The sequence below is a fragment of the Corvus kubaryi genome, unplaced genomic scaffold (assembly GCF_017639235.1).
Source record: "Corvus kubaryi isolate FWS band 111438036 unplaced genomic scaffold, C.kubaryi_AGA036_p1.0 37256, whole genome shotgun sequence".
Taxonomy (NCBI): Eukaryota; Metazoa; Chordata; class Aves; order Passeriformes; family Corvidae; genus Corvus; species Corvus kubaryi.
The window spans coordinates 1-72,089 of record NW_024581076.1 but is presented as its reverse complement, the minus strand read 5'-3'; the positions used below and the strand labels follow the sequence as shown (position 1 = coordinate 72,089).

At 39.8% G+C, this 72,089-nt stretch overlaps 1 protein-coding gene across 1 annotated transcript; it reads left to right on the top strand.

The window, feature by feature from the left end:
- The first annotated feature begins 25,223 nt into the window (after positions 1-25,223).
- On the top strand, positions 25,224-71,745 carry SLC36A4 (solute carrier family 36 member 4). The gene is given in 12 exon segments (XM_042023684.1): positions 25,224-25,260; positions 25,263-25,346; positions 33,641-33,764; positions 34,487-34,577; positions 35,583-35,671; positions 37,823-37,918; positions 39,104-39,188; positions 47,796-48,023; positions 48,727-48,825; positions 62,451-62,620; positions 67,884-68,053; positions 68,445-71,745. Coding segments are annotated over 12 exon segments (1,299 nt in total). The 5' UTR covers positions 25,224-25,238; the 3' UTR covers positions 68,486-71,745.
- Positions 71,746-72,089: the final 344 nt, after the last annotated feature.

Genomic DNA, 72,089 nt, shown 5'->3' with positions numbered 1-72,089 from the left:
TTCCGAATAATGGCAACTGCTAGTTCTTACCCAGGGCTTTGTTAGGCTATTTTCTCAGAGATGGGCAGGATCTGGGCCCCGCTGTCTTACAAAATTACATATTTCAAACCTTTCAAAACATTACACATGACAGTCAGCCATTCAGATCCACCCAGAAAGGCAAGCCCTATATTTGGAAGTTTTTCTTTGCCACGTATGTAATTTCCCTGTCAGACTAGAATCTTCTTCATACACATGTATGCACACATACACACATAGAAATCTCTTCTTGAAAACTTTTTTTTCCTGGAAAGAATTGCTTTTATTTTCTTTTTAGGAATAGCCTAAATGCCTAAACACTTATTTTGTCACTTACTTAACTGCTACATGGGAGGTATTAATTATCTACTGATTCCAGTTTTGGAAGTTGCTTTATAGCAACAAAGACATGAGAAACACCTAAGTTACAGCTAGGAAGTTTTGGAGACTAAATTTCTTTATTTAGCCACCATAGGGCTTTTATGTTCAACATTTTGAATCATTTCTGTGTAGATTAGGTAACAAAGTTCCAATTAATCAAAATGGATTGCATAACTACCTTATGCTCATGGAAAGTCCTGAATAGAGCAACAGGAGGAATAGAAATTATAGAAGTTATTCTGATCAGACTAAAAAAAAATATTGCAAAGAATCTCTGTATCAGCCTAATTTCCTATGGAAATTAATTTCTCAGCTGGATTCTTTCAATTGAGGGTGGGTTATCTCTCCTCATTTAGAAGTCTATTGATCTCAAAAATTGAAAAAAACCCCTCTTGTTCTTTCAACTTTTAGAAATAAAATATGTTAGACGTTTTCGTAGTTTTGATAATATTTTCTTTCTCCTCTTTTCCTCTTCTGGCATTAAATTTAATAGAATGAACATCCTAACAGTTTTCAGTTTTATTTTTTGTGGTTTTTAAATTGAAAAATAACAAAGCAGCTTGGCAAGAGGGAAGTGAAATTCCCTCAGAGAAGATAAAGTTAGAGAAAACAAAAAGAAGAAAGGTAGAAAAATGATAAAAACTTCCTGTGAAACTTCATTCCACTGAAGGTTTTGGTTACCAAACCAAAAATCTTCTCTTTTCTCTGTTCTCATGGAGAAGTCCACTAGATGTAAAAGCTGCAAGTCTCAGTGTGCATTTTTCAGTCTCCTTTCTACCTGCTCTAACTTCTGTATGTTTTCAATGCAGGAGTGATATAAAGTGTCTCCACTGAATGTGCAACAAACATGACTGAGAAGGAACCTTTCTTCTACTTTTAGTTAGCGAACAAGAATCCCGCTGCTGGTCTCTTCCACTTTCAAGGCTGGAATATCTGTCTGACCTTCAGCTGCACTTGGGAAGAGCAAGACAGCCATAAGATAAGATCATTTACCATTAGAATAATAGACCTATGCATGTCTAAAGATGCTCTGACAAAACTGTTCTCACGTAATTCCAATCATCTATATTTTTAGACCATTATTAGCTTTTAAGTCTTAATTGGTGCTGGATGTGTCCATCATGTTACTTGTTATATCATCTGGCTGACAATTTAAAAGTAATATAATGGGACATAAAAGTTTAAAATTAAAGACTGCTTAATGGTACTTAATGTATAGATCTAAAAATAAGAAATCTCAAGGAAAAATTAATACCAGCTGGGCTAACTCATAAAAGACCTGTACCATCAACCACGGATACGTCTAAAGAATTGCTGTACTTTTACAAAGAGGCCAAAGAAGTAGCTGGTGTATATCAGTACAGAATGAATGTAGCATTGGCACAGAATCTTATCCTTTAAACAAGGTGTCAAGGTGTTACTAGAAATGGTTTATATTATGTAGTTCTACTTCTGAGCTTACAGCCTGGTAGGGCAGCTGTTCTCCAAACAGCTAAAACAATTCTCTTTTCTCTAGAAAGCTTCACTATCTAAATGAGGAATATGTTTGAAAATAAGAGTAGGTAAACCGTACAAAACTCCAAAACTGAAGATGCAACCTTAACTTAGCAGTTCTATCATGCTTTCTGAGTCAATTGCTGTAGATCTCCTGCAGGTGGTCTACAAGTTTTGGTAGCAGCTTGAAAGTACACTTAAATGTGTCCTCAAGACATGAAGAGGGCTGCAGTTCTGAGAGCTACAGCTCATTAGCATCCAGACTCTATGCTGAAGGCACATTTACACAATTAAATGAGTGTGGTCCTTGGGCCCCTTGGCCAAGTCCCCCTAGCTGAAGGCAAGTTGTCCATGTGCATCCACCTGCCTTACACTCGGACATGGGTCTCCTCTGGATGATGTTTGGTGACCCTGTAGCCCTGCAATGAGGTTAGTCTTCTGCATATTCACGTTTTGGGGTGTCTATAAAGGTGTAAGAGCTGATTCTGAGCTGACTGGTGTGGTGTCTCCAGTGCATGAAACTGCAGTTACTTGTTGCCAGCTGGACACATGGCTTGAAGGCACCTGGGAGCTGTCAGCCTTTCTCCCGTGAAGAACACTGAAGGAACAAGGCAAAAACTGGTGCAGTCTCACCCACACTGGGTTTTGGGAACTATGGTGGGGGGAATCGAGTTCTTTCTCAGACCCACTTGGGTGTTGCCTGGCAGAGAGCTAGCTGGGATTTTTCCAAGTATCTTTGGCAGGCCAGAATTAGCACCATAATCAGAACCACATTCTTGCACACTTCAAGCTTCAGGAAAGCCGTGGAAATAAGGCTTCAAAACCACATCAGTACTTGAAATGGACCAAAAAATACCTGACTATATATTTTGGGCCTAAATGGAAGCTAAGCTATTTTGAAAGTCTGTTCTTGGGTAAGATGACATGCAAGAACAAATCTTTGAGAACACCAGTTGTGTGTACGTACCCAGTGTGACCACTCTGAAGACCTTACACATGTTTTATGGGAATTCCGAACCTCCAGTCCTCAAATAACATCTACTGACTTTCTTTACCTTTTTTTACTCCAGACACTAGTTACTGAAAAACAAAATAGTTATCGGTCCTGTGAAAGTCAGGTCCCACCATATTCTAATGAAAATGGTTTTAAAATTGCCATTAATTATATTCACTTCATTTAGGATGGCAATTGGTATTTCTAATTCTATTGGTTCCAGACTTTAAATGAAGCTCCTTCAACAGCTTTGTTAGAACAATAAATGAGGAAAAGAAAACTGTGGTAATTAAAAAAGACGCAGTCACTGTATATCAGATGTGACTCAGCAAGTCAAGCACTAACTTGACAAGACATTTTCATCTGGAAATACTGCAGCTATCTTTGTTGCATTTATCTTCTACTAATTACTTAGGCCAGTGAGTTTAGTCTGGTCCAGGCAAATTTGCACAGAAAATATTAATTCAACTGTTTCCTTTCATATTGCCAATTCCACAGTTAATCAGATGGGCAATGTCTTTCCCCACAAATGTGGAAAGTTCTGTTTCAGAAGTAGTATCAGAAGAGTTTTAACAGAAATGGAAATATAAAGCCCAGATTATTTGCCAGGGTAATTAGGAGAATAAAAAGGCTTAACAATTTAAAGTAAAAAGATCTAACGAATAAAATCTTTCCCTGGTACTGAAGCTCTTCACATTTTACAACTTTGATGGATAGCGTCAGCTTAACTTGTGAATGCTCTTCGTTGTCTGCCTCACCCACACACTTCAAGACTTAAAAATAAGCTTCCAAAATCCAGTGGCTGAGTGAGAAATGTCCCCTCATTAAGCACTGTCAAATCATTCCTGTCTGCTTCTGCCTCTCCACTCCTGGGTGATCTGATGCTAAAGCAGCAGCAGAATACTTCATCTAGCCTAGTCCCAGTCAAAAAATAAACTATATCGAAATTTCCTTCACTTTTTATGCCAAGCAGAGCTTCCACAGTTCCAGGTTCAAACAGACTTCACTTGTTAAGGAGCTCGAATCTAAAAACGTATTTTAAAGGATTCTTACAGGCCTGAAAACTTAAATAACTATTTGGATCTTCATGTGCTCTTAGATGCCTCATATCTTTATATTGCCATGATAGTTCCAAACAGCAAACTGAGATACATAAATATAAGGCAGACAGTACGTATTATGTGCATATAGAATATGTTATATATAATATAGCTGAAATCCAGTCATGGCTACCAAGAAATGAAAATGTGAGTTGACTAATATCCTGGGTGGAGAATCTGACTAGTCCAGAAACTCCTTCAGGGAGCTGCTACTGCAAAATTGACCAATCTCTACATAGAAAAAACACCTGCAAATAGTGTGAACCCTTCCTACAGAAGGAGAATTGGTCACATAGGACCATCTTCTGCTGTCAGTTATGATAGGTAGGGGATGTTTCTTATGCAGTGTCAGGAGTGATGGATTTTGTGTGTGCTGTGGTGGTCATGCAGCAGCTCAGGCCAGCTGGCTGTGTGAACATTATACAGCTTTTACAGTTTGCTTAAAGGCTACTTTGATGTTTATTTTCTATGATTAGTTTGTAATTTCCTTTTAGTAGCCAGCCAAATTACTCTTTCAGAAAGGGGATTTTTACCCCCAAAGCTCTCCCCACAGTAGCACACTAGTGTACATATGCATAAAAGAAACTCTGGGCAAACAATTTAGCTTGTGCATGAAGACACTTTATGGACAGATTACAAGGGATGCTGGTTGCTGGCCAGGCTTCTCCAGCCTTTTCCCTTTTCCTTTGCACACTGCTGTCCCTTTTCAGTATGCTCCACTTTCTTTGACTGCTGCAGGCTCAAACAGGGCTGTTAAGCAGTTTTTGGTACGTCAGCTGTTTTATTCAGAACTGGCTTAGGTACCTCTCATGCCACTGAATTATGTTTTTGAGACCGAACCAGTGAACTCTGTGGGAAGGGCTTAAGCAATTTCACCTGGCTGTATTACTTCCATTCTAGTACCTCCTCTCTGGAGAAAGGCTGCCCTGTTACTTCTGTCTTGTACTCCACTAAAATGAGGACAAAGAAAGTGACAAAAGAATATGTAAGGGTAAGATGTTATCTTTGGAAGGCAGGGAGCAGCTCTTTTTTTTTGCTACCCAAAAGCACTTCTCAGTCCTCATTGGACTTCTCCTGAAAATCTCTTCAAATTAAGATCTGGCCGCCAGGATTCTTTGGAAGGCAACAGTCCAACCTACCACATACTTCTCTGTCTCAAGACTTACCAGTTCATGCATCTTTTGCTGGCAATCGAACCCTTAACTTGGGTGGGTTACATGAACTATAGTCAGGGGTTGGATACCAAAGCAGTAGGAAGGATGAGGACAGATGATTCTCGTGTGCATGTGCATACCTGATGTACAGTGAAGCAGGCTGGAGCCCTTCCCTTGTTCTCTGTAGGACACAAAAGACCCATTCACCAATATTCCCTGCCTGGCTGTTTTCACTTTGATTCTAACTCGAGGTATTACTCCACAAGGTGCTGTGGGCCATGTGGTATGTTCTGGCAAGGAGCACATGATAACCCTACGGATTAACTCCAGGAGGTCTCCAGCAGCCCTGCTCTGACAGATGCAGAATTCATCACTGACACTCAGGCTCTTCTCCTGACTTTGGCTCTACCAGCTCATGCCATATGAAAGCAGCTGTGCCTTCTGGGCATCAGACTTCTCAGCAGAGTTAATTAAACCCTACAGGCTAACCTATGTCAATATAATTTCATTCTATCCCATTCTAAATATGGTCAATAAATAATGGGCAGGAAAGGATTTTTTTTCTGAAAGGAGTCAATGAGAGAAATAATTTGAGCATTGCCCCAACAAACCGCTGGGAAGGAAATGACATTGCCATTATTGGCAGATTTCCACCATTCATCCGTATTAGCCATATGTTGGCTTTCGTCAATAAGGTTTTATTTTTGTCCAGTTCTTCCTTATAGATATTGGAATTCTTTACAGCCTGCTAGGCTACTGTGAGACATATTTAGAAACACAATTACTAATTCTAAGGCTTCATTCCTGTGTCCCTAAGGGAACTCCATTGAAAATGTTTCAGGTTTAGGATTGTGCAGCAAATTAACATGGCTTATCACATGAGGGGAAACATTTTGTGCAAATAAAGAGAAATCAAAAAATAGTCAGTGAAAACTGCGTTCTCCCTGGGCACAAAGAGACAAATGATTCTGTGGCCAGTCTTGTAAGAAATGTGCTTCCGGAAAGGAAGAACCAAACGGAACTAAAATGCAAAAGCTGTATAAGAAGTTGGTTTCCATTCCATGTTAGTCTGGAAGATTGTATTTTAAAAATAATTTCTGTTCAAATAGTTTCTCACCTAATTTTTAATGAATATTTGGACTATATCTAACTTACAAGGATTTTTAAAACATAATACAGAGGACTGAATAGCACACTCACAGCATGACTCCCTCTGTCATCAGTGCTTTCCAACTTGTCCCCTGTGCGCCCTTCAGCTCCAGTATAAGTCACAGTACAGGGGCAAGAGCCTAGGCTGTCATGACCTATCTACTGCAGACCTTCTGTTGGTGAAAGACCAGTTCACTAAGCATTAAATAACATAGTCTGTCATAAACCCAGGATTTATTTATCCCACTTAATTTGGAATGACAGTTCTCACTGTTTAGAGTAGAACTGGATATTTTGTCATTCATCTCTAGGAAGGGTGTGGCAGATACACCAGGGAAATAGAAATATTTTTCCAGATTTTCCAAACTGCCTGCTAAATACACTGTCTTTGCATTTATAGAGGAGATATTTTAATTTAAAAGCAGATTCCTTAACCTTTTTTTGTTGCTTATAACCCCCCATTTTTCTTGATGAAAAACCAGGCATTTTTTTTAGCATGCTTGATTGTGAAATTGAAGTGGTGCTGTTCTGTTACTGTGGATAACGTTACCTTGTCTATTTCCACTGTTTTTATTGATTTAAGGGATCAGTTCCTTCCACTGATTTACTCCAGGGATCATGTTCTTGAAAAAGGTGAGGATCCACTTTGATTCCTGAAGTACCTGAAGATCCTTACAATGTTGTGCAATGTTCCCATGCCCTCCCACATGGACCAAGATTATCTTGGTTGCTGAAGTTTTTTAAAGCACTTTATTTTTTTAATAAGAAGAGCATGCAAATGGCCTGGGGCTGTTGCTGAGTGTTACCTACCTGCCTGCTTCTTCCTGAGTTTTGTGTTTCAGGAGTGGTAATGCTGGCTTACCTGCACTCTGCATTCAGGAAAATGCTGATCAAAGAAATAAGTCTTACATGTAGATTTGACTCTTCCCACTCAGCAGACTGGCACAATTCTCTAGGAGGAAGCAGCAGGGGAAGAAATCTCACTAGTTTACAACTGAGCTCAATAAGATTGCAAATGGCATTAAATGACAAGTCCATTTCATGACTGCAGGTGGCCCAAATGGATTGCTGATCCCCTGTCCTTGTGAAAAAAATATAAAAGAATCAAGGGAAGAAAAAAAGGAATGTTGTTTATTGGCTTGGGAACAGTTTGTTCACCACCTGCACCACATTAGCGCTTTGGGATAAACTTCCCTTGCTGCTTATGATCCCATTGCGATCACACCAGACCACTGATGACAGAATAGGGCCGTCACTGCTGTCACCAAATGGCACCACAGAGCAATAGTGTTAACAGCTGTTTTCTTCCACATTAGACATTTGCCATTTTGGTGTAATTTTCACAGTTAATTACTATAATGGGAGCCATCACAGTATTTCGTTAGGACTGTTCCTTAACCAGGAACTCCCCAAGGAACACAACATTACCAAGCAGCCACAGCACCTAAGAGTGAACAGTCCCATTTATTGTTTGGTTATGTCTTCATCTTGTAGGGATTAAACCCATTGGAATATTATCAAAGAAACTGGCCTGACTATGGCTGAACGTTAATACTAGCAATTGGAAACAAAAAAACCCCACCCTTTATCTTTAAATAAAGGCAAATGTTTATTTAAGCAAACAACACTCACACAAATGCCATTGGAACCTCCCACTAGTTTTCTTCCAGAAAAGTATTTAAATACATGCTTTGGAAGTGCTATTGGCTTATATAAAAGCATGTTCTGTTACCATCCTGTCCTGCCATATCTAAACAGTATTTAGGCATGTGCTCTCTCTATCTAGGAATATTTAGGCTTTTTCTCCCTGCTAGGAATTCCCCCCTCTTATGAGACCATCTGGAATAGATAAAGACACTTGTGTTGATTATTAAATATTAAATCAACCAAGCCTTAAAAACCCAAGAATGGATACAAGTATTGGCATGTTTATTATTGACAACTCAGTGCTAAATGGAAACTAATTCCAAGATCAGGCAAGGCCTGAAAATTTAGGTTTTTCAGGATTGCTTAGAATGATCCGGATGGTTACGCATGGATGTTGCAAAGGGATCTTTATGATGGTACAGAATACTTAGAAGGGTTACACTGACTAGTGCTGTTACTTGCCTACCCATTTCCCCTGCTCCAGCTGTTCTGAGTTTGAGATGGAGCAGCTCAAGACTTAGAGATACAGTTCCTGTACAGTTCCTTTGCAGAATATGTGCATAACTGAAGTCGTTATTAACTTTTTCAAGAAGAAGAAAGGCATTGAGAAGGGCATTTACACAGCTCTCCGCACATTGCTTATCAGCCCTGTGTTTGCCACAACACCATTGCAAGCAGCACAGATGAGAACCATGTTTTGATACAAACAAATAACACTCCATCTCTAACATCTGCTTCCCAAACTACCCTCAGTGGACCTACAAGCATCTCACTATTTACACCAGAAAAATAAAGTAGTCTCCTGTGTCAACCTCACCAGTGATTCCCAAGAGTATAATGTGAATTAATCAAGCATGTAACCAAGGTCATAATATCTTTACAGTGATAAAAGGAGTTTAAAAGGCTTTGGAGGTAATTGTTTAGAGGCAGTTATAAAGGTTATTAGAGTATAATACAGTGATATATTTTCTCCTGTGTGGAATTAGCATTGCTTATCTATATTTGCACTACAGTATGCATCAACACAAAACCATTATCATCACTAGAAAATCAGGGGCCATTTAGACAGGCTTCAAAACCTAGCAAGTTATATGATTTGGATACAAATTCAATGGTTTGACATGTGCAAAATAGCTTGTCTATATATGCTATATAGACATCACACTAAAGACCCTCATTTGCTGAAATCCGCAAAGGTCTCTTACTTTGCAATCGATCTCAACACAAAACTACTACCTGAGACAAAGAGACAGCTGGGACTTCACTGCCAGTGAGACTTCAAACTGTATCTCAGGCACAGCACCAGTCACACCATGGCCACCACTGTAGCATGGTGTCTAGAAGAATTCCGTTTCTAGAAGAACTAGATTTCAGTGGAAAAAGGAAAGCATAAATGATGATTTTTAGCATCATTTTTAGCATAATTTTTAGATGATTTTTAATTTTTTTTTTTTTTAACATCTTCTCCTGAGACCTAGCTCTGGCCTTTGCCTACTACAGACTTACAGATTTGCACATCCATCGTTCAGTAGTGGAAATGGGGTTCAGGAATCTTTGGGCTTTAAGGATATTTTGCTTGGACACTCTGCCTGAAGTATCATTTATTAAACAAATATGGTTAGCATTTATGATGATAGTGTGTTATACCCCCAATCTTGCTTGATTATGCTTCTGCCTTGGACCAGCTATGATAATATTTATCTCAATGGGATCTCATTAATTTCAATGCAGGAAATCATTGCTAAATTAACTGGCTCAAAGTATTATTCCTGCATGTATTTATTTATAGAACTATTTATAAAAATGGTTGTGCTTAAATAAGTATAAGATTCTTTATTAATTGATACATCCATCCATATTAGTACTTCAGGCTTTTAGATCTGTCACAATTTGGGGCCTCACACTAAAATTGCTCAAGTTGTGGGAAGGTCTTTGTCAGACTTTGGATCAGACTGTCCATGGTGAAGCTCCTTTATATTATACTGGATGTAGAAGAGAAGAAGCGTTGTAAAAGAGACTGAGAATCAGTCCAATCCATTTGCAAACCTGCCATTTAACTTTTAAAGCAGAAATAGATCAAGTGAAATTTGCAATGTGAAAAAAAGGGCTGATTTTTGGAATTAAATTTAATTAGGTAATTCCTTGGGGAGTTTTAGAAATTTTAGCATATCATTTTTAGTCAGTGCTTTTGTTTCTTTCAGGCTGGTTGTACTTCAGATAGTACTTTTTAAATCAGGTTACCTGGCGCATTTAAGGGCCAGTAGTTAAAGGACTCTGCAAATTTCCAACCTTTTGTGCATTCATTTATAATCATTCAATATTAATTCTTTACATACCAATGGCACACTAGTAACTCCTGTAATTCTCTAGGTAAAGCACATATTTTTTTCTTTCTGCATGGTCTTCATGATGTATACAACCTAATTAGGACTGGTTAAAAATGCTGGACACATTCTCAGAATTATTAGTTAGAGCTCTTTGGAACTGAAATTAACTAAATTGAGCTAACTATTTAGTTAATATTTGTTAAATTAATATTTGGTAAATAATTGTGCTGATTAGTTAATTAACTAATTAACTCTTTGATCTAATTCATGGCCAGGTTGGATGGGGCTCTGAGCAACCCGGTCTATTGGAAGGTGTCCCTGACCATGAGAGAGGGATTGGAACTGGATGATCTTTAAGGTCCCTTCCAACCCAAACCATTCTATAATTCTGTGATTCTATAATTTTTTGACTTTATCAAGGAAATGCTTCCCTATACTGCTACTCCATAAAGATCCAGAACACAATTCTTTACTCTAGAATAGACACCACCAGGGAATTTTTGTCTTTTATTTAAAGAACAGCAAGACAAATAAGAAATTAATTCTACATTTAAATTTCAGTATTACTTTGCATTCTTAGGAGAGAGGAGGGTTTTTATACACAACTGCTCCAAATACTGGTAGAACTTTTGAACTCTGCAAGCTGCTTGCTGCAGAAAAAAAATCTGATTTCTGCAGCCCACGATGAGGGGAAGCTGTTTACAGAAGCTCCTGAAACTAGAGCTTATGTATGTAGGGGAACATTATTTAAAATTTTAGTCTGCATCTTTTATTTCCCAGCAGCATGGATGTAGCCAAAGGCAACGCCTGTAGTACCACATTAAATGACTTCTTTTGCACAGGGGCCAACTTTCAAGCCCTTTTTCCCTTCAAAATAGGGAGACTATTTAATTGAGAATGATGCATGGCATATGCCAAGTCCTAAAATTATGCCTGGGAGTTGTTTAGGAAACTTTGAGCATAAAAATACCCCAGGCTCTATCCGAACAATTAAACAGTATAAACAATCACTTGCTGTGTCTAAAGACTGTGCCCAGGCTTTGTTTAATTTGCTGTTATTGCTAGTAGGAGTACATGCTGGTAATATAAAGTATCTCAGGCTTTATCAATTCTGAGCTCTGCTTAGATGCTGAATATAATCCAGAAATAGATAGGTCCTATATTGAAATAAACTCAAAAGGAGGTATTTCCTACTAAAGTACCACAAATGCCTATTGACTAGCTATATATGCCAGCATATTCTCACATGGGATCACTCTCTGCTTTGTATTCTGCCTACTATACTCCCCAACAGGAGGGATGATTAATATTTATAGATGTCCTGTAAAAGTAATAATCCCAAATGGATGAGAAGCCAGCTGCCCTGTTATCCCCTAGCAACATCTCTTCTTTCCCCTCCCTTCCCCACATACAGCATTTTGTACACTACAGATGCTGAGTTTCTAGCTGCAGCCTTCCCTGAGAACACACAGTTGCTTTTTGGGAGCAGTGAGGAGCCAGGCTCTGCTGTTTGGCATCCTTCCCGCCACCTCCTTGCTGCAGCTCTGGCTGTGTGAGCCACACGCGGGCATGACTTCAGCAGCTCATTGTTGGGGTGATACAGCTACAGACTCTGCCTCCTCTGGAGATGGCTTGTGCAAAACAGGAGGAAGTCGGCTCATAGCTGGAGGGAGGGAATTCCTTGTTCACCAGAGGTTTTCAAGACATGACTGGACAGGGTCCTAATCTCATGGAGGCTCTCCTGCCCATGAAAGGCTGGACCAGGTGATCTTTGGAGGTCCCCTCCAGGTTCTGTGGTTGTTGAAGGATGTGAAGTCAAGAGTCTGTGCTCACTTTTGGGATTTTATTGTTGTTCGTTCAGTCTCCTAGTTTTTTCCTTACAGGCCACTGTTTTGGAGAGAGTTTTCCAGACAAGGTTTTAACCCTGTCCTTAGAGATGAGAAGTAAGCTTTCTGTTTTAATATTGGCAGTGAAAGGTTTGTGAACACAGCTTCCTTACAGGGCTCAAACTCATGGAGATAATAGAAGAATTCCATGTTCAGATTTAGTTTTTAAATCTCCTAGCTGTGAAGATACTGTAGTGACTTTTGAAGGAACCAACAATATTTGAGTAATTGAGTTTACCGAAGTTACTCAAAAAAGTTATGCAAAGTTATTTAGAAAATTCTGAGAATGTGGGTTATTTGCTTACATTGTTCTACTGCAGACAAGATTCTTACTTGTTCAGTACCTTAATTTAAAAAAAAAATCAACCTGAATAAACTATTTTGTGCATGGATGTAGCCACTAGATGGGAGGCAAGAGCTGGTTAGGAACTGGGAGCATGAGCTGGGGCTGCACTTAGCTCCTATCAGCTGCCACCACCAGCTGTGACATGCCACATTGGAGCTGTACACTAACACATCTGGGACCACTTTTACCAGTGTGCACAGGGAGGTTATTCACTGAACTGCAAATTTTTTTATTAATTGATAGTGGTGGTGATGAACTGTTGAGGGAGCGGGCTATTTCAAAAATAACTGTGTTAATTCTTTGCCTCTAAATGGTTTTGTCTTAGGAAATTCTGCTCTTTCATCTGCAGTGCTGATGGGAAGAAACATTATTCACATGAAATCATCTACATGAGGTCTGTTACAAATAAAATTGCCAAAGGCTTTTATGGGGCAGAAGTGGTATTAGCCTATGTGTAGGATGGAATTCAAGTCCTTACAATGTCACAGACTTTCTGTATAGCTTCAGGCAAACTGATTTTTTTCTCTGTATTTCAGTTCTTCCTTGGCTTCTCTTTTTTTCCCCTATTGAAGTGGCATATAATGGAATTTTCTGTCTTTCCCAGTGGAGATTAATACTGTGTTAATAATAAGACTGTGCTATCATAATACTACACAATATAGAAATGTCTTGGAGCAATTTGTGGATACATTTTTTAATAAGAAAAAGTCTCAGTTTTTCAAAGCTTTGTGTGGCTTCTTATATTTAACTGTAGCCAGGATAACAGAAATCTGATCCAGCCTATCACCTGAAACTATTTGTAAAAATGACCAAAGTAAAAAATAAAGGAATTGAATCATTTGAAACAAAAAGACATACTAGTATTAGCCAAAAAGGGTGTGGTTTGAGTAACCAGAGGACTAAGCTGGTAATGTAAGAAATAAAGAGTATCAGATGAATAAAGGAGGAAAAAAAGCAGTTTAACTCTGGACCCTTTGCTGAAGCTTTTAATACAGCAACAGAAACAGTATAATTTGGACCTACGAAAAATGACTTCTGTAACATAGGTAGGACCTGGAAGTGCAATCCAGTATGAGTGGGCTGGCACATCCCATCTTGGGAGTTAGAGTAACTTCCCTGAGACAGACAGAGGAACCCAAGAGATCCCTCATATCCACCTCTACCAGCTTTGGCAATGTCTTAATATTAAATCTGGAGCTTCTTTTGCCTTATTCCCCCACTTGTACCTTATTTCTGTCTTTTATTCTTCTCTTATTTTTTTTTCCTCCTTTAGCCAAGAAAGTGTGTTTAGTAATGCTGCTGACAGAGCTGGCCTGTGCACAGAGCAGCTGACTGAATCATACTAACATCTTCAAAGAAAAGAACAAGTAAGAACACCAAAAGCAGAACCTATACACCAAGTCCTTGTTGGAGTCTGGCTGCCTGTGCTCAAGGCCAGTTCTGACGTGGCCTTATTGGGCTCAGGGCCTTGCCCTTGATTTTTTGCAGATCCTGCCCTGCTGACTTGCTGGCCCTGCTCAGCTCTTCTGGCTGGGTGCTGTGGGATGGGGCCATGTCAGGGGGGCACTGTCCTGTCCCTCACTGTCACCTGCACCTTATGCCTCACCTGCTCCTGCTGCTCTCTGACACTGTATTTTCCATCCTTGCTGCTTTCCTTGCTACTTCTTTCTTCTTTTGAAAATTTGTCTTGCTTTATCCTCAAGAAAACAGGACAGCAACACTAACAACTTCAGACCATCTCTCAGTGAAATTGTCTTTAATCTTCTCCCTACAAAGGACAATCTAAATAATGGCCAAATGTGGAAAGTTTCCATTAAAAAAACCTCTCCTTTACAAAAGAGAAAAAGAGAAAGACATTAACTCATGTTGTTAAAATGAAAACTTAATCACTATTGTCACTATTTCTCCTTTAAGAAGTTCTAATCATGTTTACCATGAGATGAAGCAAGCCCAAATCTCAAATCTTGACTCAGATCTTCCTATAATTTAATAGTCTAATATTAGCCTCAGGCTGAGTCTTACCAATGCTTTTAATCCATTTGGTCCACCAAAAATACCATAAAACTGATTATTTATCAAAAAACCCCCAAGCACTAAGCACTTTTCCCTGTCTTAGAAGATACTTTATCTAGTCACACGAAAAAGATTGGCAGTAGATCTTGCATACCTGTTGTTGAAATTGTGATTTAACTATGATACATAGAGAAGGTGGATTGTGCTTTGGAGAAGTAGGAGCATATTCTGGCAGACCAGATATAAATTTGAGCTTTCTAAGTTCAATCCCCTGACATGTACGGTCTAGTCCTCCACTCCAGATATTTTAACAGCTGCCCAGGTGCAGTCCAGTGCTAACAGTAAGGGTTGGCATCCCTGAGCTCACCACTGCAACCCCGCTGTTCAGTGCTGTTCATTATTTGCTGCTGCCCAAATTCAGACAGGGGTGTCTGCACCCCCAAAAGGAGTAAGTGCCTTCTCTGACCCTGGAGCTCCAATGTCTAATAATGCTGCAGAGGTTAGAGCCTGATAAAAGATATATGGAGATGTCCCAAAGGAACTGCTGTCCTCTGTTGTACCTGTTATATCTAGGAAGGACGAGGCAGCTACTTCTGTTATGTGATGCACTGTGCTGCTAACACAGGAGCAGCAGCCCATGTTAAAAAGCCTTCTGTGTCCTCAGTACAGGGTTTTAAAATCTTAATGGAGGACTAAATAGCATTTAAAGCCCACATACTCTTTGACTAGGCATTCCTTTCCTCTCTCCCCCCAGGTTCTTAAAACAGCTTTATTATACAGTGAAGGGAGGATTTGTTCAGGATAATTTCCTATCCCAGCAATATTCGAAATCCTCTACTGCTGCCTCTTCTTTCCTACATTAACAGCCTTTCATTAGGAAAATATTAGAATCATAGAGTGGTTTGGGCTGAAAGAGACCTTAAAGATCATCTAGTTCCAATCCTACCTCTGGCTAAAAACGGGACAAACTAATTGTCCTAGGTTACAAGGTAAAATGTAACCAAAAGCATGTATTCTATTATCATCTTCACAAGCTGTTAAAGCAGGTGGGGCAGTGTTCCTTATCTCCTACCATGACTCATCCCTGATAGCTCCCTCCGAGGAGGGGCTATCTCTGTTTGATGGGCCATCAAGGACCCACGGCATGACTCATAGAATTACATCAGCCCATTGTGAGATGTTCAGCCCGGAGGGAGGAGCCAAGCATTCCCACCTGGATATAATCCGGGGTTTGGAACAGCATAAGCAGTCCTTACCTATTGGATTCCCAGAGGATAAGAGCTACCACTGGACCTTCAGGTGAAGACCAGACCCTTCTACAGGATTGCTGCTTCAATAGGACTACTTCATCTGGACTGCTACCATCACCCTGACTAACAAGGTGACAGGTTGTATCCTGACTCTCTCAGTGTTCCTGTACTATTGTATTTATTTTAATTTTCTTATTAAATTATAATTCTGACTTGTGATCTTCCACTGGTTTGTTTTCAAGCTAGTACACACATACCTGGAACACAGACATATAAATAGACATTGGTCATTTGCTTCTCTCCCCTCTGCTCTCCAAGAAGGTATAGTCTTTCTCCCTGGAGTCTCAGGATGCTTCCTTGGCCTGGATTATCCCTTAAGAGCAGAAGTGTTGTGCTGAATAGGGGAATAATTTACACAACACTTTAATTTGTGAAATGCAATTGAACTGCTACTAATTATAGTGCTGTAGGGTACAGAGGGGAAGTTGACTCAGACTGAGTGAACTGAGTAGAAATCCCATCCGTACTTTCCTTCAAGCCTCCCACTGCTGTGCCACCAGAACCAGCTGGTAAATGTCAGCAGTTATTATTTCTGTTTTCATACTGTCTTAATTTGTCTGAACAAGTCAAGGAAAAAATAGCTATGTCTCATCTTCATTAGTGGTTATCACTGGCTCTGGTGCTATGGAGCAAGCTGTGACTGAAAAAGGACATTGCAGGCATTTTTACTGGGAGTGGCATTGAGAACAGGACTCAGAAGATTCTGCCATTCATTTCTGTGTCCATTGGCTACACCAGACATGGTTGATTCACAACATTGCTTTACACAGGAAAGAAGCACCTTGCACAGCAAACATCTGCTTTCTCTCTCCACCTTGCCCATGCTCTGCTCCTGTTCCAGCTACAGACAAAGGAGGTTCTGCAACTTCTTGGCTCCCTCCTTCAGGAACCATGTGCTTGTTGACCCCCTGTTCAATGCATCCATAACAGAGAACAAATTCTGTACTTGTAACCAAAAGAGGGCATGATGATCCTTTTTTTTTTTCTGAGCATGAGGTAGGATCCCATATACTTAAAGTTTACCACCCTCCAAAATGAGATTGCCATATCCAGCCTTGTTGGGAATGGTATATGTGCCAGCTGTGCCTCGGAAAATGCAAGCTTAGCTCTGAATTGTGCCAGGTTTTTCATTAGAATTTAATATAGGTTATCACAGAACAGTGATTTTACTCACCATCTAGTAAGCTTACTGGTATAGTCAGTCTATATGCCTATTTTTTGGGATAGGTAGCCTACCCACAAACCAGGACTGGCACATGTGCACCAGGATATCACCTTCCAGGTTTTGAAGTCATGATTGCCCCTTGCTAATCAATAGCAGTCTCCACCAAAATTTTCCTATTTAGAGTATAATTTGGTGATGTAAATTGGTGGGTTTCCAAATAGATATGTATACACATATATACACACATATATATACGTACATACATATACAAATATATATATATGCATTATTTCCAGACTGTACGTAATCCTTTGATGCAAACCAACAGAGGCAGAGACCTTACCAAAAGCAGACATCTTACTAGAAGCAGCCATGGCTTCCACAAAGATGCTCTTTGTCATCTCAGTCCCTCTTTATAGTCTCACCTTTATTTAACTGTTAAATGCTTTTCTATTTTTCTGCTGACATCGTGCTTATCTCAGACTTTTCAGCTGAGAAAGGAGGAGGAAGAAATAATGAAAAGGGTTGGCAAAAAGACAAAAAGGGATAAAGTTAATGGTATCATTTCTTTTTATGTTACATACAGAACTGTAACTGTAAACGGGTACCAGTGCCCATTCTATTGTTAGAAGTCCACAGCTAAGTATAATACTCAACATTAAATTGATATGAACTATTATTTACCTCAGTCTAAACGTGCAGCACTTGTAAAAGATGGATATGCTCATTATTTGTGAAAGAAAGAACATAATGAACTTCCGTATAAGAAGAGGAGGTGTTCACTGTGTTGATAAATACCATTCAAAGTCAGTACTCCATAAGAAGACATTGTTGTCAGTGCATCCTTTTGTTCTGGTAAATGCTTTATTTATGGGGTTTGGGATGGAGTTTTACGCAACTGACAATTCAAAAGCAAACATTGCAGTCAACAAAGAGTTAGATATTTAAGGAGAAAAATGTTTTCTGTCAGGTTGTAGTAAGATTGGCTTCTAATTACAGTGTAGCAGAACTTCTCTGTGAATGGAAAACACCATTTCATTGTGTTTAAACAGAAACGTGAAACAGTGGCTGATAATTTGTGACACTGACTCTCCATGAATCAAATGGGCTGTCTATGACATGGAAAGTAAGTGAATTTTTTACTCCTCTCCTTTACCCTCATTCTGGGAGTTCAGTCCAGGAAGAAAGGAAGGGTGGGAGAAAGGTGTTTTTAGATGTTTTTTTCTTATTTCTCATTATCCTTCTCTGTTTCATTGGCAATAAATTAAATTAATTTCCCCAAGTTGACTCTGTTTTACATGTGATGGTAAAAGCTAAGTGATCTCTTCCCGTCCTTATCTGAACTCACAGACCTTTCATAATTCTCTCCCCTGTCCAGGTGAGAAGGGGAGTGATAAAGTAGCTTTGGCGGGCATCTGGTGGACAGCAAAGGTCAACCCACCACAGCGGGCTGAGCACTACCTCCGATGAGTGAAGCAGAGCAGCTCAGAAGAGGGGCAGAACGTGAATCCATGCTTGTGCAGATCCAGGAGGGCAGGGCAGGAGGCTGCATGCAGGGGGTGGAAATGGAGGCTACTCCCAAGCACAACAGCCAAAGTGCAGCTCTTCAGACAGACTATTGCTTGCTTGTGCATTGAATACGTTATGCAGACAGAAACAGGTCATCAACTATTTTCTGAACTACTCACATTTGGTCTGGCTATAAAGACGGTGAGTGTGATTGATTTTTAAACTGTTCAATAGGGTGGCTCCTGTGGATGAAAGGATAGCTTCTAAATGCTTCCTGAATATGAGTGGCTGACCTGAGTCTCTAAGATAAATGCCAAATGGTACACTTTTTCTTTTTCACAGATGTTAAATAAAGCTAAGAGCAGATGAAAAAGAGTCAGCTTACCATGTTCACTGAATAAATCATTACCACTGTAGGTACTTGTATGTATACAGCAGTTGCAAATTTCAGAGTAAGAAACTGATCCTAGGAAAGTCCTACGGATGTCCTGACTCCAGTGCTCAATTGTCTGAATGATCGTAGATTTCCTAACATCTTGTCCATTCTAACTCTTTCCAGGAGGCTTTTTTTTGGATTGGATTGGATTCATTCTCTGAAGTAAACGGAAATTATCTATGCAGCTATTTTTTAACTCATATCATTAATATTTCCTGCAGCTTTAAAGAGTATTTTCAGCATCATCTTTTAATCACTAACTGCTATGGTTTTACAGTGTCCTACAACTACTTTTACCTCAGGAAGCTCAAGCAGGCAAATGATCATCCTTCTCTTCACACTCCTCTTTGAACACCATTTCACAGGAATACAAGGGCTGTAAAAGCCTTGCAGCTGATGGAGGGAAGATCCTCCCAAGACACATGAGAAACGTCCCTGCAGTGCATGCTGCAATGTGGATTTTCAGTTTCTCTGAGCTGTAGCTCTCCAGAGTTTTTTCATAAATTAGAGAAGACTTGGGAGTAATGCTTTGTGCCATGGGTTGTACTAGTTCCCAAAGCTGCTGTGAATCATAGGAATGGGAGGGTGGCTGACAGATACCTTAGAGCTCTGCTCGTGGGCCATATCTTTTTGTGGTATTACAGCCATGGGTGCCAAGAGACCTGGGCTGTTGGATTATATTCAGCTGTGAAAATCTATGAATGGTAGAATTCTCTTTTAAAACAGGAGTGATTTGTCTTACACCACCACAATTCTTCTCCCCCTCCTGTCATCTGTTTTCAGTTCTTGTGGGTATACTAAATGCCCTGGGAACATCACATGAGGACACCTGAACTGTTTGAAAGTGTAAAGCCTGCTGGAATACTGGGGGGGGACTGTGAAAATGGAGGAAGACAGACTTTGTACATTCTTGTCCACAGTGTTTTTTGGGAGCTGACCTGAAGAGGACTGTTCTCTGATAGTCCTGGGACACAGTCTTAGTGGTTAGAGGTCCAGGACAGGGCCATGACTAAGACCTCTCTGATCCTTTCATTGCTGAATACTCCAGGACAAGACGCAAGTGACCGTAAGTTGGAGACAGATGTCAATATTTGACAGTGTCTCTGGTCATGTGCAGAACTATGGACATCTACCTAATTTCACAAGCATCAAGGTAGTTCTATGCAGATACTCTGAGTATATGGAGTGTTGTATTTCTAGGACACCCACAGAATTCAAGCACTATTTTTCAGATTGTAGGACTCGTGAGGTTAGCAGGATAGTATGGAAAAGTGGTGTGAATCTGAGGCACTGCCCAAAATTATCATATGATCTGCTTTAGTGCATTTTGTTATGTTTATCATGCAGTACATCTGTGTTTTATTTAAAGATAAATAAGAGCTGGGAAAGATTCACAAGTATCTGAACATTTGTGATATTTTCCCAAGTGACCTACTTATTGAAGGGATGCTGTACTTTGACTTTGAACTGTACTGAAAGGAAGTTGACACTGGCAACCCACCAAATTAAACAACAAAAGCAAACCTTGATGTTGGCAATGCTTGACTGATAAGTCCCAGCACATACAGATCTATATGCAAATAAAGATCTTTTATTTTCATTAAGTGACAGATAAAATATTTTACTTTACTGACATGATAATGATTCATGCTGGGAAAAATCCTGGCGGCTTTCTCAAATGTTTCTGGTATTTTAAATGTGCTGATAATTTCTATCTGAAGTATGAACCACCACGAGCACTTTTGACAGCTGCAGTATCTTCTGTAGTCATATTTATTCTTCATCAAAGCTTAGGGAGAGTCAACACACCCCAAGCTTTTAACATTTTGTTACCAAACAAGTATGTTTTATGGATTGCAGTGGGGGCCATCTAACATTTCTGTGTTCATCACAGCTGTAGCAATCAAATTTATGAGCAGCAGTTTTGGAGTCTGAAGCGTATTTGTTGAACACAATGGGCCTTTTATGGTCTGTGTTCTTAACTGCTGACATTGACAACAAGCCTGCCATCTTCAGCCACACCCCTCATGAACAGCTCCAGGCAACCCAGTTGGAAAGCAGCTTGGCAAGACAGGAGCGGGGGCCCTGGTGGTCACCAACCTGAATGGGAGCCAGCAGGGAGCTCTTGATGCAAAGGTGGCCAGTGGCATCCCAGGCTGTACTGGACAAAGTACTCCCACCATGTCAAGGGAGGTGACCAGTCTTTCCCCTCTGCTCAGCACCAGTGTGGCCACACCTGCAGTGCTGTGTTCAGTGCTGGGCTCCTCAGTACAAGACAGATGTAAACAGACTGGAGGGAGTCCAACCAAGGGCCACAAGGATGAAGGGAGTGGAGCATCTCTTCCATGAGGAAAGACTGAAAGAGCTGGGACTGTTCAACTGGGAGAAGAGAAAGCTCAGAGGGATCCCATCAGTGTCTACAAATAACTGAAGGGAAGGTGCAAAGAGGATAGAGCCAGGCTCTTTTAAGTGGCATTCAGTTCCAGGACCAGAGACAATGGGCAAAAACTGAAACACAGGAAGTTCCTTCTGAATATCAGAAAACACTTTTCTCATGTGAGGGTGATCAAGCACTGGCATAGGCTCTCCAGAGCCACTGTGGACTCTCCCTTTGTGAAAGTATTTTAAAGCTGCCTGGATAGATCCACATGGCCATGCTTGGCCAGGGCAGCTGGACCAGATAATTTTCAAAGGTCCCTTCCAACCTCAACCATTCTGTGATTCTAGGAATCACAATGGAAATCAACACCTGGACCTCCTTCCAAAATCTGTTCATGGCAAAGAAAGGCAGGCATGGCATGAAGCTTCATATCAAGATATTACAAAACAGTTTCCCATTCAATACACATCAAACTAAGTCCTTCTAAAAGCTTAGAAGTCTCCTGGTCTATTAACTGCATTTTTTTAAAGCTGCATTAAGACGCTGACTTTTTAACCACAGTTTAGGATGTTCAGTGCTTGAAATTTATACCAAAAAAAGAAGGAAAATAAGAACCTTTGGAAATGGGCTATTACAGACCAGCATACTGATCATAAGGAACTGCTGTGAAAGAAAGCTCACACTTGTAACCAAGGAAATGAAAAGAGGTAGAGATATATATATGTTTTCAGACTGTATAATCATAGAATCATAGAATAATGGAATGGTTTGGGTTGGAAGGGACCTCAAAGGGACCTCCAAGTTCCAACCTGGCATGAAGCTGAGTCAGGGGAAGTTTAGGCTGGATATCAGGAAAAGGTTTTTCACCCAGAGGGTGGCTGGGCACTGGAACAGGCTCCCCAGGGAAGTGGTCACAGCACCAGCCTGACAGAGCTCAAGGAGCATTTGGACAATGCTCTCAGGCACAGGGTGTGACTCTTGGGGATGTCCTGTGCAGGGCCAGCAGTTGGACTCAGTGATCCTGGTGGGTTCCTTCCAATGCAGAATACTCTATGATTCTATGAACCTCCCTGCCATGTGCAGGCAAGTCATCCATTGGACCAGATTGCTCAAAACCCCATCCCACCTCTCCTCGAACACTTCCAGGGATGGGGCATCCATGGTTTTTCTGGGCAGTCTGTTCCAGTGCCTCATCACCCTCACACTAAAGAATTTCTTCTGTGTATCTAGCATAAATATCCCCTCTTTCAGTTTGATCCCATGATGTGCAGTGATGAATTAACAGGAGGTACTGCTTTTTGATACACGGATGAGCAATTTGCTATCCAGGATCTCATGAAATGTAGATGCCATATTCATATTCAAGGTGATTTCGAAATGTGCTCTTAGATATAAACCAGTGATATAAATCTCAGAGGAATGCCAATCATTTGCCAATCAGATGGAATTATAGTCTACAGACAGATGGATGGCAACATAATTGAGGCCTACCAATGGCTCATTGAAACATCATGCAAAGTAATCACCTTGCAAAGTAGTACCTGAGTAAAAGTTAAAATACAAATTATTACATATTACAAAAAGCAGGAGTGAAAACCACCCAGATGTAGGCAGAAGGGTTTTAGTGGCTTTGTATGGCTGCAGTTCTGGTGTCTTCAAATGCAGTTGAATATGGGAGATCTAGAACTCATTGAAAAAGGGAACAGAAATTATGAAAAGATGGACTGGCATCTCTGTGAGGGGAGACTAAATAGATTAGGATTCTTCAGCCTGGCAAAGAGACAGGAGAGAGAGTATGGCAGTGATCTGTCAAGAATGACTTAGAGAAGGTAAATGCAATTATTATTTTTATATTGCAAAACTAGAGGTTATCAGACGAATATCAGATAGCACGCTCAAAAGGCACATTTTTTTGTACAACGCATAATAAAATTATGGGACTCACTGCCAATGGATGGTCTGGAAGCCAAATTTAAAGTGTGACAAAAAGAAGATTCCATGAAGAAATGGAAGTCCCTCAAGACTTGAGCAGCCCCAAAGCTGGCATCTGTGTGGAGGGACTCTATATTGAAACACTGTTTCTGTATATTTAATTGGTGCTTCCATTTTTTTCCCTAAGAAAGTGTGGAAATTTAGCCAGAGTATACCTTGTGTTTAGCTAGACCTAGCAGAGAACCTATTCTAACAAGGGGGATTTAAGCAGACAAAAAAATAAAAATATTACTGAAAACAGCCCTTAAAGATTTCAGGGTTAGCTTTTAATAAAGAAAATTAAAAATGGAAGAAGCTGGGTATTGTACTCCATCTAGTCTTGTTCTGAACCAACAGAAACAACATGAGTTGAATCCATGATTTCTAAGAGGGAAGCTGTATATGCTATTCAGAACATGAAGCCTACGGTAAACAAGTGTTTGGTTTCTGCAATATTCACATCATGAAGTAATTTAGCTTTGATGGATGGATGTCTAGAATTTACCCAGATGTGTGCATTAAAGCAAATCCTTCTATTCTTACCAAAGAGAAACAAAATGCAGATTACAAAATCATTAATTTCAATCGCATTATAGTATCTCCCATTTTGAATATTCATCGGTCACCGCTGGTTAGTCACATGCTAGATATAATTTTTGGAGCGTACTAGAAAAATCCCTCTAAACACATAACAAACCTGCTCCCAGAAGAAAGAATTTTATGCAAGTAGAGGCAAGTAGTAGAAACAAAGAGTTTTCCTTTGATTGGGATGTGAAATAAAGATGTATCATGTCCTTAATGTCTCTTCAATGTCTACGCAATATTGACTGCGAGTCAAGTCCTAAGATGCAATGGTAAGGTAGAAGGAATCAACACTCTTAACTCAATACACCTTTTGAAGATATGTAAGTTATATATTTTCTTGAACAAAGTTTGGCATTGTTAGAAACAAAGTAGAATATTGCATAAATGCTTGACACAAATATTGTAATTAGTGAGTCAGTTGCTTAAGTCAATAACCTGCAGTCACGGGTTGCCTACTGAGAACCCTTTTCTAAAATAAATTTGATGATAATAGCTCACTCACATGGCTCATTTTTTAAATGAAAGTTTGGAGGAGTATCCAGAATACACATAAATTTGACAATTGAAAATGAAGGCTTTCCCCACTGGAAATTCTTCATCATAGATAAACTAAATAATGATATATGTCTGAAGATGACTGAAGTTTCTGAGAAACTTCAGAAGATTGCATTTCTCTTGTGTAGAAAAAAAATCAAATTACTTTATCATACATTCTCCATTAAAATTAAAAAAACCCAAAATCTGTTTTAGGAAACTAGCAGCTGGAAACTTTATTCCTTAAATCAAATCAGCCACAGCTATAGGTAGAATCTTAAAATTTATGATGAAGAACTATTGATAGGTTATTCTGGGAGCAACTAGCATGAAGGATAGGTTAAGGTGTGGGCGTGAAGCTAGTGGAAGTTGAGTCTCAAAGCGTTCCACTTGTCAAGTTCTGCTGAGTTCTTCGCACCCAGCCTTGTTTGCAGTCTTTGCTGATTAATTATGGCTCAAAGCTTGCAGTGCCCCATCCAAAGCCGGGCTCCCCTGCCCTGCCGAAGGCAGCGGATGCTGGCACCGGTTTATGGGGCGGCCACAGCTGGGGTCGCAGCAAAGCCAAGGAGCATCACTAAGGGTGATAATGATGTCATGGTTCAAGGAGTGTCTGGGCAGTGCTCTTAGTCACAGGGTTTAGTTTCAGGCGTTCCTACATGGACCAGGGCATTGAAGATCCTTATGGGTCCCTTCCAAGTTGAGATACCCTACGATTCTACGAGCAGGCGCTGCCGCGGGGCCGCTGCCGTGGCAAGGCGCTGGAGAAGGCGGAGGACACGCACCGAGAACCGGCACCGCCCCCCTCAGCCCGCGCAGGGCCCGCCTGCCCCCCGCCCTCTATGGTTCGCTCCCGCCGGGCGCATGCGCCGCGCCGGCCGGTTCCACATCGACGGAAGGGCAGGAGGAGCCCGGCGGGGCGATGGCCAGCGCGGGCAGGGAGGAGCTGGGTGAGGCGACCCGAGCCGTGCAGCCCGGCGGCGGCGGGAGCGCCCGAGGGGCGGCGGGATGGCGGCTGGCCGCGGGGCGGAGAGGAGGGGTCGTGAGCGCCGGGACCGGCCGGCCAGCCCCCATCCCCCCTCTGCTTCAGGAGAGATGGTTCGGCCCACCGGGGATGCGCTGCGGCGCTCAGCGCACCGAGGCGGGTGGGATGAACCATCCCACCTGCGGCGGGGGTGGGCGCTGTGCTGCGGTGTCTCCGCCGCGCCGGGGCCGCGGAAGCGGCGGCGAGGGCTGAGCTCCTGGTGCCGGATCGGCGGCACCGGGGCCGGGCGGGGTGAGGGCAGCGCAGCCGGGGGCTCTGCAGGGCGGCAGGGGCCGCTCCCCGGGGGCGGCAGTCGTACCTGGCTGGCGCTCGGTTTCTTGGTGAAGTCACGGCCTCCATAGAAGTTTATGGAAATACATTCTCTTTGCATCGTTAGGTGACGGTTTTATCTGCCGTGGAAGACTGGGTTGGGGTTTTCCAGGGCGTGTGTGTGCTTACATATTAGCTGTATTGTAGTTATTGCATTTACTGTATATTAGTCTTCCCATCTTTAAATCTAAGTGGTGGAGGGCACACAGGTATTAATCTCTTAGTTTTTCTGCCCGTGGGTGGACGAGTTAGCACGTAGCTGGTTTAGTTACACAGTACAGTTGGGGCTGGGCTGGGCACATGGAAAATCTCATCTCAAAGCTGTGTTCGCAGAACCACAGGATGGGCCAGGTTGGGAGGGACCACAGTGGGTTCATCGGGTCCAACCTCCCTGCTCAAGCAGGGTCATCCTAGAGCACCTGGCACAGGATTGTGTCCAGATGGCTCTTGAGTATCACCAGTAAGAGAGACTCCACAACCTCTCTGGGCAATCTGTTCCAGTGCTCGGTCACCCACACCGTAAAGAGGCTCTTCCTCGTGTACACGTGGAACTTCAGTGCATCAGTTTCTTCCTGTTGCCTCGTGTCCTAGTGGTTGGCACCACTGAGAAGAGCCTGGCTCCATCTTCTTGGCACCCTTCTTTAAATATTTAGACATGTTAATGAGGTCCCTTCTCAGCTGTCTGGTGTTGAGGCTGAACAGGCCCAGCTCCCTCAACCTTCCTTCGTAAGAGAGATGCTCCAGTCCTCCAGTCATCCTTGTTCCCCTTGGTGGAAATCTGAGGATGACAGTTCCACTATAACCTGCAGATTTTGTCCTGTCCAGTGGTAATGATAGGACTTGGAAAAACATGCTTCAAATTTTATTGTCCCCAAGGCTGATCCATCTTGCATTGAGAGATTGTCACTTTGGAGGAAAGGAGGCTGAAAGAAATTTTAGCACTTTTTTTTTCCCCCGAAGTTCACAGATCTGACAGTTTTCCTGCCAGAACCTATAGAAATGGGATTTTCTGTGGGATTAACTGTTTAAAAATGCAGTTTCGCACCTGATAATAATTCCGAAGTCTTTTGCATGGTTCAGTGCTATTGAATACTTAATAAAATTGAAGTCTTGCCAATGCGTTGTCACTTGAGAGCATGTTAATTGTAGAAATGTGTGGCTTGGTCTAGGCAGGATAGTGGATTATTTAAGACTAGTGTCTGTCCATATAAATGATCCATTGTGGGTTGGGGTAAAATTGCTCCTCTAAAAGTGTGCAATAGCTATGCAGACCTGTGTGCACTTTGGTTTAATAACTCAAGTGTCCCATTTTATGAGCCTTCTGGATCCAACAGTTACAACGCAAAAGCAAACAGTTCCTCCTGCTTATTGAGGGGCATTATTGACTTTCAACATTTGACTAGAAATAACTGTTCTCAAGATTAATAAATTCTACCACAAAGCTGAATAAATCTACTTTATTAAGTTACAGTCTGTAATGGAGAGAAATAAATGACCTGAGATTTATTTTCCAGAGAGAAATAAAAACGGGATTGAAATAACTGCACGGAGCATAGCTTGGAGTTCTTGACAAACAAACACAAGCTAATTCTCACTTTTAGTATTTTGGAAAATGTAATTATTAGCATTTAATAGGAATTTTTAAACCAGATTTGATTTTCCTTTTCAATTTTTTTATTTTGAGGGGTTTGTTTGCTTGTTTTTGTATCTCTTATATTCAACAGGAGTAGCTGTAGTGGAAAATAAAAAGGGAGCTGGCTTGTGTATGATTTAATGGGGTTATCTGTTATTTCCCCCTTGAGCTAGGAAAATCTACAAAGGTTTATCCATCTGGACCAGCATGCCTCTAGCAGTACCATTCATAGTCACTTTGTCTTTCTCTGTAATGTCTTTGGAGGTGGTGGAAGCATGTGACTGAGTAACGTGGCAGTCATGTGTGCTTTGTGGACAAAGCACTACTGTACAGTTAGCTGTCTTCTGGAGAAGTGCTGGCAAGGTTATTTGTAGGCTAAAGAACCTAAATACCTAAACAGGTATTTCCTTCTGTGGTTGAGGGAGTAACTGAGCATTACTTTGAAAATAATTAGTGACAATGTTTTCTTTGTAATTACATTTATCTTGAGAGCCCTGGTTCTGAATGCTGGATTGAAAAGCTTCTCCACAGCACAGAGGCAATACACTGATCATCTGTGAACTGAATGCAGTTGCTGGGAACACCAAGCCTCTCCTGTTGTCACAGATGTGGTTGCTGCCAGATATAAGTGTTGCTTCTGTGTTAACACTGCAGTAGACTCCTTGAATGTGTCTGCTGTTCATAGACTCAGTCACTAACTTTGTCCCATAAGAGCAGCCAGCCCTGGTTGGTGGCAGAAGCTCTGGATATGCCCTCTGGATCACGAATATGACTTTCTATAGCCCGTGGGAAAATATTAGCATAAAGCCGCATTTTAGGCTAATGTAAAGATAATGTGGTGCTGATTTTCTCTTTTATGCAGCAGTCAAAACAGCTGCTTGCTAAATTGAATCTTTATCCCAATTACAGAGGCGCTGGGTCACACTATTTAATAAACACATTTTACTGAACTGTGAATCTTGGGCAGTGTTTCTGGCCCTGTGGGCGTGTTCTTGTCTAGAAGCTGACTGAGCAGTGAAGTATGTACAAGGCCTCCTTTGCCTATTGCTTTTTGCTGAGCACTTCATGTACGTGTGATGTGTTGCTCCGACAAGACCTGTGTGTTCCTTCTCCCATAAATGAGTAAAACCAGCTGATGCAAACAATGGTGTGCTGTATCCTGTCCCCCAAATCTTCATATGCTTGCATGTCAAATCCAGTTCATTCTGTTTGCTGACACTGACTTCAAAAACCTGAAGGGAAAAAACCCCCAAGCGAACAAAAACCGGATTGTATTGTTAAAATGGATTTAGAAAAGGGGTTTTAGACATTTGTCAGGGGCATGACCTTCTCCAAAGGAGCAATAGAAGATTGTACTTGGCTTTTATTTTTAATATCTCCTTTAAGTTGCTATGCCCACCTGGCAAACTGCTTCATTCTTTTGTCACTATTTCTTCCATAAAATGAAAATGATGGAGATCAGTTTTATCCCTGGTGGTGATGAGTGGTTCAGTTAAATTTGAAAGTGTTAATTGCTTGAGCAATATAGAAAAATTAACTAAAGTTCTCAGTGGAAATTAATTTCTTTGCAGAACTTTTGAACCAGCGGATTTCTTCAGCATGCTCTAAAAGCTTTAGAATTAAGTAAATTTATTAAAAGTTCAAAAGTTTCTTTGGCAGTATGTCCATAAGTGTTGGCAAGATGCTGGCAAATTCTAGGGGATAGAAAAGTACATGTGAAGATACAAAACTGGAAATACTAGTCATAACAATTTTAGCACTATGGATTTAATCTCACTGTGTAACTGGGGGCTGATTAGTGATTAAAATTCGGGTCTTTGAGGATACAGTGTTGACATTTATGCATGATTATAGTGTGATGTGTAGCTGTAATGAATCAGTGATTTATCTCTCCAGTGGCTTAAGGAATTAGTTTCAACATTGGAGTGATAATGCTGGGAGAAGTTGAAATGCACTTTGTGTTGCCTTGGTTGATAGTAGCAGTACTCGCAGAGCTTTTCGGCACCCTGCTTTCATGGATGTTCACAGAAGAAAGCAGAAACAATATCAGTTTAATTAACTGTTAAAGACAATTAGAAAACAGCATTTGATCTGAAAAGATTTTTGTGGTGGAACAAGGAGGAAAGAAATTCATATTGGGTGGTGGAGGGACAGGGCTGAAAATTGACTGGTGCTTTGTCTAAGTGAAAACAAACGGGTGTGCAGAAATGAGTTTCCTTATTTTTAGTTGTGCTGAATAATGATAATGCAAAATTTTCAGTGAGCTCTGTGTCTGAGCACTGGGATGGATTATTCATAGTGTGTTTGGATGCAGCCAGGACAGTTTGGTGGAGCACGGATCTAATGTTGGCTGAGGTGTGCTCTGCACCATGTGCTTTGTGAGAGCAGCCAGACTCTGAATCAGTCTCTGATTCAGGTATGACATGCATATGCTTTTCTTGTGCTGCAGTTTGAGATTGTATTTAAATTGCACATACTGGACCTTTGTAGGAAGGAATCAAAGGAAATATGGGTATTTGGTGCTAGTTTTCTGGTGGTGACTGCGGACGTTCCAGAATAATTAATTTCAAGCTAGGTCCAAGTATGCAAAGCTCAAGCTTTTTTCCTTTGCTCTAGACTACAAGTTTGGACCCATTAAATTTGGATGTTACACAAACACGGATGTCAATGCAGGCAGGGACTGTGCAGTTGGACACAGCCACATTATTCCAACAATAGGGATGTATTATCAAATGAAAACCCATGCTTAGAAAGTCTTATGATCCAAACCTCCTGTTAATGTCTCAGTACCATTACTGTTAGTGGGCTCACATATTTAGGCCAAAACAGTTAACCAGTCATGGGATGAAGGAGGAAGGATGAGGAAAAGAGACAATTCAATAGCATTTTTATGGCTGGAATAGAGACCAGATAGCATTGTTGGAATGTTTTATGTAATGCAATATTTCGGAGGAACCTGTATAGTTATGGCAACATGAGCTGGTGCTCATTGCTGTTACCTGTGTTTTATAACTTCTAATGGAATTTATTCTCAAATGCATTCTTACATTAGAATAGGAACAGTGAACTCCCAGCCTTAGTGTGCATATTGGAAATGGATATTCTTGGGTCTAATTTAAGCAATTTCTGAGAAAGTGGGTGAATGGGACAGTGGGGCAGTGATAACAATAACCTTTAGATGACTATATGGCTTTAAGAATGGGAAGATGACTTTTCAGAAGAAAAATAGCTTGTGTTAGGAAAATTTTTATTACTTAAAAGATGAGGGGCATGCTTGAGTATGTCTAAATCTATTCTTAAAGGACTACCTTTGGATCAGAAGTTGGGTCAGGAAGTTGGGAGAGAAAGTAAAATGGGATGTCTAAAATGTTCAGAGTCTTCTGTGTGTCATCTGGCTGCATGGTAAACAGTGTAAATGTGTGTATATGTCAAATGTTTCAGGTTGCAATGGAAGAAGAAAATTTTACTTTTCTCCCTTGACTGGGCAGTAGGTGATATCCACCAAAGCTGTTGGTCCTAAGGGTCATGCTAGTCCCTTGCTACTGCTAAATAAGAACCTTACTTGCTGCGTGTTGTCATTATTGTTTAGCATTACGAAGAGCATCCTACAAAATGTGATGGAGACAAATCTGGAAATTTTTTTTTTTCTAATATGTTATTGAAACTTATGTGATCACAGACTTGCATGCTTGTAGTTCGGCTTGTTCCTTCAGATTGTGACTTTAGAATCAATACGTTAAAGAATGAAAATCAGCCTAATCAACTGCTCACTAGGTGAAACTTCCTACTCCCTCTGATCCCTGAGGAGATAAATGTTGGTTCCAGAACTAGAGTATGCAGGTCTTTGTGAGCATCAAATGAGCCCCACAGGGACTCAGAGCTGAGGGGGATGATGGTTGTGGCATCCTCAAGAACTAGTCAGCACAGTGCTGTGGGAGCAGAGGGAAGGAACTTTGCTGCTCCTTCTTTTGATCAATTCACAGACTGTATTCCAGGTAGAGAAATGTGATGGAGTCCATCCTGACTTGTGTAATTAGACTATCACTGAGTATGAATTTTCTTTACAGTGTACTTGCTGGTTGAGCCTCTGACCTCTGGTTTTTGCTCTTGACTGGGCATCTTTGCTTCTGTCAAGTGCTTTCATTGCTGGCTTTCAGCTTTTCCGACATGAAACTTTGATGACCTCTTCGTGTTTTCAGGAGAGTTTGAGCCATATGATTTAATTTTAATGACTTGGATAAGCTGCCTTCTGCTTTGTAGGATTTTTACACATGTTCTACAGTTTTCTTTAGAAGTTTCTGTTGTTTAGCATTGGCTTCAGTGCCCTGCTGGTGGGTTAGACATCTCCAAGGTTTCATAAAAACCTTAATGATTTGTTTAATGGCTGTGGTGGGTTGACCCTGGCTGGATTCTGGGTGTCCACAAAAGCTACTGGAGAAAATATAACAAAATGCTTGTGGGTTGAGATAAGGACAGGGAGAGATCACTCGCCACTTACAGTCATGGGCAAAACAGACTTGACTTGGGTAAATTAATTGAATTTCTTACCAGTCAAATCAGAGCAGGGTAATGAGAAATAAGAATAAATCTAAAAAATCATCTCTCCCTTCTTTCCAGGTGATCAACTTCACCCATAATTTCTGTACTTCCTCCCCTCCACTGGTGCAGGGAGATGGGGAATGGGGGCTGCGGTTAGTTCATCACATGTTGTTTCTTCTCCTTCTTTCTCTTCGGGGGGAGGACTCCTCACACTCTTCCCATGTTCCAGTGTGGGTCCTTCCCATGTGAGACAGTCTTCCAGAAACTGTGTGTGTCCCCTACTGGGTCACAAACCTGCCAGCAAACCTGCTCCAAGCTTAGGCTTTTCTCTCCGTGGGGCCACAGGTCCTCTGCCAGGAGTCTGCTCCATCGTGGGCTTCCCCCGAGGTTACAGCCTCCTTTGGGCATCCCCCTGCTCTGGTGTGGGTCCCTCCAGGGGCTGCAGCTGGATCTCTGCTCCACCCTGCATCTCCATGGGCTGCAGGGGCACAGCTGCCTCATGAGGGGCTGCACCAGGGGCTGCAGGGGAATCTCTGCTCTGGCACCTGGAGCACCTCCTGCCGCTCCTTCTGCACTGACCGTGGGGTCTGCGGGGCTGTTCCTGTCACATATTCTCAGTCCACTCTCCAGCTGTTGCTGCTCTGCAGGTTTGTTTTCCCTTCTTAGCTATGTTATTGCAGAGGTGCTGCCACCATCACTGGTGGGCTTGGACTTGTCCAGCAAATCATCATGAAACCAGCTGACATTGGCTCTGTTGACATGGCGGAAGCTTCCAGCAGCTTGTCACAGAAGCTGCTCCTGTAGCCCCATCACTACCAAAACCTTGACACGAAATGGCTGCTTTGTAATGTAAATGTAAACGTGGTTTTTTTGTTTGTATGGGTTTTTTTTAATACAAAATGTTAACATCATAGGGATTTCTCTTTTTTTTTTGGAGAAAGTTACGGAAATTGGGACTTATTCAACATATTTTATGAATGGATACTGTGGTAGGCAAGTGTAGGGTAAATAATCTTTTTGCTCTTGGCAGGATTTGCTTTGCTTAACTGTAGTAATTTAAAATGGTTATAATTTCCTCAACATTAAAGTGGCATAAGCTGTTAGTTTTGCCTGAAAGGCAATTTTGTTCACTACTGACTGCTTGCTGTTACTTGGTGCTGTTATTTAGCTGGAGTTTTATGCCAGTTTAAAAAGGTTCATGAAATTGCAGGTTTCAAAGCATGCAGCCTGATTCCTGTGTTTTGGTTCTTTCTTCAATGAGTGGACATATTTTCTGTGAGATCTGTCTTACCGATCTGTTTTAGGATGGGGATGTGCCCTTGCTCACCACTGCTGAGTGCAGACTGAGTGTTTAATTCTGCAGTAGCTACCAGTGGTTAAGATGAATCTCATCCTTTTGTAATGATGAATGACTTTTCTGTTTTGCTTAATGTTGCATTAGCTTGCAAAATGATTTAAACCAGCGATATTTTCATGATAGAAAGTTGTTTTTCTTAATGAAAAACTGTCGTGTTTGGCCATAATAATAATGAGATGATGTTCCGCTTTAAAGAGAGAGGATATCCTGTGCAAGTTTGTGCTCCATGTATCTGCTTAAATCATCTTTATAGTTACGAACATGTTTAAACCTCATGGCCTGGGAAGTTTGAATCATGTTTTGCTTCTGAACTGTAAAAGCTTGTTTCTAATGCTAATGTAGTGTTAACTCTGTTGTACAGGCATGGAAGTAATGAAGCCTTTAATTGATGAAGAAGACTCAGATGGCATCTCAGATGAAGAGCATGAAAATACTTTCCTGCCGGTTAAGACGCATTACCAGCTTGAGAATGAAGAAAGCATTACGTATGTGTTAAGTATCCGCTTATTCAAATTTCTTGCCTCTGACTTGTTTCTTGTGAGCAGTTTACTGAACTCTGAAGGGGTTTTCTTGCACCTGCAGAAGAGTTTTGTGGTTATAAAAAAGGACTTTGCATAGTTCTCCCCAAAAGCAGCTCATTTTGAGTAGGTTCTCTGTTCTTTTGATGCAAACAATATACTGGCTATAAAATATTCCAAGGTTCCCATTTGTAAAGGAATTGGGATACTCAACATCCAAGTGCTGTTTAAAGAAGATTTTGAGAAGACTATGGAGATAACCTGTTTCGAAAGTTTCATTATAAAAGCTTGTGAAGGTTTTGGGTTTTCTTTCTTTGGATAAAGCTTTGGCTGACAGCATTGTGATTTGCAGCTGATGATTGTTTCGAATGTTACTGGTTTTAAAATGACATTGATAAAACTTGGTAATTTTGACTCTGAGGCAGGAGAACTATGAAATTTCTGAGAAATTAATATTTCATAAGCTGGAATAAAGACCTGAAGATCAGACGTGTGTGTTCTATTTGGGGGTGCTCACATGTACAGATGAATAAAAACACTATTTGCATGTGCTGCACTTTCTTTAAACTAGCTGGACCACTGTAAGTTGAAACTTGAAATTTATTACTTTATTATAGACAGAGGGTGTGGTTTTGTTTTTGCCATCTGCCCCATCTATGTGTACTTCTAATGTGACATTTTATCCTCAGGTTTATACAAACACTGACTCACCTCCTCAAGGGAAACATCGGAACTGGTCTTCTTGGTCTTCCGCTTGCGATAAAAAACGCTGGCATTGTGGTAATTCTTTTTTCATAGACTAGAAAAATCATCTAGAAAGATTTACAGACAAGGTCCTGAAAAACTAAAATCTCAATACTTATTGTTTGTCACTCCCATCTTAGTAGAGTTGTTTCTTCTCTTTAATTTGTTGAAATCAGTACTGAAGATTAAGATTTTTGTTGTTTTAAAGAAAATTACTCTTGCATGAATTGCATTTTTGCTTAGCCAAAGTGTTTTTCTGGTCCAAACAAAAACTTTGTGAGAAAGAAAGAAAGATTTTAATTTGCTCAGACTCCTATGATGTCTCATGGGAATTGTTTCTATGGGGTTGTCTTATCTTTGTCCAGACTTCTCTAGAGGCAGATTGTATGTTTTAGGATGAAGCATCAGCTTGTTAAATCAATCAAGTGTTTCTGCAGAAACAGGGTATAGCTCAGGTTGTTTATGGTAACAAACAATTGGTAACAAACAATGCATTTCCTAGGGCAGGGTAAATTTAATCAAATGAAATTTCATCTTATGACTAAATAATCCTGTAACTCCATAGCACAGGTTGTTAGTTTGAGAGTGAAAGTTACATGTGTGTAAGGCAAGTTCCTTCTGTGAAAACTTCTGGTCAAACTCCGGCTCTGAAACAAGTGATACAATTTGGTAATTATCTATAACTTGTAACTTTTACTGTCATTTCCACTTCAAAGTAGTTCAAACCACTGAATTGTGTAGTCTGTGCAGTCTTCTCTCTTGACCAACTTCTTTGGCAGCTGAAGCAGTTAGAGGAGTGAAGTACCCATTTGGTACTTGTGGCTTGATCGCCCCTGAACAGCCTTCTCTTAAGTTGTGAACTGAAACTAATGGATGCCATGAAACATCAGCAGCAACACCCCAGTGAGGGGGAAAAGTTTTTAGTTATTACTTTATTTGCTACAATGTGAAGCTTTTTTCGTGTAAAAATTTTTCCCCAGCATATTTTCATTAAATTTTCTGTATCTCCTGTGTTGTCCCTTTTTTTTTTTTCCATGCCAGGTTGGACCAATCAGCCTTGTGTTCATAGGAGTTATATCTGTTCACTGTATGCACATCTTGGTACGTTGCAGCCACTGTCTATGTCAGAGGTAAATGTGGAACTACTCATTCAGTTGCTGAGTTTGAGTATTATTTTTTTTCATTTCTCTTTTCTGTCTGTGATTTTCAGTCTACAAAGTATTCTGATGCTGCAGCAGTTTCTTCTGTCAGTTTAGAATCTTCTACTCAAATTCTTAGCGTGCACCTAGTAATGATAGCCATGCTTTGTGCAACTGTCTTGGTTTGAAAGACAGGTGTCTGCTAAGGAAGGCAGAAGCCTTCCTTGGAATGGCAGATGCAACCCCTTCCCTCCGAGTTATAATTTTGAAATCAAGGGCTTTTTTAGGCAAAGATGTGGGAAATAGGAATAACAGTTCTTTACTATTATCTATATAACCAGTCAAACAAACAGCAATAACTACGGCAGTAACAGCAAACAATCACAAACCCAGTCCCAGCCTTCTCGGCTGTCGGGCCCTTTCCCCTCGGGTGCAGTTCCGCTCGCAGCCGGCAGGGGCGCTGGCGGCTCCCGGTGAGCAGGGCAGGTGCGATGGTTCCCCCGCGGCTGCAGGGGGCGCTCCGGAGCGAGCTCGGGAAACACGTGGCACCGGTGCCCTGGGATCCCGGGAGGGATGGAACAAAGGCTTCACAAACCCCAGACGGCTGGCCCCGGTGTCCGGCCGGACCCTCGGGAACAACAGCCTGGAAGGGCAGGGACGAGCACAAATCCCGGATGGCAGACGCGATGTATCCAAGCGGGGAACCCCCCGGAGGTCTGGGAAGGCAGGGCGAGCAGGGCTACAACGCAGCGAAGGCTCGAAGCAGCGGCGGGGGCAGGGCAGCCACGGCCCGGCTCCCAGTGGGGCAGGGAGGGCGAGCTTGGGATCCCGGGGCTTCTCCAGCAGAAGGAAAAGCAGCCGAAGAAAGCAGCCTCCCTCTCTGTCCAACTGCGAACTCGGAGACCGACTGCCCACACACCCAGGTGAAAGAAAAGGAGCAGTCAGCTCTTCTGTTTTTCTTAAGTACCCAGCCATTTATTCCCGTAGCAACATGTATGGGCAAAATTCCTTTAACAGAAAAAAACCCCTAAAAACCAGGAGAGCTCCTAAAACCCCAACAGCAACACAGTGAAAAAACATATTTGTTCTCTGCTCTTATACAAAATGAGGTTGGTTTAACTTGTGTTGCCCAGTACCCTCTTCCCTGCTGGCTAATAATCAGGTTTTAACTCACTACAGTTTAGGTGCTTGTTTTCAGTCAGTTAGTCCTTCTTTTTATTCATAGCTTTATTCATAGCTTTGAAAAATGTATAATTTATAAATACCCCTTTAATAAGTACTTTATAGGAATAAAAGAAGTAAGAAATGCTGTCAATGTCTTTCGTGATTATATGTGAGCTCTGTCTCTGAATTGTGGCAACCTGATTCCTTGAAATTATAGTGGTGAAGGAATGTGTTAAAGTGATCCTAGTGAGCAGATAAACTGAATATTCCTCCAAGTGAGACGTGCAATACTGGGGGAAGCAGTAACTCAGATTTGACTGATAGAGTATTTTGATTAATAGTGACTTTCGTTAAACATTTTTATTGTACTGTCAGGTGTTAGAGAAGCAGTGGGAGGGTCTCATGTTTCAAAGTGCAATGAACTTTTGAACTGAGTAGAATCACGAAACTATTCATGTCCCTGTAGCTGGAAAATCTATTTTACCAAATTAATATGATACTGTACTTTGAACAGACCCTGTCATTCCTGAATTTTTCCTCTGTAGTTTTGAATGGTCTTTAAAGTTGATGAGTGAAATAAGATCATTGAATCAATTGTGGTTAACTGCTTGTGCAGCAAGAGTTGTTGAATTTTGTTTAAGTTCTTTGTGGCTTTTAGATTTGAGGTTAACTTCTTAAACTCATAAGAATATGATTTTGGAGTAATTATCAAAAAAAACCCTTGTTTTGTAAGAAACTCATTTAATACTGTTGAACTGGGGGGGAAGCAACACTGTGTTTCACATGCTTGTAGAGTGCTAAGTAGCCCTTCCTGGAGTATAGAAGCCCCAACCATATCTCTGAAGTTCAGCAGCAGCACAGTGTTGCCAGAGGTGACAACTTGTTATCATCATGGAAGACCAACAGCATTTTCATAGTAGGGTTCTAGGTCCTCCTAGTTTCTGATAACTCTGTTCTTCCTTTACTTTTTGATCTCAGGATGAAGAAGTCCTCACTGGGATATAGTGATACAGTTAGCTGTGCAATGGAAGTGGGGCCCCTGACTGCGCTTCAGAAACGAGCTTCTTGGGGCCGGTATGTTTGAATTAGAATTTAATTGAGGAAATTAATTTTTTTTAAGTTAATGGCTGCACTTGGAATGATTAGGAGATTTCCATTTTACTAAGATGTTACCTTCCTTAAAAATGCTTTTATGCAGTGTTATTTGTTATTTCCTGGTGCCAGCTAGTAGTTGTGAGATGGGAGGATGTGTGACTCTATTAGGCATTTCAATTTTCAGTTCTACAGGAGCTCTGAAGAAAAAGAATTTTGTTTAGTGATATAGGAAGAGATGTGTTGTAACCAGAAGTGCATCCTCTATTGTCTAATGTAGTGAAGTAGTTTAAGTTTTCATTCTCTTTTCCCAGCATTTCTCTGCATTGCAGGTTGACACTGCAAATGTTAATTACTTTAATATATGTGCTCTGAAAGGAAGCAAAACAATTCTTTGATTCCTGTTTAGATATAACATACAAATAATGGAGAAATACTTACTATTTTTGCAATAATGACATGAAGATATAAATGACTTGTGTCTGTTAAATATTTTATCCCTCTTTACGTAAAATACATTATTTTTTCTTTGCCAATTGTTGCTGTTTGTAGAGTTTATGGTACTGACTGCAGAGTAGTGAAATTCCAAATCTGAAACAGGCATGTTGTTCAGCATTAGTTTAAAATGGTTTTTACCTCACTCATGGAAGAATTTTTTATATTCCTGTTATTTTCAAGGATGCAGCATCTTGCTAGTGAGCTAGTGTTTTAAGATCTTTTGTGATAACTTTGTAGGAATGGAGTAGAGCTCAATTAGAGGGAAAATCGGTTTGTTTGGATAGATAATGACAATTTTCTATTGCACCAAAGAGTGACAAGCCTCAAGTGGCAATTGGGTCTCCAGAGACTCTGTGCTGCAGCAAATCTGTTCTCTGGGGCAGATCTCTGCTCTGTGCTTGTCTCTAGCAGAGTTTCATTACAGTCTGTCCTCAGGCCACCTCTGTGTATCGCTTTTTTCAAGCACAGTCTGAGCCACAGTGTTCTTTCTGTAAACACCACCCAGGTTTGACATAGGAGGAACATGCAGTGCACAGCTTGTGAGATTAATGTGCCATTTGAATCTAGCATTTTGACTACTCTGAACAGGAGCAGGAGTTGTGTATTAGGTAGCAATGGGTTAATAGTTTGGATTTTAAGTATAATGTATGTTTGTTTTTTCTTCCTCAGGTGTATTGTGGACTTTTTCCTAGTGATAACACAGCTGGGGTTTTGTGCCGTTTATGTTGTGTTCTTGGCAGAAAATGTGAAACAAGTGAGTAATGCTGCCATATGGAAGCAGTTATGGGTTTAGATTCATTTTTCCTCACTTTATTTCCTATAAAGCTTTTGGTAAAAAGGGGCAATGGGCAAGGTGAACTAAATTCAGATCTTGTGAAAGTGTATATTTCCTTCTGACTTGTTTGTTGAATTTAAAAATTAATTGTGGAAATGATGGAAAATAAGGCATAAACTCGTCTAGGAGCCAGTTGCTCCAGAATTTTTTTTTTTTATCTCTAGGCTTTCTGCTGACTTCCTTTTTTTTCCCCCCAACATCCTGGACATATTATCCTTTTCAAGTAACTGGAATTTCTTTTTTGGTACTTGTTTAGTCTCTTCTATTCACAGGATCCACTGTATCTAAATGAATCCTGATTTTTTTGCAAAAAATGCCTGACATTGAAATTTCCACAGCTTCCTCAGTAGTCAGTTCCAGTGCTTTCTTTATCTGTTAGACAGCTGCTTCTTTGTAGAAGCTTCAAATTTCTTACTGATATTGTAAGTTCTTTATTTCTTGTTCTAGCTAGAAGTAATTTATTCTTTTCTATTTGTGGACGCCTTTTCTATTTTTGAATATTTTTATCCTGTCTCCCCTCTATCTAATAGAGGGGAGACATGATATAATTTTAAAATTGTTTTTGCTCTTCTGTGAACTCTTTGCATTTGGTCACATCTCTTTCTTTCAAGTTTTATCCCTGAATTGCGTAAGTCAACTAAACATTGCAAATGGATCACCACAACCACAAATGCCTTTACACATCGCATTGCAATCCCCAAACCTTTCAGTAAAACCCGGCTACCCCTTTTCTTCCCTACAGCCATCCATCACTGACAAAAGCAAACAAAACCACGCCTGTCACTTTTGTGACAGCTGCTCCTGCTTTCATTCACCTGCTTTGTCTCTTGTTCTCCAGTCCTTCTAAGCTCTTTCTCATAGGGGGATTCTGTTGATGGGGTCCCTGGTGGGTGTTGTTCCCTCCTCTGGGCACACTGGGAAGTTGCAGTCAGCAGTTTGTGTGTCTGAGCATGTGGTCCATGGAGGGTCAGCTGGCACAGGATGGATGCTCAAACACAGGCATGTTGAGCATGTGGTGCTTGCTCTTCCATGGGCTTTTTATGATTCTAGGACTCTACCAGAGTGCTGTGTTGTGTTTTCTGCTCTGGAGACTATGATTAGTCAGTTGTCATAAAGATAATGAGTCTGAGTCTGGGCCTGTGTCTGTACAAGCACTGGTGAGGCAGCACCTCGAGTTCTGTGTCCAGTTCTGGGCCCCTCACTTCAAGAAAGACATTGAGGTGCCAGAGTGAGCCCAGAGAAAGGCAGTGGGGCTGGGAAGGAGTCTAGAGAGTAAGTCATATGAGGAGTGACTGAGGGAGCTGGGAGTGTTAAACTTGGAGAAAAGGAGGCTCAGGACTGACCTTACTACTCGGTACAACTACCTGAAAGGACAGTGTAGCCAGGTGGGGCTTGGCATCTTCTCCCAGACAACAAGTGGCAGGATGAAAGGACATAGCCTGAAGCTGTGCCAGGGAAGGCTTGAGGTTGGACATCAGGAAGAATTTCTTAATGGAAAGTGTTGTTAAGCGCTGGAACAGACTACACAGGGAGGTGGTGGAATCACCAGAAACGCCTGGATGTGGCACTCAGTGCCATGGTCTAGTTGACAAGGTGATGATCAGTCAAAAGGTTGGACTCAGTGATCTTGGGGATCTTTTCCAGCACAAAATTTCTGTGGTTCTCCGATTCTATGTATGTTCCTGTAATTAGTGAAGTGAGGAATAAGGTACGGTAGGTTGCTAAGCATTAATCATCCATTCTTATTCTACTCATAAGGTAGGCAACAGGTGCCTTGGCGTAGCTTACCTTAATTTAATTAGGAAGAAGAGTGTCCCTTTGGGCAGTAAGCACATAGAAGATAGTTTGGTTTTTTTTCATTCCATCATAGATGAGTATTTATATTGTATTTAAGAAGTGTTTCAAGTTCTGTGGATGAAGATCCGTATAGATGAGGCAAATTTGTGTATTTGGAAGCTGGGTACTCTGTAATTTGTATCTTGTAAGGGACAAAAAATATCCCAGCCTTTAAAACTACAGTCCTACCATCAGAATGTGTCTCAATAGTTAAAAATCCTATCTGATGTCCTTTTGCTGGCCTTCTGAAACAAGATTTTTAATGCATCCTTTGTAATGTAAGGTTGAATTAAAATCTTTCTTATCAAATATTTACCTGATGAACTGATTATGTATGTGCTGTGGCCTTAGGCAAAAGATGAGACTGAATACTTGCTGACCTTGGCTTTTGTAGATTTGTGAAAAAAAAAATCCCTAAAACCTTATTCAGAAAACATGTTGCTTTCTTGAGGAAGAATTGAAAGCTCTTACAGGAAAGCAACTGCTGCAAAAGCAGTAGCTGCAGAGACCTATAACGTGGACCCTATGGATGGATTAAATGCATTAGCAATTCAGAAGTTCCACTTCCAAATGTACTTGATTTGGACTGCTCTGTGCTTGCTCTTCTGTGAGGGAGAAGTCTGTTTTCTTCCTGGCAACTTTCTATTGCAGAAATCAGTCCCGTAGAGGGCACCAAAGAACAAAAATTGGTACAGCCTTAAATCTCTAATGATTGGGGTAGTGAAAGGATGGGGAGGGTGAACAGAGGGAGTGGGGGGTGGGAAGGGGAGAACTAAGATAAAGGAAAAACATAGTAAAAATGCTATTAATGGCGCACCTTGACCAATATATCTGCATTATAATCTGTACTTTGCTGATCATATTTACATGTTGGTGTGTGCAAATTAAACCCACCGAAACTGGGGGAAACTTCCACTGAGATTTTTCTGCATTGCATTAGTATTTTCCAGACACTGTGCTACAAGATCCTATTTTCAGTTGTATTGAATGTCAAGTCAAGCTTTTCCTAAAGAATATTTTCCAGGAGCACCAAAAAAACTTAGACTGGTGACAAAAGTTCTGGTTAACTCTGGCAGGATGTAATAAGAGGCTTATGGATGAAAGTATTTCAGATTGGAGAAGAACAGTAAAGCTGGAACAAAAATCTTGAGGGCTGACTGCAGCAAATCTAGAGAAGGAACACACAGGGATGGGAAAAATAACCTGTGCTCAAAAGGGCATGGTCCCCTTTCATGCCATAGTTACTTGGCGTTTCCTGCTTGGACAGCAGAAGACCCTACGTCAAGAGTCTTGTCATTTCAGTAGAATCATAGACTTGTTAAGGTTGGTTTCGCAACAATTATCAAGACCAGCCGTTAATCCAACACTGCCACGTTCAACACTAAACCATGATCCCAAGTGCCACATCCACACTTTAAAGGGTGATGATTCCAACACTTTCCTGGGCAACTTATTCCAGTGCCTGGGCACCCTTTCAGTGAAAGAAGATGTATCAATTTTCTTATGAATGTTTGCTGAGTTCTCCGGAAAAGTGTCCTCTTTCATTGTTTGCTGATAAAGCTAAGAAATGAAAATTTCTTGCTTTTTGTGAGCTTTTTTTTTAGATCTTTAGCACCCTGAAGATGACTTATTGGTAGCAGGAATGTAGTGGAATTCTGATTTTTTTTCCCATTTTTTTAGGGAAAAAACTCACAAAACTTGGGAAATTGTGCTTAATCATATAACTGGATGTGTTAAAAATGTTGCAAAGTACAATAGTAAGTAGTAATGAAGTGCCAGAACTAAATGAACTGTGAAACATTTATTTGGCCTGTTCGTGCCAAATTACAGGGTTATCTCTCTGATAACATACTGATTTTGTGCCAGATCTGGGCTTGTATAATGCACTGGCTGTTGCTCTGAGCTGAGTAAGGAAGAAATTAGGAGGAACCAGTGAGTTCAAGGACTGCTGTTTTGAGCTCACTAGATGTTGAGAAGTCCATAAAATTGCATGACAGAAAGAGTGTTTTGGGATACAGGCAAGGAAGTGGTCTCAGTTGAAGAGACTAAGGAAATGGAATTATTTCTTGCTTCTGAGATAGTTCCCATAAGAAGGAAGCGTGTTCATTAGTTGAACTGAATTTTTTGCAGCCTCTAATTGTGCATTAGTTTTCTGAGTGGAGAAGGAACATGGTAACTAGATTTGCACAAGTGTTTGATCTTCCTGGATTTAGCTGAAGCTGGTGGACACTGTGCTTGGACTGTGTAAATGAGTGAAACAAACTGTTTCAGACATCACACCAGCATGGTAAGTTAACGCTTGAATAACTGAAGTGACTCCTGGTGTAGTCTTGTGTCTGGGGACATCACTATGCCTAGTGACTTCAGTGGCTATGTGCTTCCTTTCTAGAACCATAATGATATTTCCTCGTGTGGTTTAGGGAAATATTTGACACTTCAGATCATGTTGCGTTGTTCAGGACAAAGACAATTGTGTTCAGGACAAAGGCATCGAGTGTTGGCTGTTCCTCGCTCAGCATGACTGCCATATGCAGTTATGCACCTAGAGAGAGAGCAGTAGGAGATGGAAAATGATTATTGTTCAGAGCAGAAATCTGAGGTAATATTGTTCCTAATATTTAGGAGACTAGGTTAAATAGTTGTTAGTCCATCCTAACACAATCAGCAATAAATTTGTGACGAACTAAACAGCATATGAAAAAGTTTAAAAACCCCAAATTCTTCCTGCTGTTTTGTATTTTGGTACTTTTGGAACAGTTTTAAGTGTTGTCTGATCAATTTTTAAAAGCAAAATTTAGGAAAACACTTTCAAAGTCATGGTGATGTTAGCCCTCACCTGAACAAGTTAGTATAATCTCATCTTCGTTAGAGTTTTCCTTTGTTACTCTCTGCTGTCAAATCTCCCACAGCCAATTGCTCCACTCTAAGAGGGAGAGTAGTGATCCTTACTTTCTATAACTTTTGCATTTTACTTTCCGATTCAGCCTTCTTTGACCTGTCAGTAACTCTTGCCTGTTTAGTTCTCCCACAAGATTAATCCTTGTTGGATCCTATTTGGTATGCCTCTTCTGAGTCCATGTGCAGCATCACGATTTTTTCACGTCTCGAAATCCACCTTTAGGGGATATTTCCTCTGGTCTTGCCTAAGCCCACAAGTGGTACTGCTCTGACTGGTGTTGTTAAAGCTGCTCTCTTGATGTGACATTGATTTAAAGGTAGATATGTCCAAAAAGGGGAAGAAACTGTGTTCTCCTGTGCTCTTTTATCAGTACAACTGTGTCCATAACATGAATCTGAATTTGTACATGATGAGAAAGCACTACGTGCTACTTTGAATTTAGCAAGTTTTTCCATGCTGTCTTTGACAATATCCTTGTATCCAAGTAAGTTTGTTATGGTCTGGATGAAGGGATGGATGGATGGATGGACGGACAACTAGCTGCAGAGAATAAAAAGCTGTTTGTATGGTCAGATTCAGAGAGTAGTGGTCATGATCATGAGCCAGCAGTGTGCCCTGGTAGCAAAGGAAAGCAACAGCATCCCAGGCTGTATGAACAGAAGAATTGCTGGTAGATGGAGGGAAGTGATTGTCATCCTTTACTTCCCATTTGTTAGACCATATATAGAACACTCTTCCAGTATTGAATCCTCAATACTGGAATGCCATTGACAGACTGAAGTGAGTTTAGGGGAGGCTGCTGAAATGGTTGGGGCTGAAGAACTTGTCCTCTGAGGGCTGGGAAAACTGGGCTTGTTCAGCTTGGAGAAGTGGCTTTTGGAGGACTTAAGATCAGCCCCCCAGGACTGCAAAGGGTTTGTCTAGAAAATGAAGCCAAGTTCTGTACTGAGGTCAAATGGGAAGGCAAGAGAAAATGGTCAAAAAACATACAAGAAATAGGTACCTCTCGTAGCTCAGACTAAAGACAGCTGTGACTGCAAATCCGGTTAATGTACAATAGTAATCTGGACTGAGCAGGTCCAGAATTTCATTATTTGTATTTTTTTAAAAATTTTTTCCCCTTCCCAGCTAGAATGTCTTTGATGCCCTGTCTTCTTTCTTTAAACTGCATTTCAAGGAACAGGACCTGCTACAGGCTCCTACAAGTCATGAAGTTTTTGAGAATCCATTTGGCCTCCATTTCGTTCTCCAGTGAATTCTGGAGCAGGGAACAATGTAGGGAGAAGGGTTACCGTGCTTACAATATCATCAAGCGGTTTATGGTGTTGTGGTTTATTGCAGAAATATAACTATCTAAAAGGTGCAAATGGGAGGTGGGAAGGTGGGGCCAGGGAGGCACAGTCTGACAATTTTAGTCAGCTGTGTTTTGCTGATTGTGCATCAGTATCCATTCCCCTGATGGAGGTTGTGGAGAGTTTGTGTGTAGCTGTAGTATGTTCTTTCTCTGTGCTTTCCTCTGTGTTCTTGTGAAAGTAAAAGGCAGATAATTATTAAGGCTATTTTGTGTGACTACACCTACCTAACACAATGTGGAGATGTGATCTCATCACACACAGCCATCAGGGTAGCTGATCACAATAGACCAAAATTTGAATGAAATTTTATGGAGTATTGTACATTGCATTTTCCAGCTGCATTAGCCAGTAAACTCTGGTTGAATGCCTAGTTGGAATTTGGTGGTGGTAATAGGAAAAAAAATATTTCTGACTTCAGGCACTTTCTATTGGGGTTTGTGTATACTAAGGGAATGCCTCTGTCTTTAAGGGAAAACTGAAGTGTTTGAATGATTGCAATTATTTGAGTAGAAGCTGGTTTATACTGTGGTATTGCAAAAATGTGGTTTAGAACCTGAACTGTATCTTGCCTGCTAATTTTTTGTTTGGTTTGGGTTTTTTAAGGAATACATGTTTTATTTCTTTTTTTTCTAATAGCTCATCAGGCTACAGATATTTGTACAAATTGAGGACGCACTGGGCTAAATATTTATTGTAGCAGAGAGTTTATGTGCTCAAATCACACTGTGATTCTTAGAAGCTCTTTTACATGTCCTTGTGTGCAGAACACCTCTGGCTTCCTGCAAATGCATGCGAGCAAGTAAACACACAAGACCTGTTAAAGTGAAAGGCCTAAAGTGCTTGTTCTGTATTTTTGTTTTAAGTATGGTGGGAAAGCAGGAAACTTCCACAGAGAGCTTTATTTCATGTGGCATTAGGGAAGTAATTTGGTTAAGTGTTTGACTTACTACTTGGCAAAGTTGAGTTATTGTAGCTGTGTGAATTCAATTCTAAATGTAATTAGATCTTCTTTGTAGCTTTCTGAAAATGATATCTTAATGAAAACTAACAGATGTTAAATGTCTTGCAAGTGACACTTTAGATTCTTGTAAGGTAGAAACCATCAGTGTTTCCATGATGACCAGTGACTCTTTTCATATAAAATGAGATTTCTGGAAAACATGCGGTTGCAGAATTGTATCATTGAGCTTTTCCTTTTTCATAGTGGAAAAAAAAAAGCACAGTGCTTTTGGTTACAGACAAAATAGTTTTAAGTTTATTCTTTCTTCCTGAATTTGTGGATTGTTTGAAACAATGGAAATCAAGTGAGTTATTTCAGTTATGTATCAGTTTAGCATTTTTGTTTGTCTCTGTGCTATAAGGAATTTAATTTTTTTTTCACTGTCTAGGTATTTTGTAGCCATCAAGCCAAAGGCTTCATGCAGCGTGAGTAGATTAAGTACAGTCATAGGCTGATTTGTAAGATGGTGAATGCAATGGTAGGGAAGGAAGGGGTACCTAAGGGAAACAACATGATGAGATTTAAAACAAATTGAACTGTTATCATTTTGCAGCAAGCAGAATAACCACCAGCTCTGGATGTTTTGATTGTGGTTTGCACACAGCACAGATGGCTGTGTACATTTCCACAAAATAAATTTTTGGCAGTTGAAGCCACACTGACTTTTTCCCAAAAGAAGCCATGAGAGTCATGAGTAGTCCCAAACTCAATATTCTGATTTGCACTACAGGCAAGTATTATAATGTTATGTACAAAAAAACCTAATGAACTGTCACATTGTGTGCTACTGTTAATTTATAGGCATTAATTTGTATCAGTTTAATAGATACAGGACTCAACTCTGTCAGAGCTTCTGGTTTTTAGAGTTGAGTTCATGTTCATTAATAAAAAAGTGAAGAGTGAAAAAAATTATTTTGAATTAAATGAAAGACAGGCATGTTCATATTCTAACATTATTTTGTATGTATGCTGCTATGATGTGCATGGTGAAGGCATAAGGCTGTTAGGCACTGAACTCAGGTGCAATAGCATTTTATCATCTAACTCCCTTACTCTCCCTAGGAAAAGTCAAACTCTTAAGATTTAGGCCCAGATCTGTCTTGCTTGCTTCCAGTTTACCAAACTCTCCCTTTCTGAAAGGAATCTGATCTAAACTGCACGTGTAAATTTCCTCTTTAGTCAGTGGTGGGATAATGATGCTTTCAAGCCCGGATTTCATCATTTGCCTTAAGTGTGAAACACTTGTGTAGAAGTGCCTTGTCTTCCTCTCTGCACTGAGAGTACACGTACAGGGATCTCAAAATTCCTGTCACTCACCAGGTGAAGCAGAGGGACAAATTTCCCTATAGGAAAACAGCAATGTGACCATATACTCACTGCTACCACTGTTTAACATTTGGTTTTGTTTGTTTGTTTGTTTGTTTGTTTTAATAAAGGTCCATGAAGGATTCTTGGAAAGTAAGATTGCTCCCATGAATGGTAGTGCCACTGGCAGTTCCTCTGAGAAAAGGAATACTGATTTACGAGTATACATGCTGTGCTTCCTACCATTCCTGGTCCTCCTGGTCTTCATTCGTGACCTTAAGAACCTGTCCTTGCTTTCATTGCTTGCCAATCTGTCCATGGCTGTCAGCCTGGTAATTATTTACCAGTATATTGTTAGAGTGAGTATAAAAAAGTTTACTATCTGTTTTTTCCAGTGTGGCAAGTTATGTTTGTTGCATGTAGCAGTTGGTTTCTGATAGATAGACACTGACTGACAGTTTCTGAAAGGCAGCAGTATCTTGTATTTGAGGCATCTTAATTTTAGATAATAAAAATATGTCTTTTGATGAGTGGGAAGTGGAGCATGGGGAGGAAGGCAATGAGAGATATTGGCTGGCAAGGAGGCAGGAGAAGTTCTGAAAAAAAATTTGGGTAAGAGCAATTAATCATTCTGCAGGACTTCGGCTTGTATTAAAGAGATGTTATTTTAGTGTCCCTCATGGTTATGAAGAATATCTGTGCAGTACAAAAGCAGGTTAGAAAGAGCAGTACACTAAGAAGTTTGCAGAAGATAAGATTTAAGATGTGCACTTTTCCCTTCTGTTTTAATTCATGCTCCCGCATGCACACCAGTGTGATACTTTAAATGTGAAAATACCTAGTGACAGTGATAGAACCTAGAATAAATACATCTGCAAGTTTCTGTGTGGGAAGGTGGCTATAAATGTGTATAAAGGACTAAGTTTGGGAGGAAAACCAGGGATTGTAAATAGCAACGTATACACCACTGTCGACATGTACTGAGTTTTCTTTCATATAGCATAATACATCAATCAAAATTGTAGGAAGAGCTAATGCACTGTTTTGCTTTGTTTTCTTCAGGATATAGCAGATCCTCGAAAACTGCCTTCTATGGTTGGCTGGAAGAAATACCCACTGTTTTTTGGGACTGCAGTATTTGCTTTTGAAGGAATTGGTGTGGTAAGTGCTTTTTACTGACTTTTCAGAATCACTGGCTCTATGCTGGGGATACAGGCAGTTTTACTCCTGTCGTTATTTTCTTGGTTTTGTTGAAGCACTAATCTCCTGTGTTGGTATGAAAGGGATTAATTTGTCTGGTCAAATAAGGCAAAAGTTGTGGACACAACATCCCCATCATTTGGATGCTTAGCCCCCTCCCAAATTGCAAAAATGCCTTTAGTCCCAAATAGTTAATGTCAGGAAAATCCACAAACGCCAGAGGTTTATGTCCAAAAAGGAGACAGAGGAGTCCTGTGACTTTATTTGAATAAAGGAGGGAGTCGACTGGGGCACACGCCCGCGGGGTTTTCTCTCTCAAGGTTTTGGAGGGCGCAGCCTCCTTTTATCGCAACTCCTGGCCTCATGTCACCCTCTTCCTTTCCCCACTGGCTGAGGTACTAGGAAGGTACAGCCTTCCCGAACTGCCTACCCCATATTCCCCCGTTGAACCTACTGTTTTACCCCAAAGTGCAGAAGCCCAGGCTTGTGCAGGCCCTTGTCTGTTTCAGGAGCCAAGCTGAGTGGGCTCTGCAACAAACTGGCTGCCCAAAGTTAGTAGAGACATTAAGACCCATTTCAAAGATGTTACCCATACCTTCACCCATCAAATTGTTTGTAAAGACATTAGCTTTCCTGTCTTTAGTTAACCATTTTTGTTCCACCTGATAAATTTTAAAAAGTAGCTAAAGAGATGTCTGGGAATGGTAGGTCATAAATTGTTGGGAAATTACTGTATATGCTTTATTTGTTACATATTTACATACTTAGACAAGTGTTACGCTTAAAGTGTATGCTTAAAATTTAATAACAACCAACCAACCCCTCCTTCGGTCCCCCCTCCTTCCCTCCATCCCCAATAAAAACCCCAAACAAACCCAAACTAAAACAACTCCAAACCAGCATGCTATTAGTCTGAAATGATTCTGTCACTCATATACCACAGAAGATTTTCAAGTCTGTTTTCTTTTCTGGATTTGACAACTCTGACTTAAACCGGATTATTTTACCTTGCTGCTGTCTTATCAGTGGCAGAAGAGCTGAATAGGAAAACCTTTTACCTTACGTTACAAAAGTGTGTTTTCAAACTGTTTTCCACTGTTTCTCACATACAAACTGATGGATGCAGAGGTTTAGCTATCATTTGTCTATCTGGACATCTTTCCTTTTCCATCCATCTGGAACTTTCATTATAGGAAATCAGTTGTTTGTCTGAGATTATTTGATGCCTGGAGGTCTTGGGGAAAAAAACCTCCCCAGGCTCAGAGAATCAAATTGGACTACACTAAGGTTGTTACTTTTAGGTTATGTAGTCTGCCTGGGACAGACTGGACTTACTGTGTGTGTCATGCACAGTAAATCTGAAGAGTGTCCCAGTCGTATCAGGTTTGCTCATGTACTGCATAGCACACAGGTATTTGTAGCCAGGGAATCCCAAGTGAGAATCCTGTAAGCCTCGGGAAAATGGTGAAGGCTTATCATTTAGTAGCAGTAGCTTATTGAATTATAGGTAGGGAATTGGTTTATAGTAATTATTTTCTGGCACGTTAGACGAATTAGCTCCTTAAATTTACATCAGTAGTAGCAGCATTGACTTCCAATGTAAGCCTTGTGAAGAACAGCCCAGAACATTTGCTTGTTTGACTCCCTGGAGAGTTCTTTAAGACCTCCAAATTTTTTTCTCTCTTTTATTCTATTCATACTTATTTTATTTTCCCTCTTTTATTCTATTCTATTTATTTTATTCTCTATTTATAGTGATGTAGGGTTCATTCTGTTTTTACCTTTAAAACATAAAAATACTGCTTTATATTGTTAGATATTAGTGTTATATAGGTATTGCATGTATTTCTGTATAGGCTGTCTCTGTTTTTTGCTTGGTCATAATTTACTTCCTCTTCAAAGCAAATGAAAAGTCTGGTTAAGTTTTCACTTCGTTACCAGTGTTTGCAAGCTAATTAAATGTTTGTGTTCACTATGGTTCAATACACTTTGTGTGTGTGTTTACATTACACAAGACCATTAACATGGCTACCTTTACAAATTGAAATTAAAGTGCAAATCTATAGCTTAATGTCTGTTCCTTATATGCAGAATGATATTAAGATGTCCCTGCCTCTCAGGGATATTTTGAGCATGCAGTCTGTTTGCTGTGTTTGCTTATGCTGTACTTGATTGCACTAAAGAGAAGATTTGAAGAAAAAATTATTTCATATATTTGAATAATCAGAACTAAACAAAGTTGTTGAAGCATGAAATAAAAAAAAGATTAGTGAAGCAAAGCAAGACAAGACATTTCCTCTTTATGTAATTAATATTAAGTATAATTCTTGGTGAATGATTAAATTGATAACTAGTTATTACAGCTCAAGAGGTTACCATAATAAGCCTGTTGTGTAGCTGGTGTGTGGTAACTTGTTACCTCCTGTCTTACTGTCGTTCCTATATCCATGTGGTCGAGTTGTTCTGATAAGGAAAAAAAAATCTCCATTTAATTAGATTGGCTCCTTAGTCTCCTCTGTCTGACTGCAGGCACTTAAAATGGATTTATGTAATCTCGGACTGGTTTTTAGAGACTTGATCTTGGATTCTGTTCTGGAATGTCTTGCAAATAACACATATTACTGCAAAGCTGTCTGAAGAAGCCTTAAGGTCAATTCTCAGAAAAGTTCGTTTTGACTGCTTAATTTTATGCAATAAGTTGGCCTGAAAGAGTTCTAAGGTCTCGTTTTTCCTTTTCCTTGAATCCGAATGTGTGTTATTCCAGTTCTGATCCTGAGAGCTGCCCAGTTACTGGGTGTTGTGAAAAGGGACAGTGAAATTCTGAGGTTTTGGGCAGGTACAGTCATCTTAAGCAGAACCTGACAAGAGAGGAAAACTGCCCTCAGTGTGGTTTTTTTGGTTTTATGGGGTTTTTTTTTTCCATCCCATTATTCCAAATTATATATTTATTTTTTTCTTTTGGTTTAGCACTTGCCATCACTTAAAATATGACTATAGTTCATTAGTAACTAATAAAAATTAGTGACACTAATAAAACAGAGGACCTGTTCACTAAAGGGAATGTGTTTCAGAGAGATGCAATGATTCAGCAGATTCCTGCTGGAATTTTCTTCTTGATCTTGAGAGACCATGTTTGTCTCATAGATGATGAATGTATGAACATGGGTTTTGGTTAAAATCTGTCATTAGCTTAGGACCACTTAGCTGTCATAGTCTAATAAGAAAATCAGTACTATGGAATTTGGAATATTGTTGCTTTGGCTATAGTCAATCCCAAGATAAATAGACTTTAAGAACCTCAATTTTACTGACTGGAGTCTGTAATAACTCAAAGGAGGAAAGGTGGACTATTTATAATTGAAATACAGAATCTCAAAGAAACCAAGATAGTACCTAGAAAGTAGCACTTGGGTAATATTAAGAGCTGTTTAAACATTTCATCAGCCAGTGTTATAAAACTATTTTGAGATATTTTTCATTAAAATAAAACAATTAATATGATGAATTAATTATATTAATGTGATGACTCCAGCTGTTCCTATCTGCCTGTGAGATCGGTTTAGACTCTTATTTGATGGTGGGTTTGAACAATTTTGTCATTTTGCTAAAGCCCACGCAAGTTGTTGATTTGTTGCTACAACTGCTGCAGCAGGAATAAGGTTGGTGCTATTGGAGAGCTGATTAATGTTAATTCATGCTATACTCTGAGTGATACTTGTAACAGGATTGAGAAGTGCTACATTCGGTTGCTTGTGCTATTCATTTAGTTGCTGCCTGTTAGAGTTGTCTGTAAAAAGAGGGGTTACTGCAGATTGGTCTAGGGTTGATGCTGCAAATGGTGATTGTCTTGGCAGCTGGGGGGAGATCATTACTGGGGAAACAGGAGAAGTTGGCAGCAGGGGCACCCCTTGATACCAAGTTAGCAAACAGCAGCTGAGAGCTCAGTACTGTCAGTCTGGGGGTTACCATTCATAGTGTCGAGAGTTGCTTTGGGATTTCAACACTTGTAAGTTTAGATTTTAAAATCATCAGGGTGACCTTGTGAAAATCATACTGCCTAGTGACATCAGTTCAATGTATGGAACAGCAGTGGCAACAGAAATGCAATACTCTTAAGTTGATGCAACAAACCATTTAAGATACTTGGTTTTGTATAAGCTTTCGAGTGAAGATTTTGATTCAGAAGGCAGAATGTTGCTTTGGAGGTGGAGAAAATGTATATTCAGCCCTCAGTGGGCCTTTTTGAATACAGGACTGTGCTGGGGCTGGGAGATTCTGCAGCTGCTGCTTTCCCTCGGTGGTTTGGTTCTCTCTGGTTGTGGGTTCCCTGTGCCAGATGATGCTTCCTGGCAAAGCATGGGGCTGATGTTCAGGCCATAGAACAGAAGAGAGTACCCATGCTACTTCTTGAATACAAGAGCTGCAGGTGGTGCAATGGAGTGAAGAATACGTAACCTTATTTTATAAGAGCCGTGCTTGAGTGCCTCTTCTATGCTCCAAAGGTGCATAGGCCTGGTTTTAAAATGAATATGATGGTTTTGTTTCTGAATTGAAAGTAACTTCAGACTGAGTTTGCCCAAAATGAAGTCAAGAGTCTTGAGCGCACTTTCTATAAGGGTGTAAACCAATGCCTTCAGCCTTGGCTCTGTCTGTAGCATTGCCACGTGCAGGCAATAGCTTTGCATAATGTTGTGCTTATGTAATAGCAGGTACACTTCATGAATATTTTGCGTCAAAAGTCTGGTTGGGTTTCTTGTTCTAGATACAAAAAACAAACCCAAATGTGGAAGTGGTATTTTATAATAAGCTTCAGGGGGAAGAAGGGTGCAATAGAATCATGACATTTAAACAAGAAATATAATTGCCCTTCTCCATTACATATAAATATGCTAAGTTAACTACAGTTTTTACAACTGAGTATGATTTTTTTTTCCCTCCTGTTGAGTGCTGCAGACAGATTAGCTTAGTGAAGAGAAAAACATTACTTTCCAGCATTAGTTTTAGGTTTGGAAAATAAGACTTCTTATATTTTGGCCTATTACTTGAAGATGTCTATTCAAACTGCTTTTGAACTTGGATATCACAGCTTTGCAGCTGAAGATATGGTGGTATTTGTATACCAGAAGACAGGCTCTGGAATCACATTAGGAGCAGCTAACCAATTCCAGAAGATTTAAAAAGAGAAAACTAAGTGGATTATAATTTTAAAATGTCATTATTTGGATTTTGAAAGTAATGCAGATGAGCTTGTTAGGCCTGTGGCTTTGAGATAAAAGCCTCTCATTGTCAAAAACCCTTTTGACAGATTAATATTGTCCTTTAAAAAAAGAAACCCAGTGGCATGCTTCCCTTGTCCTTAAGACCAGACTGGATTTGTCAGAAGCAGACATTTAACAGGTAACATGACATCATCTAAATCTACTTGGGGCATCAGCTCTTTGGACCAGGGATATAAATTCTGTTGGTATTCTTTTGAGATGATGCAAAGGCTTGTATCCTCAAAATATGAAAGGTGGGAGTTTTCTGAGGATGTCTCTGTATTTGGACAAGCGAGTGTAGGTGGCTGGATTTGATGACTGTGGAGATGACCTACTACTAAACGCGCATGGTAAATGTGGACTTTAGATGTCGTGTCAGCAAGAAGTGTGTTGTAGCAAAATCAGGATATAATTATGAGCAAGTGTGTAGAAACAGAGAATGATGTTAGATACAGCAGATAAAAAGACATTGTATCAGAAACTGTAAAAAATGTACATCTGCCCAATTCAGATGAAGGTTGATAAAGTACCAGACAACTTGATATCACCTCTTTATCATGTAAAATATTCCTTACCAGTAATTTCCACTTCCTGAGAATGGAGAAATTTGCTTTCACCCTGAAGAACCATTTGTTTGTACATACTGGACTTTTATTACTTCCTATTTTAAAGGCAATTCTTAATAACACAAACAGAAGGCTCCCGAGGATAACTTTTTTTCAGGCAGCGTTCCACACACATGCTCACAACATCCAAATGTTTCTTTTTCCTTACAAAACCTAAGATACACATGCGTTTACACAATCGCAGAACAAAGGTGTTTAAGTTTACTGCTTACTTGCCTGAACCTTTTCTTAATCATTATGTGGTTGGTGACTTTGGAGAATGGGCAAAGAGCAAGAGTGACAGAGTGCCAAGCTGTCGTGCTCTGCCTTGCCAGCTTGTGGTAGGTGGGTTTTGGGGTCTGAGACCTGGCTTCGGTGAGGCACAGAAGCCAATTTTCCTGTTAGATGTGACCCTGTCTTAGATGGAAGACTTGTCTGCCTTAATTATACATGAAGTAGGGGCAGAGTGATACACACGCTACTTAGGCTGATACTACATATAATTAAGAAGCATAGTTAATAATTTCAGGAAGGAATATTTATGTAGTTTCTTTTGCTTTTCTGGAGCCGGATTTTTTGTTCCCCTGGCCCATCATTCTGTAGGTCTTCTAAACTGCAGCTTTTGTGAACTTACTTGTTATGGTTGGATAAGATTTCCCTTCTGTTATGTTCTGAGTGAGTACTTACCTGCAGTGTATGGAATTATCTAAGTAATATATAAATGTAAGTCTTCATGATGTGACAAAGCTTTTGAATATAACTCTGAAGATGCAGAAATGTTAGTAACTTTTCCTGGAGAGAGCAGCTAGCTAGAATAAATGCTTACATCCTTGGTTTTAGACTTTCATGTCTCTCATTTAATCAGCAGCATCTTAACTTTACCATCAATAATAGGCTCTGTGCAGCCTTTTCATTGATGACAGTAGCATTGCAGTGTGTGCGTGTTTGTATCTATGTAACAATAAATAAAGTTTAAGTTCTAGTTTACCTCTTAAATATTTTGCCAACATATTTATTTTTAAGTTAAATCCATTGTAAATCATAGAATAATTTACGTTTATTGAATCAAGCACGATGGAGACAACAGTTGGGAAAAAAAAGTTATTTTATTTTATGGCTGAAAATAGTAGGTATTAACAGACCTATCATTTTGTCAAAGGAATTTTAAACTCAGTAATGTTCCTGAATGTTCACTGAAGGATAGTTTTCCTAAACCTAAATTTTTTGTTAATACATGTTCTCCAAGATTTGAGAGCCCTAATAATGTACTGCTGAACACTTCTGCAGGCATCAGTAATGGCTCCCTAATAAACATTGTGGTTGAAAAATCATACTGATTTGTCAGGGGCAGCAGAAAAAAGAATCCTAAAAGAAATGGGACAGGTGGAAAGGAAAAATGTTGGAATGGTGAAGGCATTTGGAACGAGAAGATTATAGCAGGAAGTGATATGGTGTGTGTTCTTCAACTTGGCTTTGTGTATTCTTTGACTTGGCTTGTGCTTGAGCTGTGTGAGTGCTTCACAGGAAAGGTGTTGAGTAGTGCAGCTGTCACGGTGGTGGGCTCCCAAGTCAAGCCAAAGGGTATGGAGCTGTTCTAGGAAAACTACAGTCGTTAGTATCTTCTCTTCTTTCTATTTGGATTGATTGGGGTTTTTTTCAGAATTGGATGGCTATTTTTTTCAGTGATGGCTGTGTAAAATGCAATACGTGACGTGCATAACACTTTCTGTGTTGGGGTCCTGTTGTTTTTAACTGTTGATCCAGGAGTGTACATGACTGTATTTTCAAGGCTCCCTATCCCAGGACAGAGAAATTCCTGTATTTAGAGTTATAAAATTTTGTAGGTCCTTAATCCCATTTATTTCCTGTCAAACTCATTAATCCTCAGTGGAAACCATTATAATTTATTTTTTCACTTCTGCAGTCATGAATTTGCTCAGCCCCATGTAGGACCTTGCATTATGTGTATACTTAGCTTCTAAAGGGACATGCAACAAAAGCAACATCTGTGTGGAAGAGCATTTTGGATAAAAGGCAAAAGACCTTTTGGGAAGACCTTTTACTTTAAACCATTTGCACTGAAACAGATTGAAGTTTGTAAATGTTTTGTCTCTTGCCTATGAAGATGCAGGTAGGGATAGGTGAGAGCTTAGTAATCATTGTAACTTATTTTAAGGGGACTTAAATTCAATGTGGGTTTGATCATTGGCTGGAATAAACATTTAAGTGTCATTGCAGCTTTGGGAAATTTAATTTTTTTCCTCCTGAGCCAGAAAGAGTCCAGAAATACACAATCATGTACTATATCTCTATGTGTTATTTCAGTAGATTGAAATATACCCTCTAGCAACACTTGCATTTCTAAGTAATTTTTTCTTTTATCACTTAGCTGGTGTAAATTTTGAGAGTAGCGTAACTTACACAGAACATGTTAGACCATAGCACTGTATAGTCTGTAGGCTGCAGTCCAAATGCGTGGGGGCTGGAGCTGTCTGATAAACTAGAAACATAATTTTCTATTAGCATACATCTTTTGCTGGGTAAAATTACATACTGTTGTAAAGGCCAGCAAAGCATATAACACTTCAGTGATTTTGACAGGACAAATATTTAAAAATATTGGTGACTGAACAGAACTGCTGCTTTATCATTTTCAGTTTACACTGAAGAGAAATTTTTTGGATTTTGTTCACAAATAAAGTCACATAGGACATGATAATACACAAACTTGCAGAACTTCTGTTAAGTTTCAGAGCAAGCTAAAGATTAAATAAATGTAATAATGAAGTGATAAATAAATTCTTGAACATAAGAAAAAAAAGAAAAAAGAACCTCTGGAGAAAATGCAAGGTTTGGATGGCAAGCTAAGTAAGATTTACACAATTCCTTCAAGCATTGTTAAATCAAGGCCATCAGAATAGGGCAGTAGATTGGGTGTGGGTTTTTTTGTGTATGTGAGTAATTCTTTTTCTGGTGAAACAAGTGGAAAGGGACTTTACTGGAATCCAAGGAGATTGGTTTTTGGAGTGATTGGAATTGCTCAGCAGATTTCAGAAGGTACTGTGTTCTGTAGTGAGAACTTGTCTTCTCGATTTATTTATTTCATATAAAACTTTGACTATAAAAATTGATGTACAGCCACCATTTCGCTTGCATTTTTCCTTGGGTAATAGTAGCTGCCCTTTTTTTTTGCAGTCATGAGGGATCTGTTAAGGAAAATTGGGTTGTTTATTGTACGTGTTCCTAATAGTGATGTGTTCTGTAGCTTACTGAAGAGAGTGAGCTTTAAAAATGTGTCTAAAAGTGATGGAATAGAAGCCTGTTGCTCAAAATATTGCATGAGACTTTTTCTGTGCAGTGAGAGACAAGATGGACAAGGATGGGCAAGCAAACATAACAATGTAATAATGAGGTATGCTGTTATTATTATTTTACTTGATATAACTATACTTTTTCTGCAGACGGTTCCCCCGTAGGCTGTGTGGTTGTAAATCCACCTTGCAGTGAACAGATGAATTCATTGCTACCTTCTGCAGACAAGAAGGAATGGGCCAGGCCTGGGCTGCATTGGTTTGCTGAGAATTTAATATTTTGTCTTTGGAGGTTAGGTAGTAGAATTTAGGTTTACATACCTTGAATACCTTTGATACCAGCTTCCTCAGCTTTTTTGCTTTGACTGAACAGAGCTTTATTTTGCTGCTGTAGGGCATGATTACAGATGGATTTTTTTCCCTGAGTAAATTGATAAATATATTGGTTTTAATTTTCCAAAATTCTTGACTTGTCTCTAGCTTAAGCCAGTCAAAACTTTTATATAGCTGTCTACCTGAAATACTTATTTTAAAAGTGCAGGGCATAAAAGATGGCCGTTTTAGTGGTATTTCCTGAGACATGAAAAAATGACTATATGTATTTAAACATTAGGCATGTCTGCTCTTAAACTATCCATTACAAGATTAGCTTTCAGTGGTTATGAAAATTAAATAATAGTTTATTTGGTTACCTGCAGGTTGAATTCTCTTGTGGGTTTTTTTTGGTGCAGTTATATGAAAAGTACAGTAGAGATTTCTGATTAAAATCAGGCAGTCCCCTGCAGCTTATTTGCTGTGAGTGAAGCAGGATATTCAAGGCAAGGGATGAGGAGGCAGTGATATTATTGGGGATGTTTATACCTACTTCAAGCAGCTTGAAATGAAGGGGAAAGCACTTTGCATAATGGATGATCTCAGATTAGCCAGGTTATTTCAAACATTCAATTATGATTCTTTGCCAGTAAATTATGGGTACTTTTGAATTTATTTGGTGGATGAAAGCAAGAGGTACTGTGCTTGTTTTGCAATTTTAAGAAACCAAAGTTTGATTGTAACTAAAAGAACTTAATATTAAGTTTCAAGGAAGATAATAGTAGTGACATGTGCAAGTGTCTCAAAAATTATAGGAAAAAATCCGTGAAGCAGGTGACAGAGAAACATGATAGAGAGTTTATTCAATGAGGAGGAAAAAAAAGGATGGAAATTGAGAAATTATGAGAAGCATAAGCTTAGTCTAAAATATGTGATTTCACAGGGCTACAACAGTGTGAAGTGAGGGAGAAAGAGCTTGAAGGAAGCACAGCATGGAAATCAGAAGCACAGAAGAGAGTCATTAAAAAAAAAGGTTAAAAAATATGTATTTGAAACTGAATCTTTACTCATCTCACCTCCTGGTTCCAGAAAGGAAGCACTAAAACCAAAACTAAGAAGCATTTGTGAAAAGAACCTTGTCTCTTGCATTCAGATGAAGTGTTTTGGTTTTCTGAAGTCATTGCAAGAGGAACTGTGCAGGGACTGGAAAGAAATTCTGCAGTGAAAATCTACCCATTAGCTGCCCGCCAGTGACTCAGTCTCAGAACAAGCTCTGGCTCTCATTGTATCTCCTAGCAGCCTCTGTCTCCTTGTGAGCACTCCACTGATCTTTTGGATCCCGATGGACTTCAACATCTTGGGGAGCTGGGTGTTTGTGTAACATACATGTAATTGGTTGTTACTCCACTTCATGTTAATCCCATGAGTTATAGAACTTTCCAGCTTGTCTGGAGTAGGTGATACTGGATACTGTACAAAACCTGGCTCAAGTTCTTCACATAATTCCTTTGGGGGTCAGTTTTACTGAGGGAAGCATCTCCTGCAGTGATGACTGTCTCGAGATTGCTGCTGCTGCTGCTCAGGGAAGGTACCGAGCTGTGGGAAGGCTTGTGCTGAACTGGGAAGGGACACTCTCTCCTGGACTGAGTGATGCAGGAAAGGCTGCATTCATTCTCATCCATTCAGGCTGGAGGCACATGTAGTCCTGATACTAGCTCAAGGATAAGCAGGGAGGAATTACCATTTTTAAATGTAATTTCAAGATCTACATGTTAATGTGTCTCTTGCCAACAGTATTATTATCCTCAATTTCTTTTAGTGTATCATTTCCTTAAACTCAGAATAAATGAAAGTTGTAGTGTTAAAGAGAGGTTGGTGATGTGAGAACATGAGTTTAAATGGGTGTATTTTGTTCTGATCTACTCGTAAGTGTACAGGAGATGATATCATTGCATTTAATGAGTTAACTTGATGTAGTGGATAGTTAAAAAGCAGAATGTGTATGCTTAACAGCATTGTCCTATAATGGTTTTTAATTGCTTTTAAATTTTTTTAAAATTTTTGTTTTCTTGGAGAAACGCAGGTCTTCTGGGTTTAAATGCTAAAATGATTGGGTTTAAATGCTAAAGATAAAAAAATTCAGTATAGTTAGAAATTTAAAAAGAAAATTTCAATGCTTCCTTTGGACTCAAGCGCAACGAACATGTATGTACCACTGGTGCTTTACTTTCATTTACGGGCTAAGTTTCAGATAGACAGTTCTATGATAGTCTTGTCTGCCTGTGAGAAGAACTTTGTTCAAGTGTAAAAAGATTAAAAAGGCAGATATCCTGGTCAGAGACTGTTATAGACCACATGTCTCTTTTTGTATTTTTCCTGCTGCTCAACAGTCATTTAAAAATTGATTTAACTTTTGAAACTCTTCTTTAAATTTTGCATTCCCCACCAGATCAAGTTACAGTCCAAGCTCAGGTTCTTTTTTGGAGAAACAACATCAGCAGTGGAGGCTCTGAAATATATAAAGAAGTTAAGATGTATAATGTATTTTAATTGAACAGGAATGAAAATTGCCTCTAAATGTGCACATTTTTAGGGACCTCTTGGTTCCCAAGTGTAAAATTACTTCTTTGGGATTTCAAGTATGGGAGAAATAGGGCCATGTGGGATGGATTGGCAGTGGTGAAATGCAACTGTAAGTCAGGAAGTAAATGTCAGTGGGTGACTAAGAGGAAAGGAGTAATTACCCTGTAGAAAATAATATGCCAGCAATTCAGATATATCAATTTGTTAGTTAATTAGTGGATGAAATCTGTTTTTTTCATAACTCACATTGCTTAAATAGTAAATATTCAGTCAATTAAAAAGCAATTTTGTATGACGAACAGTAGCTTTTCCAGGGCAACCCTATTGCACTGAGACTGTTTGTCTATATTAGATATGACCTACGTGCTAAGCAGGGATAACAAGCTTTTTTAATTAACAGTGCCATACTGTTCATCAAATATAACCTGTATGTCTACTGAAAGATAAGCTGAACTGTGAGCTTTATTCCACTGTCTGTATTGCCTAGATTTTCATTACTTTACTTCATTAGAGAAGCTTAGATGTTTCACTTAGATGTAGACATACAATATTAGGCGACTTAATCTTGGACTGTATCCCATATTGAGTATTTGAGATGACTGTACAGTTCTTCTGAAAGAGGTGGGGAAAGTATGCATGTTTAGAAGTATGGATGTGCCTTCAGCTGGTGTTTTAGTGATGTAAGAGGATCTGTTTTGCTGGTGAAATTGAAGGTGGGAAGAGCAGTATGTGTGCTTGTCATTTGGTTTTACTGCCTTACCTGGAAATTTTATCTGGGTGTCTAAAAACTTAATTTGGAACTTACTGAGTGTATTTTTCTGAATGCCGTAGAGTACAAGTAAAAGGCAATCTCCAGCAGACTTCATGCAGTAATGGTTGCAACGCCTGTGTCTTCACTTTGAAGTGGTGGCAAACCCAGTGAGGTGGCTTGACTGTATTTGAAGCTCAAAGCAATATGTTCAGGAAAAGCAGTGCTTAGTGTGCCTGGCCCTATTTCTGTCAGAGAGGTGAAAAAGAGCATGGGACTGCATTCCAGTAGTCATGGACTCCAAATTCCCTGCTGGGAGAGCAGAGGCTGAATGCTGAGGCTGAGCTTGTGTGCCAATAGGTTTGTCTGGGATGGAGGCTGACAGTGCAGGCATACCTGATAGAAATAGGAGAAATATCCTTGGATTCTGAAAAATTTTGTTAGAAAGGAAAATTAATGTTACTCATATTGCTTATGTATTTTCATCAGAACACCGTAAGTTTCTCTTGACAGTTTTTCTAAGCTATAAATACTGCTTTATGTTTCCACGCTGATGCTGTTTTCCAACCAAGAAAGGTGCTTTTCAAAATGGAATACTTCTATTGGGTGCATAAAACAGTGTGACCATCCAGGCTATAAAAAATAATGGTAGAACAATCCTGTTTATTTATAAAATCACCTAAATTTTGGAAGCTGGCACTGAAAGAGGGGAGACAAGTAGTTTTACTCCGAGGACATAAAATGTGATTGATTCTCCCTCTACTTCCAGGTACTGCCATTGGAAAACAGAATGAAGGACAGCACGCGTTTCCCCCAGGCATTGAACATTGGCATGGGAATAGTCATGACATTGTACATCTCACTGGCCACCCTGGGGTATCTGCGCTTTGGAGATGAGGTCAAAGGCAGCATAACTTTAAACCTGCCACAGGATAAGTGGTGAGTGCCTCTGTGATTGAAAAGCCCTAACCAAGGGGGCAGAAATGTTGCAAAGGTTGTTCCATGCCTCAGTGCCATCAGGGTGCTCAGACTTTTAATGTATCCCCAGCAGAGCTGTGGTCCTAGCCAGCAATTTCTTGCCTATTAAAAGGACTTGCATATGGAGACCGATCACTGATACTGTAAGTCATTCCATCTCTAGCTGGAGCTAGTTCCAGCGCTGTTGAGGGAGGGAATATGCCGTTTGCAACAAGCTATCACACAGCTCTGAAACCAGCTACTTTTACCTTGGATATCCTGGCAATGTAGTGCCCTTTTTTAGTGTAATCACTGAGTTTTAACAGGTTAACAAATGGAGTAGAAGACATCAAAGCTGAATAGGTTTGTAGTGCAAGGCCATGGATAATGTATGATAATGACTTCCTAGCCGAAGAATGAAGCTTATGTTTGCCTGTGTCTCAAGGATACTACAATTTTTATTTAGTTTTTGTTTTTTAATGCTATGAGGGCTGCACATGTCACATGCTGAAGATGAACTTGAAGACTGTTTCAACTGCTGTGTTGTTAGTTTTGTATCAGTCTGTGGATGGATATACTCTAACTATTCTCTAATATATTTTTTTTTAGTATGTTTGTCTGATGGGCCTAAAATTAGGTATATCAGCAGTGCACAAGTGCTAAAACTGAAAAGTATTTTAATGTTTTCATTCTGATCAAATAATGTCTTACAAGTTATACACTTGCGTCTTCTTGTGCAATGTCTGCTGTAGTAGCTTATTAACGTAGTGAAATCTTACGGGAAAAAAACCCCCTGCTTTGATGAACTGAATGCCGACTGTTTTATTCTTTGAAAAAGAGAACACATGTGAAGAATGTTCTTAATTTTTAAGTGTTACTTTTTCATTCTCTTTTCTTCCTTTTCATTCCTTGGAGTCAATGTGAACAATGTGTTTTTAATATTCTTAAGAAGTTTTGTTTAATTGCCAGACTGATTCCAATGTTTAATACATGAAAGTATAAAAAATGTGTCCTGAAGGATGAACGTTTTTCTCATTGCTAGAATTTTCATCTATTTCTTGTTGCTTGTTTGCTTTTTGTTTTATACTGCTGTTGGAAAAACTGAGATTTGGGCTTTAATGTTTTTTCATTTTATAGGATTTTTTTGTTCTTTCTTTCTTCCTATTTTTCCCAGGGTTCTTATTTTTGGGGGATATTACTCATCATATAAATTTATATCCTTTCTTTGTACATACATACACAAGAAGTTTAGCAAGACCAAGTGCAAGGTAGGGCAATTCCAAGCACACATACAGGCTGGGCAGAGAGTGGATTGAGAGCAGCTCTGAGGAGAAAGTCTTGGAGGTATGGATGGATGAAAACCTCAGTGTGACCTGGCAATGTGCACTCACAGCCCAGGAAGCCAAACATGTCCTGGGCTGCATCCAAAGCAGCGTGGGCAGTAGGGTGAGGGAGAGGATTCTGCCCCTCTGCTCTGCTCTGGAGAGACCCACCTGGAGTGCTGTGTCCAGCTCTGGGGTCTGCAGCATGGGGAAGGATGTGGACCTGTTGGAGCAAATCCAGAGGAGAACCTAAGATGATCAGAGGGCTGGAGCACCTCTCCTATGACAGGCTGAGGAAGCTGGGGGCTTTTCAGCCTGAAGAAGTGAAGGCATTGGGAAGGCCTTACAGCACCTTCCAGTACCTGAAAGGGGCTTACAAGAAAGATGGAGAGGGACTTCTCATAAGGGCATGTGGTGATAGGACAAGAGGGAATGCCCTTACATTAAAGGAGGGAAGGTTTAGATGAGAAATTAGGAAAAACTTTTGTACTGTGAGGGCAGTGAGGCACTGGAACAGGTTGTCCGGAGAGGTTGTGGACTCCCCATCCCTGGAAGCATTAAAGACCAGGCTGGGGTCTGAGTAACCTGATCTAGTGAAAGGTACTACTCATGGCAGGATGGTTGGAACTGAATGATCTTTGAGGTTTCTTTCAACCCAAACCATTCTGTAATTGTATGACATTAAAAAAAACCCCAGAAATCTGCAAATGTTTGTTGTATCTATTTTATGTGATGCAGCTGAAGGGAAAAATACTTCCATTTCTAATATTATATGGCAGTGCTTGTTGTTTATAAGATTAGTGAAAAGCTTGGTAGCTGTGGGTTTATTTGTGCTTTAAGAGAAGTGCTCTTAAAAAACAACGAGTGAGAGGAATGTGGAATAAGCTAAGGTTTCTACTCACTGTTGCTTTTTATTGTGCTCATGCAAGCAACAGAATGAACTTTATCCTGCATCCCTGCTGTCTAACAGAGCTGCTCACATACGAGTTTTCAAATAGCTCTTGGCTACAGTGCAGATGTGATGATGATGATATTTGTCCTGATGGCTTTGCAGGCCTAATGCAAGGAAACAGATAATAAAAGAGATGGAAACTGCTGCTCTATAGGGTTGGGAATTGGCATTACAAGTGTAATAACCTCAAAGCTACTCAGGGCACATATCTACAGTTAACAAAGTCATCTGTTTTTGTCTTACCCTGGATAGTCCCCCAGAGCACCAAACAAAATTAGGAGAAGCAGCTCAGTGATGCGCTCAGGGATTGTGATGTATGATGCTGCTGCTGTGCAGGACTGTGGGCCTACCTGGTACAGTACTGAGGGACAAACGGTTGCAATTAACTGGGCTAGCAAAACAAATTTCCAGTGAACTGTAGGACAGTATTCTGCTATTTGGTCCTCCCATAAAAAGCCAGTAAGTTGCCAGTTTGAACTAGAGAAATGCAAGGAGCAGAGGAATTTTTTTGTAAGAAGACAGTCATGTGAAAGAGCCTGGAATGTATCTAAGTAGTGAGACTTGGCTTATGTGTTTAATTCCAGCTGGACAACCCCTGTATTAAAAATAAGCCTTTCCTGATAAAGAAAATTAAATTAAAATTCTGCTGCTTTCTGAGTTTATTTGATGTCCTCACAGATGCGTTGACTGGAAGGCATACGCAGGCCCTAGACTGGTTAAGTTCTTAAGTTGAATTTAAATAGAGGACTGCTCATATTTTTAAAAAGTTCCTGCTAGATTGCTGCTTTTGGATAAATGACTTGGTGCTGTTCTATTTTAGATGGTGTTTGGAAGTACAAATTGTCACTCAGCTTAATTATTACTTAGACTATGTTGAAAATGGACTTAAAGAGTAGTTTTCAGTATTTGCAGATACAAATTATAGAAAATTCTGCTTTAGTACTTGGTAGTGTCCTTGGTTGGGTCTCATAGAATCATAAAATGGTTTGGGTTGGAGAGGATCTTTAAAGATCATCTCTTCCCATACCCACGCCGTGAGCAGAGAAATCTTTCACAAGACCAGGTTGCTCCAAGCTCCATCCAACCAGACCATGAACACTTCCAGGGACGGGGCATCTACAGCTTCCCTACCCTCCTTGTAAAAATTTCTTCTTTTTTCTGGGTTGCGTTCTTACCTTGTTGAGGCTGAATATGAAGGTTCTTTCCACCATCTGTTCTTTGTTAAGATACAAGTGACGGTCTTTGTGCAGGAGTTCCCTTACTGTGAATCCCAAAGGTTAATGACCATACAAACATTATAGTGTATTGAAGTTCCACAAGACTTCACATGGGACTAGTTTAAGTGAAAACTTAGCATAATTATTGCCCTGTTTGGTCTAGCACTGTTGTTCTGCAAGTTTTGTTACACTACTCGCCAATGTTTCTACCCTTAAAAAAGGTATCATGAAATCTAAAATGTAGAATTGAAAAGAGGTTTAGCACATATGAATGATTTAGATTTTTATTAAAAGGTAGCGTAAGGAGCCATCTTTTTCTGATTGGAATATAATACTAAATTACTAGTAAAATCACAGCAGTAATATAAAAAGTATTTTTTAATTTGGAAAGTTTTTAATCCTCACAGAGCTGTAGAAAAATAGTGTAATGGAGATGCTTACTTTGAACTACTGTGTGTTTAAGCTTTGAATCCTATTTTTGAATATATTTTAGACATTACTTTTGTAAAGGCTCAGGGTAGTCTGAAGCCTGAGGATTAGAGGTGAATTGTGGGTAGCTGGTCAGCTAAAATTTAACCAGTTACAATCTATCTAAGCTTCTGGAATAAGGACAGTCATGCAGAGCTCTTGTTCCCTATAAATTTCTAAAAGCTCCTCAGCAGTCAAAAAGATGCGTGTCACAAAAGCAGCAGCTTCTAAACTAGCTACACCATGATGTCAACATGTAAATTAATGCAATAGTTTTTCTGTCCATTTGAATGTGCCTTTGGAGCTTCCTTGAGTTGTGTACTGTAATGGTCAAACCTTTGATACAGATGATTTAGGACCTGTTAGTCAAAATGTATTTTTAGTTGAAGCGTCTTTTTCTTTTCTTCCTCATATCATAGAATCATAGAAATTATGGTGGAAAAGAGCTGAGCTGTACAGATACAATGTTTGCCATGCTGTGCCATTTGGCCACAGGATGGAGGGCCAAAAGCAGTCCTGGCTGGATTTTATTTACTAGTGCAGATACAGACTGTGATACTCAAAGAAAGGATGCTTTGAGTGACCCCTGCCAGACTTTGAGGGATACAGAGATTGAGTTCCAATCTGTTCTTTCCCTACTCTTGCTGTTGTTTTTTATTTTCTTACTTATGCATGTTGCCTTTGCTTCAGTTGAGCATCTTTTTGAGGACTGAAGCAAAAACCAAGGTTTTCAGAGCTTGGTCTGCTTGGCATCATCTTCTGTTAAAACAGGTTGTTTATGAGAAATATTCCCTTTCCCATTTGTGAACACGCAACACCCCATGGCAAATGAACCAAGCCCTCACCCAAAGTTTTGATAATGTCCGTAGAAAGAAAATCATACAAAGAGACTCATAATTTCTGTCAGTTGGCTGCAAGCAGACCTATGATGAATGCTTGTAATTTATGCAGCATGAATTAAAAATATATCTAAATACAAAACCGTTGGAGTCATGGATAATTCTCTGCCACTTGTTTACTCAGCCACAAGTAATCGTGGTAAGGGTGTCTGTACTTCATGTTTATTGAAGGATTTACTCTAGTTGGCTTATCATCTGCAATTTCTTAGGCGGAATTTTCTTGAAATATTATATTCATGTATTCATTTCATAAAATCTTATATTCATGGGGAAAATACATTTTCATAGATATGTATATATGCATCTCCTATGTGCCATTATCAAGCAAATTTTTTTATGAAGAGTTTGCAACTTACATACTCACATGTCTGTAAATGTTTTCAACAGGTTGTATCAATCCGTAAAAATTCTGTACTCCTTTGGGATTTTTGTGACCTATTCGATTCAGTTCTACGTCCCTGCAGAGATTCTCATTCCGGTTGTCACCTCCAGAGTGAGGCAGAAGTGGAAGTTCCTCAGTGAGCTTGTGGCAAGAGCACTATTAGTCTTCTCAACCTGTAAGTATGTGCAGAACATCCGTAAAAAACTTGCTGTTACATTTTGTTGGGACCCGCCCCCTTAAATATATGTTTTGTTGTTTGTTTTTCCTGAGGCTAGCAAACCTGAAATTTTGTTTCAATAATTCACTACATTTTGACTTTTATGAACAAGTGAAGCTAATGTTGTATTTGTATTTTAACCACATTTGTTTTAGTAGGTGTGACCACTTATTTGACAACCATATCTTTTGCCAGTAATACCCTAAAGCTGCCAACTGGAAAATAAACCTTTTTCAAATAAAAATTTTTAAGTGAGACACACATTGATGAGATTTGTCAGCATTTACCTACGTGATCTTTAGTACACGCTTATCATGGAGAAATCCTTTCTCTGTTTTGTTGATCTCAGGTTTAAGCCTGAAGGTGTGCTGGTCTGTATCCATAAAGTAGTACTGACAAACATGGATGCCTGGTCATGGAGTTCATGAAGTGCCACTTATTTTAGGTGATAATGCTCCAAAGCAATTTTGCATCTCTACCCTCCCTGCTTGTTACTTACATTGTTTTTCTTGCTTGTCCCCTAATTTTCCCATCCCTCCTACTTTCTGCTTTCTCACAACTAGTTGAGATCTTGGTGCTAGCAGGAGTCACCAGAGCTGACACTGAATGGTGAGTGTGGTCTCACCTAGGAATCAATACTTCTGAAGGTAATGAACTGTGAGGGAAGTGTAGCTTTGCCTTCACAGCTCCCAGCCAAAGTTTTCAATAATGTAGGAACCTTTTCTCAAAGATGTTATAAAAAATTTGTTTCTAGTACAAAGCTGGCTTCTTGACTTGACCATTTGTATTGAAATGAGCTGTTAATTCCTTAAAAACAATCCAAACTGCTAAATAAGCAAAAAAATGCTAAACCCTGTTTTTTAGGAGAAAGTATTGATGAAAGAGAAGAGATTTGGTTTATTGTCTCCATTCTCTTGTTGAATGCAATAACTAATGTGCTGGATGACACCTAAGGATTGTTATCAAAGAAAACTTTAACATCCAGTGAGACCTTCTTAAGGTCAAGCCTGTTGAGAAAAACAGTTTAATGTCAGTGCAATTTAATTACTACAGTAAGCAAAGGGAAATACCATCAATCTAATAACTTGCTGCTCTGAAAATATATCTGCTTTGTGAAATTAAAGAAAAAACCAACAAAACCAAAAGTTTTCTTGAATGTCGAAGTGCATGTCTTCTGAAGCATCATATAGCCTGTGTTCTGCTTCAAGTGATCAAGGCGTTAAGATTTTAAGATTGAGGATAGATGAGTAAATCCTATAATACCTGAGAGACATCTAGATGAAAGTGCTTCAAGGTTCAAAATGCTTTTTAGTGCCTCTCCAGGACACAAAAAGGTCACCAGTAGGATCTCCAGTCCTAACCACACCTTGCTGTCATGAGGCCCTCAACTTCGGCTCACTCTCTGTTGCCCTTTATGTGCCCCTTATCACCTGCCCTGGTAATGATATCCCAATAGATTTGAAAAGCTAAAAATCTTGTAGATCCAAGGTGTTGCTTACAGCCAAAGGCTTTAAGGCCTTATAGGTGAAAGATATTTTCATGTATGTGCCTGAAGAGAATGAATAGGCTTAAAGGCATATTTCCCTGTTTGACTTGGGAAAATTATAAATGACTTAATGATATTCAGCCATGGGTTTTTTCTTAATTTTATCATTAACCTTTGTAATTTCTGTGTAGTCTGAAAAGGGAAAACTGGGAAACAATCTTGGAGAAAAGGAAGTAGAAAAAGAAAGGAAATTAGCTATATATATCTAAAGATACATATATACAAAAGATACATATAAAGATGTAACACTAGAATGCTGTATCTTTATGACTTTGAAAAAAAATGTGTATAGTAAAATTGTATCTAGTTTATGCCATTGAAACTTACCTGTGATACGAATCTCTAAAATGGAGCTGCTGAAGTGTTACAGGTGTTACTGGGATATTTGACAATATTAAATTGTTTGCTGCAAGGCACAAAAAAGTAACATTAAGAGTTTGCTCTTAAATGTTTGATATTTGCCAGGCTGTTGTGTGATATGTTGTATTATCCTAATGGCATTCAGGTTTTTTCCAAGTGGTTTCTACAAATTGTATGCATGCAGTAACTGTAATACTTTTTCACCAATTTCAACAATTGTGTAAGCTCCCATGCCTACATTAATCTTCTGTTTATCATTTTTCATTGAAACACTGGTTTTAAACAGAATTAATTTAAATATCTTCACTTTTCAGTTAGCTGCACTGTCTAACTGCAGAACATGGGTCCTAAAATGATTCAGAAAGCGTTTCTTCAATAGAAAGTAAAAATCCAAAATCTTTTAAATTGAATTTTAGAAATTAAATGTTTTTAATATCAGTGATGGAATATGTTGTAATGTCTGGACCATTCAGAGGTCGTACACTGATTAAAGGCAATCTGCTTGCTTGAAAATAATTCTCTGAGAAGAGAAGCTTCAGCTGTGTTGCTAGTAACACATTAGCTTTCTAAGAGAAAACACGAAAAATCACTTATTACTAATTCTTGGGGCTTTTCGATTACTCAAAAACTACATCATTGTTTTGGTGTTGGAGTATATGAGAATTTTTTCTTTGAAAAAGCAGACCTGGGGATCTGATAAAGTTTGTTTTAAGTAAGGACTTGACAAATGACCGGAGATACAACACACTCCCAAAAGCCCGTCTGTGTTGCTTAGGGCTTTTCATTGTTTACTTGCTCACTTTCGGACACTTAGGATTGCAGTCTCTTTTGCATTTTTGTATTTCCATGTTCTGCTTCTTCTGGTTTTTTTCTATTTCATTTGCAAGAGACAAACATCTCTTCATCTTTGCTTGGATTTCACTGTATTTGGAGTAGCAAGTTGGAAGATCCCACCATACTTCATAAATCCTGACATAAAGCTGTTGTTTTAAAAACTCAGATGAGCACCTTGTGCACTAAGTGGACAAGGGGTGAGCTGAGCTAAGCTAAGCTTGTGTTAAAAGTCCAGCCTAGAGCTGGAGACTGGTTTTGGTGGATACTGAAAGCAGGTGGGAGCTGGATGTCTAGCTAGCTAGGCAGAAATAGGATTGAAAGTTGGACTAAGCATCACTGTGGTGGGCAAAATGAGAAACTAGGAACACACACAAATAGAAGGAATAGGACAAGAGCCCCCACTGGATTTGGGAAGCAATAGAACAGATTGCAGGTGCAGTTTGGTGTGGATACTGCCTTAGTATTTGTGGTATTTGAATGCCAGATAACCTCAGTGCTTTGAAATATTTGGCAGGGTGGAATTTTTATAATGTTGGAAGTATTTACCCCAATTTTACATATTTAAAACACTTCTCGCAAATATAGTTTGGATCCGTGTTTGCTGCATGTGCTTGGGTGAAGGTTGGGCGTCATGCCCATGGTTCAGCCCTTAGCCAAGCCTGTTACATGGTAAGATTGTATCTCCAGCACATTGAGATTAATGGTTAAAGTATGAAGCTTTTTCAGTTTGCTCCTGAAGGAACTGGACCATCCTGGATGAATTTTTAAAGAATTATTTAATATAATTATGTGGAAAGCTGTAAATTTTCTTCCAGAGGTGAGTTTGTCTGGGGCAACAAGAAAAAAAACCCCATTTTACTCAAATCAATTGTGTCATGCCCACTGCTTGAAATAAACCGCTGTTTCATCATGAGTGTTCTTTACTCTCTCTTTCTTGTTCCCTTCTTCCCCCCTTTTCGCTGCACTCGTCCGTTGCGCTCTCTTTCTCGTTCCCTTCTTCCACCAATTTCCCTGCACTCGTTTGTTGCGCTCTCTTTCTCGTCCCCTTCTTCCCTCGTTTTCCCCTGCATTCGTTCGTTGCTCTTTTTTTCTCGTTCTCTCCTTCCCCTTCTTCACTCGTTCGTTGCTCTTTTTTTCTTGTTCCCTTCTTCCCGCTTTTCCCTTCACTCGTTCATTGCTCTTTTTTCTCGTTCCCTTCTTCCCCCTTCTTCACTCGTTCGTTGTTCTTTTTTTCTCGTTCCCTTCTTCCCCTTC